The sequence below is a fragment of the Xenopus tropicalis genome, chromosome 5 (assembly GCF_000004195.4).
Source record: "Xenopus tropicalis strain Nigerian chromosome 5, UCB_Xtro_10.0, whole genome shotgun sequence".
Classification (NCBI taxonomy): domain Eukaryota; kingdom Metazoa; phylum Chordata; class Amphibia; order Anura; family Pipidae; genus Xenopus; species Xenopus tropicalis.
The window spans coordinates 21,071,669-21,143,757 of NC_030681.2; the positions used below are offsets into that span (position 1 = coordinate 21,071,669).

The 72,089-nt window shown below is 40.8% G+C and overlaps 2 protein-coding genes across 3 annotated transcripts; one reads left to right on the forward strand and one right to left on the reverse strand.

The window, feature by feature from the left end:
* Window positions 1–3,025: 3,025 nt before the first annotated feature.
* msh6 (mutS homolog 6) lies at window positions 3,026–15,476 on the forward strand. The gene is made up of 10 exons (XM_002935375.4): window positions 3,026–3,481; window positions 4,593–4,795; window positions 5,275–5,438; window positions 6,231–8,757; window positions 9,488–9,759; window positions 10,247–10,364; window positions 11,282–11,371; window positions 11,733–11,887; window positions 12,949–13,148; window positions 15,308–15,476. The coding sequence occupies exons 1-10, from the start codon at window positions 3,270–3,272 to the stop codon at window positions 15,381–15,383; spliced, it is 4,017 nt and encodes a 1,338-aa protein (XP_002935421.3). The 5' UTR covers window positions 3,026–3,269; the 3' UTR covers window positions 15,384–15,476.
* A 557-nt stretch (window positions 15,477–16,033) lies between these two features.
* On the reverse strand, window positions 16,034–55,647 carry fbxo11 (F-box protein 11). Of its 2 annotated transcripts, none has more exons than XM_012963879.3 (23): window positions 54,158–55,647; window positions 36,912–37,036; window positions 34,826–34,907; window positions 32,701–32,842; window positions 30,796–30,925; window positions 29,964–30,047; window positions 29,752–29,884; window positions 28,412–28,518; window positions 27,023–27,134; window positions 26,610–26,716; window positions 26,396–26,533; window positions 24,694–24,911; window positions 24,396–24,481; window positions 24,214–24,308; window positions 23,909–24,031; window positions 23,689–23,774; window positions 23,019–23,095; window positions 21,990–22,133; window positions 21,035–21,145; window positions 19,722–19,829; window positions 17,407–17,515; window positions 16,877–16,975; window positions 16,034–16,791 (listed from the first exon to the last, which is right to left on the reverse strand). In XM_012963879.3, the coding sequence occupies exons 1-23, from the start codon at window positions 54,246–54,248 to the stop codon at window positions 16,662–16,664; spliced, it is 2,637 nt and encodes an 878-aa protein (XP_012819333.1). In that variant the 5' UTR covers window positions 54,249–55,647; the 3' UTR covers window positions 16,034–16,661. The 2 variants fall into 2 exon arrangements, with proteins under 2 accessions (XP_012819333.1, XP_012819332.1); XM_012963878.3 differs by having other exon boundaries at window positions 32,701–32,845; window positions 54,158–55,646.
* Between the last annotated feature and the right edge of the window lie 16,442 nt (window positions 55,648–72,089).

The window sequence follows — 72,089 nt, forward strand, 5'->3', positions numbered from 1 at the left end:
AGGGGGGTCCCCAATGTGGGGCCTTTCTGGTACTGGGGGCCTTGGGCAAATGCCATCTGTACTGGGAAACTACCACTGGCCCCAGCAGGGCATTTGGCTCTAAGGCTGCCTATCAGTTCTGTAATATGAGCCATAACATTACATGTATGGATTCCGTGTGCAGCAGGTACTTGGGGTTTCAAGTCTCGGGGCCCCGTCTCAAGCTTTGGGGGAGAACAAAACTTTCACTAGATTCATCAAAGGGTTCATGGAGGATGATAATGTGTGGGGGCAACAGTGAGAGTGAGGGGCAGGGTGGGGATGTACAGGAGTTTTGTGGGGGTTTAAAAACCCAGAGAGACCATTTTTATACCCAATTCTGCAAATTCCTACTAGAAGTCCCAACCTTTTTGGGGGGTCTACAAATTAGATTGCCGTATCCATTCTGGCCCGTTACTGCCGCAGGGCCCCTAACAGCACCATAGTTTATCCCTCAGTTCCTTGGGGATAGGGATGAAGGGATTTAGGCAGCAGAGGGCTGTTCATTTGCCGGTCTCTGGCTGCTCTTGGACAGTAATACAATATATAATCACTTTATGGCAGGGAATGTAGAATTTCCCCTTTAGTTATAAAATGCTAAGCTGGCAGGCCTGCCTTGAGGAATCATGGGGTCCCATACTATTTAGCTAGCACGCCCCTCCCACCCTGGGTGCCCCAATATTACAATGTTTCCTTCAGTTCGGTTAATTGCCCCCTGCTGGGGCAATTAACCGCCCACCCCCTAAAAAAAAAGTCATTGCACCCCATTCCCGAATAAGCCGCGCGGTTTGACACCTCATTCATTGGTCTATGACAAACGTGGTTAATTGCCCCCTGCTGGGGCAATTAACCGCCCACCCCTCAGAAAAGACATAGCACCCCATTCCCGAATAAGCCGCACGGTTTGACACCTCATTCATGGGTCTATGACAAACTAATTATTTGCCAAAATCCCCATGCCAAAATCCCCTTCTGACACAGGTTGCAAACCTCTTCAAATGTGGTAAATTTCACGTTTCTAAAAAATTCCCTCTCTGCGCTACAATCCGTCAAAGTTGGCCTCAATGTTAAGTCAATGGGATTTTTGGCCCAGTTAATTGCCCCCTGCGGGGGGCAATTAACCACCCACTCCTCAGAAAAGTCATTGCATCCCATTCCCGAATAGGCCGTACAGTTTGACACCTCATTCATGGGTCTACGACAAACTAGTTATTTACCAAAATCCCCATTATAAGTCAATGGAGCAAATTTGGGGACCTCTCTTGCCCCGGGGGTAAAACTTATACCCTTGTGCGGGGTATCTTCTGACACAGGTTGGAAACCTCTTCAAATGTGGTAAATTTCACATTTCTAAAAAATTCCCTCTCTGCTCTACAATCCGTCAAAGTTGGCCTCAATGTTAAGTCTATGGGATTTTTGGGCCAGTTAATTGCCCCCTGCAGGGGCAATTAACCGCCAACCCCTTAGAAAAGACATAGCACCCCATTCCCGAATAGGCCGCATGATTTGACACCTCACTCATGGGGCTACTACAAACGGTGCGGGACAAGTTCCGTGCCGAACTTTTGTACGGAAGAATAATAATAAGCCTGTGAGATAATAGAAGTGATGCTTTGCAAGCCCCACTAATGAGTAGAGACAGGAAAATTTGAAAAAATATAAAACCAGTCCTTATCATTATGTTTTCCTTTGTGCTTTCCTGACATAAAGCTTGGGGCCTGGCTCTAGACCATATATGTCAAACACAAGGCCCGGGGCCAAATCCGGCCCACCTGGCTGTTTTATGTGGCCCTTGGTGAGTGTGTCTGACAATCCAGCCTGATCAATTTCCATTTCCCTCACATAGTAACTAAGACTAAGGGGTATATTTATCATGCTGTGTAAAAAGTGGAGTGAAGCATTACCAGTAATGTTGCCCAAGGCATCCAATCAGTAATCAGATTTCAGCAGTAGCAAAGCATCTATTGGCTGCTATGGGCAACATCCCCGGTAATGTCTTACTCCACTTTTACACATTGTGATAAATATACCCCTTAGTATCTAAGTATATTAATAAAAAATTTGGCCCACGACTTATCCTGTGATTTCGATTTCAGCCCCCTTATGTGATTGAGTTTGACACCCCTGCTCTAGAGTATGACTGGATGACAATTTGGCAGCCAATTTAGCAATGTTCCTAAGCAGGGCCACCTACTGCTGCTCTTTAAACCTTTGAGCTTTCTGTTTTTGGGCCCCACTAAGGCATTTTTTTTTCTGACATTTTTGACAAAACCTGTGTTACAGAAGAACAGGCAGGTGGCACAGGTCTAGTTTTATTTATGCCTGGGGCAGGAGAAGCAGAAACTTGTGGCAACTAGTCTGCGGCATGTATGAATCTCTGTGTAGAAGCAAGCAGAACCCAACTTATGTATCTTCACCTCAAAATAACGTACGTAGCGCAAATTCATATCACCCATTATAGCCTATGTACCGCACCTTGGACTGGAAGAACAATAACAAAGATTATCGCCTGTATTACTCTACAAAATGGCTGCCTGGCTTAAGGTCCATGAAGCGGCAGGACCTGGCCTGTTGAGGTAGTGGCAGCCTATCTGGCTCAATAAGTATCCGCACAACAAATAATGGACTGAGAGACCCCAGTCCTCAGTCAGAGCGCTCAAATGCGCAGCCGCGTTGGCTTACAGCCGCTCCCTCTGCAACCCCACATCTGCCTCCATGAAGTGCTACAGAGCAACACCCTGAGGGAACCCTGCCATAACAATACGGCGGACTACACGTGTTGCTTCTTCCCGCCCCCTTCTCGCTTGCGTCACGGCGTCAGCGCCGAACTACAAGCCCCTATATTCCCCCACAGGTATTTCAATGATAACAGTTGACGGGAACTGTAGTTTAGGTACAGCTTATATTGGCATTAAAACTCCCGCCCATACAATTTGACTAATGAAGCTGATTGGCTGGCCTTGAGCTTTACTAGTAGCGCGTCTAAGGGACTTAGCGTCATTCACTACAACCCCCGAAGCCCCTTTACCTTTATTTCAAAGGAAAGCGTTGCTGGGAATTGTAGTTTAAGGACAGCCGCTTACTCTTTAATGTATCCGCCTACCCTGTTTGTTTGAGGTTGCTGATTGGCTGCCCGTCTGGTTGCCGTAGGGTCTCTGCCAAGTAGTTTTTCCCGCCAGCGCCAAGTTTCAGAGAGCAGTGCGGGTTGGAAGTGCTCGGTGCCTGCTGGCTGTGCTGACTGGTGTCCCGCCATGTCAAAGCAAAAGACCCTGTTCAGCTTCTTCCACAAGTCCCCCCCTATCTCCAGCAGCACCAAGTCCGGGAAAGCCTCTTCCCCAACCGAGGCCGATGTTCCCTCCTCTGGGGGCAAGAAGTCCAGCTCTTCACCTAAAGAGGGGGCCAAGGAAAGGGGGACTCCAGGCCGGGCTCATGGAGGGAAAGCTCCCCGGTCTGCCGCACCCAGGTACGGGCAACGGCCCTCATGTTGGGCTTGGTGCCAGGTCTGTCCATTAGGGTCATTGATTGGCACCGAGTGGGCATTGGCCCCGCCCCTCCCATTAGGGACTGCATGTCCCATATACATTCATTGCCAACCTTTTGTAAACGTTATGGCTCCTGTAAGCTGCCTCTCATTGCCCCTCTCTGGTTCTGACTCCTGAAACAATGTAGCAGAAATCAGTTCTCCGTGTCTGTTCATCAGCTAGCTTCTGGTTGGTAAGTCAGAACCAGCAGTGCAGAGTATCTCTGGGAAGATTTGTTCCTTTCAATAGCAATTCCATTTACAAACACTGACAGTGGGAAATGTGTAGTTATTACCCATTGGTTGGTTACTATTACTTTCTTTTGCAATGTGGAAGGGGGAATTGTTTTGGGGTGCATTCCCCTTTAATAACCTGTTCCTGTGGGTGTTATTGAGGATTCAGCCAACCAGATCTGGACTAGTTGCCCTGCTTGGGGTAGATTAGGTGCTAATAATTGCTTTTTTTTGGGGGGGGGGGTACAGGCAGAACATGATGTTTGGCTATTTTACACTGCATTGGCCAGGAGGGTTGGCCATATACCAGATAGGAACAGTGTAATCTGTCTCCCCCTCAAAGTTAAGATTTGAGGTTGATCGATGAGACAATATCTAAGTTGTAGCCCATGTTCTGCTGAACTTTTACCTTACTCCCTACAATAGATGAATTTGGTCAGAATGGAAGCAGGAGTCCCCAACCCCTCTTACTCGTGAGCCACAGTCAAATGTAAAAAGACTTGGAGAGCAACACAAGCACCATAAAAGTTCATGGAGGAGCCAAATAAGGGCTGTGATTGGCTATTAGGGGCCTCTATGCACACTATCAGCTTACAGGGGGCTTTATTTGGTAGGAAATCTTGTTTTTATTCAACCAAAACTTGCCCCCAAGTCAGGAATTCAAAAATAACTCCCTGGTTTGGGGGCACTGAGAGCAACATCCAAGGGGTTGGGGAGCAACATGTAACCCCTGAGCCACTGGTGGGGGATCATTGGGGTACAGGTACAAGATATACACACACACATATGTAACTATTGTTTTAATTCCCATTCTTTACAGCGCTGTCAGTGACTTCAACCCTGGAGACCTAGTTTGGGCCAAAATGCCTGGTCATCCATGGTGGCCCTCTTTGGTTTACAACCACCCAAAAGAAGACACTCATCTAAGGGGCAAGGGAAAGTCCCTTAATATCCATGTCCAGTTTTTTGATGACAGCCCTACAAGAGGATGGGTTGGAGCAAAATATATGAAGCCTTTCTCTGGTAATTATATTATACTTCCAGTACCATTTAGTATTCCGTTTTTCAGTTCTTGTAGAAAACTTTTTTAATTGGTATTTACAAATTGTTTAAATTTTGGAATATTAAGCTCAGAGGTGCTCCATTTGCAAGGACTGGCACAATCTAAGAATCATGCGCTGATACGGTGTATCTTGAAATATAAAATGGCCATATAAGAAGAATATAATTAGGAGACTTCTGTAGAAAAGACGGTAACTGCCATATTTAATGCTGTGTTTATGAGGGTAGTGTATTTGCTAATTTTTATTTTATATTAGAATCCTTCAGCATGCTTGTGTTTTTACATTTTTTTGGGGCTGCCTTATTACTTGTGAGGCATTATTCACATGCAGTAATATAATAGCTGCCCTCTTAAACTCAGAATTTACTGGCAAATCCACTGCTGTTGGAACTGTTTCATCGTGACGCGTTGTGTTCATTTTTTCTTTTCCCCTTCAAAGGTTCCACTGCTGCCGAAGCCCAAAAAGGTGGTCTTTTTTTTAGTACCAAGCCAGAAATAAGAAAAGCAATAAAAATGGCAGATGATGCCATGGCACAAGACAAGCAAAAGCGCCTTGAATTGGCTGTGTGCATGGAACCATCAGATTCGGAAGAGGATATGGAGGTAACTGTTTATAGTCTGTTAATTTGGTTCTTGGAAGATAACCTAAATTGTAAGCTCCACCGGGGAAGGGACTGCCGTCAATGTCGTATAATCACTGCTAAGGTATAGGTCAGCACTGTGTGAAGGATAATGTAAATATATTATGTGATTAATAGTAATTGCATTCGTGAAAACAACAATATTGTGGAACAACACAATTTGTGATACAAGTGATCTTGGATTATTTGCAAATCTTAATTCTGACACTTTATAAATGCTCTGTGGTTACTGCATATGAATTAGGGATCTGGCACACGGGGAGATTAGTCGCCCGCGACAAAACTCCCTGTTCGCGGGCGACTAATCTCCCCGAGTTGCCATCACCTGCCATCCCACCAGCGAAAATGTAAGTCGCCGGTGGGATGGCTCACGCGGCGACGCGATTTTGGCAAATCGCCAAAAATGCCTCGCGAGGCAACTTCGGCGATTTGCCGAAATTGCCTGCGCAGCGTGTACTATCCTTACATCCATACGACTTACATGTTCACCGGTGGGATGGTAGTTCGGGGAGATTAGTCGCCCGTGACAAGGGAGATTTGTCGCGGGCGACTAATCTCCCCGTGTGCCAGAGCCCTTACAGACTGGACAAAGATTAGGATAGGGCTGGCACACTGCACTAGCAAACATATAAAAGTTTAAATGTAATTAATATTAAGTTGATTTTTGGATAAACTTTTGCATGAGCTTCTGAATGTACCAGATTTGTCCACACCCTATATATCTTTTTTTTTTTTTTTTTTTTGACCCACGTAGCTTGAAGATGAGGGCTCTTCTGCAAGTCACGATGAAGCAGAAGACGTAAAAAAAAGGCAGCCAGTTCGGGAGAGTAAAAAGAATGGCAAACCCAAAAGAAGAAGGATTACGATAGAGTCAGACAGTGATAATGAAGGCTCTGATGATGAATTCAAGCCAGAAGACAGTGCTAGTAGTGATGAGGCCAGTAGTGGGGTGGATGAAGCTAAACTGTCAGAACCTGATTCTGAAACTGAAGAAGATAGCCCAGTCAAGGTCCCTTTAAAGCGTAAAAGAGGGAATCCTGACAAACCAACTGGCCCAAAAAAGCGCTTGCAAGATGAACTTTCAGAAACCCCCAAAAGAGCAAGCAATGTGTCTGCAGAGGCCAAGTTAAAGTTATCTTCCTTCTCTGCTCCCGAGTCTTTCGAATCACAGACAAATGCTGGCGGGACTGGCAGTGTTTCTGTATGGGACCATGAAAAGTTTGATTGGCTGCAAGATGGGAGAAGGAAGGATCTTAAACGTAAAAAGCAGAACGATGCTGATTACGACCCAAGCACCTTGTATGTCCCAGATGACTTCCTTAATAAATGCACTCCAGGCATGAGAAAATGGTGGCAGCTTAAATCTCAGAACTTTGATACGGTTATCTTTTATAAGGTTGGCAAGTTTTATGAACTTTATCACATGGATGCTGTCATTGGGGTCAACGAGTTGGGCCTGACATTCATGAAAGGCGCATGGGCTCATTCTGGCTTTCCAGAGATTGCTTTTGGACGATTTTCCGATGTTCTCGTACAGAAAGGATACAAAGTAGCCAGAGTGGAGCAGACGGAAACTCCAGAGATGATGGAAGTCCGGTGCAAGTCAATGTCACATCCAAGTAAATTTGACAGGGTTGTAAGAAGAGAAATATGCAGGATCATTACTAAAGGGACTCAGACTTACAGTGTTTTAGATGGCAATCCGTCTGAAAGCCATAGTAAGTATCTTCTGTGCTTCAAAGAGAAAATGGATGATTCCTCTGGTCAAAGAAGAATATATGGTGTTTCTTTTGTGGACACCTCTGTAGGGAAATTTCACGTAGGTCAGTTTGAAGATGACCGCCATTGTTCGAGGTTTAGAACTTTGGTAGCCCATTTCCCTCCAATTCAGATCTTGTTTGAGAAAGGCAACCCTTCTTCAGATACAAAGAAAGTTTTGAAGAGCTGTCTGTCAACTTCCATTCAGGAAAGCCTGCAGCCTACATCTCAGTTTTGGGATGCATTCAAAACACTGAAAACTTTAGCTGAAGAAGCTTACTTTGAAAAAGATTTTCAACCTGGCAGTGGCAACTTGCCAACAGTTTTGAAAAACTTGACTTCAGAAAATGACTCTTTAGCACTTACTCCTGGCGAAAAGAGTGAATTGGCTCTTTCAGCGCTTGGAGCATGTATATATTACCTTAAGAAATGTCTTATTGACCAAGAGCTGCTCTCTATGGCAAACTTTGAAGAATACATTCCTGTGGATACGGGCATAGAAAAAGCCCAGGCTTCAAGTAGTTTCTTTGCCAAGACGAGTCAGCGCATGGTTCTTGATGGAGTAACACTTACAAATCTGGAAATTCTCCAGAATGGAACAAATGGTTCTACAGAAGGGACACTGTTAGAAAAGCTGGACACATGCTCTACACCCTTTGGGAAGCGTCTCTTAAAACAGTGGCTGTGCGCCCCTCTTTGTAATCCCTTCTCCATTAATGATCGTTTAAACGCAGTGGAAGATCTCATGGACCTTCCTGATAAAGTGTCTGAAGTTAGTGATCTCCTAAAGAAACTCCCTGATCTAGAGAGGCTGCTGAGCAAAATTCACAGTATCGGTTCCCCACTTAAAAGCCAGAACCATCCAGATAGCAGGGCTGTAATGTACGAGGAAATCGCTTACAGCAAGAAGAAGATTGCAGATTTCTTATCTGCTCTGGAGGGGTTTAAAGTCATGAGAGAAGTGATCAGTATTCTGGAAGATGCTGCTGCTAACTTTAAGTCAAGTATACTGAAACAAATTGTAAGTATTAAAGGTAAAACTCCCCAGGGACACTTCCCTGACCTATCGGCAGAGCTGAAGAGATGGGATACTTCTTTTGATCACGAGAAAGCGCGCAAGACTGGTGTGATCACTCCTAAAGTGGGTTTTGATCCGGATTACGATGAAGCATTGAAAGATATCAAAACCACAGAACAAGATCTTAACGAGTATTTGGATAAACAGCGCAAACGACTCAGCTGTAAAACTGTCGTCTACTGGGGGACGGCCAAGAACCGATACCAAATGGAAATTCCCGAGAGTGTTACAGAGCGTAACCTGCCGGAAGAGTATGAATTAAAATCGACAAAAAAAGGATACAAGCGCTATTGGACTAAAGCAATTGAAAAGATGTTTGGAGACCTCGCGAACGCAGAGGAACGGCGGGATGCCGCTCTTAAAGACTGTATGAGGAGGCTCTTCTATAACTTTGATAAAAACTACAAAGAATGGCAGACTGCTGTGGAATGCTTTGCGGTATTAGGTGAGGACTGACTGTGCATAAAATTTAGTGTGTAAATAGTGAACCATACTGCAGGTGTACTGAGCTAGCTGCTGATTTGCATTTTTTGTTTATTTTTAACACTGTGTGTAAATAAAGGTAGTAACCCCATTTTGGTAGAGTTTAGTGATGCATAGTAAGAGCTAAGCTCTTGGTTTCATGGTCCCAGAAGAGTTATGTTGCTTAGCACATTGGAGCTACGCATTCAGGCTTTGCAAGAAACCTCAGGTTCGTCTGTGTCATAGTTGATTACCCTTCATTAGTTTATCATGATTGGGGGGATGAAATGAAATAGTGATGCAGAGCTACTAGTAACAGCTACTTGTTGTGGCTACTAAAATAGACAGTGCTGATCATTTACTGATAATTGTCTCTACGTGTGTTTTAGCAGAGGCAATGCTCGGTATTGTCTATGGCAGGATATTTTCTGGAGTTTAGTAGCTGTGGAAAAAGTAGCTGCTACTTGTAGCTCAGTGTGTCTTCACCCTTATAGTAGACATTTTACATGAAAAGCTCCCCAAGACAATGTACCCTAGAGATGAGAATAGATAGGTCCACCTAGGTAATACTGACCCAGGGACTTGAAAGATCAGAGATGGGAGAACCTCCCACACAGGAAATACACTTTCGTTGATAGTAATAGAAAGAAAATCTCTTCAGTAGAGAAAGTATTGGTTGATGCTCTAACATTTTATTTCATTTTTGGCAACAGATGTCCTCATAAGTTTATCTCAGTACAGCCAAGGTGGTGACGGGCCAGTCTGCAGACCGGTGATTGTGCTACAGGACAACCATTTGCCATTTTTGGAGCTGAAAGGTTCTCGACATCCCTGCATTACAAAAACCTTTTTTGGGGATGATTTCATTCCAAATGACATTCTCATTGGCTGTAAGGAGGAGGACTCTGATGACAGCAGCGATGAAGCTCACTGTGTGCTTGTCACAGGGCCAAACATGGGAGGAAAGTCAACCCTTTTGAGACAGGTAAATGCATACATTTTATAACGTTATACCCAAGTTAAAAAAAAAAAAATTGGTTCCAATGGGATTGTGTTTTACATTTGTTCCCTTTTAAAAATTTTAACCAGGGGCCCCTGCACTGGCCGCCTTCTCTCTCCCCAACTACAGCAAAGACCTTTTCAAGAACAGCCCTATTCTCCCATACTGTTACTTAAAATACAGAGCTGTGCAGCATGATTGGTAGCCAGCAATATTTCCCCTAGAAACCACTATTGCACTAACTGCAATACTTGGTAAATGGACTAATTGTGTTTCAAAAAGACTAATTGCTCCATTTTTGTAGCTGCCTTAAATCTGAAAATGTCAGTTGCTTGACAGATCATCTTGAAGTCAGCGCAGGGCACAAGTTGTTACTTAACACCATTCTGTATATCCAGTATTATTTTTTTTTTATAATTTAGTGCAATAGGCTTTTGTGGAAACAAAATAACCATGTTCTTTGTTATTTCAGGCAGGTCTCCAGGTTGTTATGGCACAGCTGGGATGTTACGTGCCGGCAGAGTCTTGCAGACTGACTCCCGTAGACCGGGTGTTTACACGACTGGGTGCATCTGACCGAATCATGGCAGGTAGCACCAAATATGTTTTATTTGAAACTGTTGTGCAGTGACTTGTGTATAACGTGTCTGAAGCTGAGCTGCTATATTGGCCTTTTTCTTGATGATTGATTTCAGCGTCCCCTGTTTTATGCTTCCCCCTTGGATCATATTTTGCTCATCCCTTGCAAGTTTGGGCCTACCTTGCTCTTCCTTCTCAGCGTCCCCATTTAGTTACGCAGTGCTTTACATTCATTTATTATATTAATTTATAAAACGGGTACAATAGTTTAGTTACAGTAAAAACTAGGAAGAGAGGGCCTTGCTCACAAAAGCCTTCATACATGCAATTATCCAGTGATAATTAATTAAGCATTCAAACTTCTATTTCTCCCAAACTGGCTAACATGCTTGTGCTTTCTGCTTCCTAGTGGTGCTGCCCATAGTTTAGGTTAACCTTTAGTATGTTATCGAATGGCCAATTCTTAGCAACTTTTTAATGTCGTTATTATTTTTATTTATTTTTTTTAAATATATACAGGGAAAAACCTTTTTTGTTCCATTTAGGCTAGTGGTTTATTTGCTCTGCTGTTGCAAATATGCAATACCCCGAAATCCACCCCTGTATATACACTGACAGGCCATTGCTGTGCCTGTAAAAAGGCTTGCAGACATGGAGCAGAAAGCAGGCTTTAATGATGGCTCAGATTTTTTAATTCTTGGGTGTTTCAGACTGCAGTTTGACTCTACAGATGAGCCCCCTACTTGAAAAGATGAGGTCCTCAGTATGGATGGTGACTGGGTACAAATAAACTGTATAATTGCATTAATAAAAAAAAAAAAGTAAGAATTTCAGTGTTGAGGGGAAGCTGAACTGTTTGTTATGGAGTTCTTTGGTCAGAAGGTCAAAATATCATTGCTTTGTGGTAATAAATTACATTAAATTTTAGGTGAAAGCACATTTTTTGTGGAATTGAGTGAAACCTCTAGCATCCTGCAGCATGCAACAGAACATTCCCTTGTGCTTCTGGATGAACTTGGTGAGTGTTATTCATATTTGTGAAAACTTCCTAGTGGCCTCTGCTGTGTTCAGTAAGCAGGAATACCACTAGCCCTCTAGCAAGTATGTAGACTCAAAACACCGTTATTTTTTATTTTATTTTTTTTGTTACTCTGCCTTTAACAGCTACCCTATGATGCTATTAATTGGGCTGTTAATCAGTAGACAGTGAAGTTGGGGTGTATAGCTAAATGTGGGTGCTGCCCACTTGAGCACAAACATAGCCTTTTGACCTGAGCCAACCATGACAATCCATGACCAATGAAGGTGATCTCTGGAGGACACATTCTACAGTAAAACAAACATTCATTTTTATTTTTTCCTTTATTTTCCTTCCTTAGGAAGAGGCACGGCTACCTTTGATGGTACAGCTATAGCCAGTGCGGTTGTTAAGGAACTTTCTCAAAGTGTCAAATGCCGAACTTTATTCTCTACACACTACCACTCTCTGGTGGAGGATTACTCTCACAGCCAGGCTGTACGCCTTGGGCACATGGTAAGTACTGCGCAGTGACTCAAGTACTTGTGGGCCAATCATAAATTCAAACTGTGTCCCCTTAATGAACTTCATTATTGGATTGTTCATGCTGGGGCCTTCTGAAGCTGGCAAAGGCATGGTGTTCTGTCTGTATTGCCTGCCAGGCTAATGCTTTGGCATTGTGAATGTGCTTGGCTGTACAGATATTTTTCTTTTATGTGACTTTTACAGCTTGAGCTTTCAGAAATACAGGTATGGGATTCCTTATCCGGAAACCCGTTATCCAGAAAGCTCTGAATTACGGAAAGCCTGTCTCCCATAGACTCCATTTTAATCAAATAATTCAGAATTTTAAAACAGATTTCCTTTTTCTCTGTAGAAATAAAACAGTACCTTGTAATTAATCCCAACTAAGATATAAATAATCCTTATTGGATGCAAAACAATCCTATTGTGTTTAATGTTTTATTGATTTTTTTTAGTAGACTTAAGGCATGGAGATCCAAATTACGAAAAGACCCCTTATCTGGAATACCATTGGTCCTGAGCATTCTGGATTATGGGTCATATACATGTACTTGCTTTGTCATATTGGTTATTTTTAGGATTTTGCACACTAGCTACACCAGCCATGGCCTTAGATCTCTAAGTAAGCCCTACTAATATTTGCTTGGTTTAACCCACCCAAGTACTTCACTTTCACTGGCCTAAACTCACGTCTACACAACCAAGTGGGGAGTTGAACTGCCCTGGCTGATTATGTAGGGATGCACCGAATGTAGGATTCGGCCAAATCCACACTCCTGGCCCAATCTGAAACCTTAGAATAAAGTGACTTTGTCAAATAAACAAGGAAGTATACATGGCAATCTTCAACCCTTCTGTATCCTAACTTACATATGTAAATTATAATTCAATGTGGTATTTGGCTGAATCCTTTACAAAGGATTCAGGCGAATCCGAAAATAGACTACTGCTAAAAAAATATTTGCCATGAGAAGATAGTATTCCATGGAGTAAGTAGCAGAGATGTTTATAATGTTAAGGTTATATCTTAACTTCTTTCCCTGTCCGTTTAGGCATGCATGGTGGAAAATGAGTGCGAGGATCCAAGCCAGGAGACCATCACGTTCCTTTACAAGTTCATTAAAGGAGCTTGTCCTAAAAGCTATGGATTTAATGCTGCAAGGCTGGCTCACATTCCTGATGAAATTATCCAGGTTGGCCACCAAAAAGCAAGAGAATTTGAAAGCATTACGGTTTCCCTCAGGCTCTTCAGGTAGGGTTTGTTGGGTTTTTTTTTCAGCATGTTTAATGGGTGGATAACAAAGTGAAGCAGATGTGCTGGTAAATAATTGCTCACCCCCCTGAACTGGTCACTTTAACATACTCACTGTAAGTAAGTTATTCACTGTCAGTGGATACGTCGGGTCTGGGTAATTTTATGTGAGCAGCATCCAATGATTTCCTTTTATTATTGCTTTAACGGCACATGAAAAAGGTTTGTTGTTCTGTTTTTTTAATTCCCTGCCCCATGCCCCTAATTTGACTGACGCAAGCAAGAGACTTTGAAATCAGTAAGTGGAGTTATCCAGAATGCAAGATTCTGCCACTAGGTGGAGCATGTAGGGAAAAGTAACAGCAGAGAACTGCTCTGCTAACATCCCAGAGCTTGGCACATCCAGGGGTCCTCTTCCTTACACTGCAAACCCAGCTTTTTTTTTTTATAAAGTGTGGCACAGCCAGTGCAAAGGAAGAGGATCACTCACATGGCCCGGTGTGGTTTTTTTTTTTTTTTTCTTCTTTAGTAAGCATTGTCTATTTTTGTCCAGCCAAGGGTGAGCATATTAGGCTGATGGCAGATGAGGCGTAGGGCAGATATTTTCGGCAAGCTGAAAAGCACTTGCTGAAAATATCGCCCTACATCTCCTACATGTGTCTACACCCGAATGAATGAGAGACGCTCGGGTGCAGGCACATGCATCAAAACGTGAGATTTTGCATTCTTTCGCGTATTTTGGCTACATGTGCCTGCACCAGAGCGGATCTCATCATTTGGGCGCAGGCACATGTAGGAGGCGTAGGGCAATATTTTCAGCAAGCTATTTTCGGCTTGCCATCAGCCTAAGATTTCAGAGCTGGTAGTTCTTAGAGTTTACACTCTTGGTTGTACGCATGCAAACAATGTACCTGAAATAGAACCTCCATGAGCCAAATGTTATTTAGTATCCAAATGATCCACTTGAGTAAAGCATGCAAATATATCATGTGCACCAACTGTTGTTTCTATGGGAAATAAGCACTGAAAGGAAAAGCATGGCTGGAAGCAGGTTGTTGGCTAGTATTTCTCTAACTCTGCATGCAATGGATACTGTAAAAATGGTGATTTGTTGAAAGACTTGTGCCCACCCTTACATGGGGCATTGTACAGTGATGGATGCAGGACTTAAAACCAGTTTTGCCTTTACCTACATAGTTGCATTTATTAAATATAATGTACAATTTGTTTAATATTTACAACAGTCAGGACAGTCTGAAGATTGCAATGAATAAAAAGAAATATCACCTATGTATAAAACTGATCTGTTCTGTGGAACAAATTAAGGTGTTCTCATTGGTTGAGAAGAACACAATGTCAAATATACATTGAAATAAGCTGGGGTTGTGAGCTACTGGAAAATTGGTTCAGACCCAAAAATTAAAGGCCCATGTTAAAAATAATTCATAAGTCACAAGTGTCCAGGGCTGTAGAACTTGGTTTCAATTCTCCATTTATGAAGCATCTGTTACTATCACTTGCACCAACTGTTTGCTGTAACAGTGTTAGGGTGGGGTACTGTCAGTGCCAGGACACAGGCCCTCACTTGTAGCTTCATCTTCACTCACAGCATGAAATCCTACAGGTAAATACATAAAAATCCTGCCACAGCTGCTGTGTATATGCGCTGTACATAAGCACACCTACCCAGAAAGTCTGCATGAATTAAATCCACGTTCGCGGTTTAAAAGAACATAAATATTACAGGGCCCATGAATAGACTTGCCACTTAAATAAAATACAACATTTCTTAGGGGGCTTCCTAATAATCTTACAATAAAAGACCGTTTAATATCAGATACTTAAGGAGCTCTGTAGCCAATCACTTCAGCTGCCTGTAATGGTTGTGTGAGTGGGCAATAGAAGAGGATCTATTTCTATCTGGCTACTAACACACTGGGCCATATTGTGATGATCGGATGGTTTGGCCCCTGAGCCAACAGTCAGAAAGTAATGGGGTCTACACTGCTGGTGTGGTTCTCCCCTCCCTAAGCTGGTAGATCACGGTTGGGTAGGCCTATAAGATTAAGTCTGCAGCTTCTATCAGCCACCTTTAGACAATTTCTATTCTTTGGAATTCAGTAAAATGCTGCTTCTTATAAATTGCCTCTTCATTGCAGAGAGCTGAATCTCTTGCTGGACAACCCTTCCTCTGATGGCCAAGTGCTCCATAACCTGCTGAAGGTGCTCCAATAACATGTCCCAATGCCACTGCTGTTTGTGTGTGTTTATTCACAAGGCTGCGTTCCACACGGGTATGATCTAATAAACTTTATTTTTTAAAAATGACCATATTTCCATTTTTTTTCTTCCCTAGGAAATTAAACTTTTTTTTTTGTTTGTTTAAATTCATACCTACCCTCTACATAATGGTTATTGAATACTCCACAATATATTAAGTCTAGATGTTATGGTACATGCATACACTTTCAGGCTGTTTGATTACCCACTGTCACCAATACATAGAAATGGGGGGGAAAAACAGAAAGCAATGGAACGGGTATAGGGCTGTATGTAATATGCTTGTCTCAGCTTCATCATATCAGGAAATCTCTATATTCCCAGCACTTAAACAAGGTCTACACTGTTCAAAAAAATCTGAACAGCAATAATGGAGCATTTGTATTTTGTACAGTAAACTCTAAGGGTCTAACCACCGGCCAAGTCCTCACAGTAAGGGATGGAAGCATCCATATACACAGCTTCAGTGCATTTCATAAATATCTCCTACAGCCAACGCTTTATTAGCCAAGCTGGTCTGTATATGAAGACTGATCCAGGGGCCACAAGAGGAAAGGAGACAACATCCTAACTTTTTCAAAAGATAACCAGAAAAATTGCTGGATTTAAAGATTAGTGTTTTTCTCTTTCATAGAAAGAACGTAGATACTGGGGACATGAGTACAATTTACAGCAAGTCTATGGTGTGCTAACAGGACGCATTCAAGTACAATAAAGTTTTGCTTGAAATAAAAAAAAACTACATGAGATTAAAGCATTAAAATATCTCAATCTGAATAAATGTTAAAAAAAAAAAATCAAAAGAAATTGGAGAAGTGCTAGCTCACATTTAACCATGTTACAAAAGCAATTGGTACCCATGTCCATAAAGGCAGCACTGACTGCCCATCTGTAGTACGACTGCCAATTGACTGCCTTTCTCGCTGCTACTCGCAACAACACCAGTGGGTGGCGCCTGTACACAACTGTAGCTTATTTCTCTTTTCTTCTGTCCATCTTGCACATCTTTAGCAGAGTAATGTTAAAAAAAAAAAACAAAAAGCCCATTCCTTCCTTTTTTTTTAATCCTGAGTCAATATATTGCCTCGTCCATCTCTTCCTCTTGTTTTTGGCATGTTGAAATTCAGAATCTCAACATCAAAGTCTCGCACAAATGGGCAATTTTCAATTTCTCCAAAGAAAAAGTCTTTACGGGTTAGAATGGCAGGACTTTCCCATCAAAAAGGAGTTCATTCAGTTGTGTTGCAAAGTATTTGATTCTATAGGTGGAGCAGAGTCATATAGTGTATCTGTATCATGGGTTGGCTCTCCGGCTAATGTACACGGATTGGACAGTGTTCCGGCCCCACAGTCACAGAAAAACCTAGAAAGAATTGGGGAACATAATTAGGATTGAAATTCGTTACAGATAAAAGGAGAAAGGGGTTGTGCGTAAGTTGTGTACCTACCTATCATGTCTAATAAACTCTACGTCGTGCCCTTGGTGGCACTTCTTGATGCAGTTGACACAGATGGCATTGCGGTCTGTGGTGTTGCAGGTGTGACATCTGGAAACAGGAAGAAAAGTAACAATATATAAAATCACATTTAAACAATCAAATTGTGCAGAATTTTATTCCCTGCCAAATAATCAGTAAAAGTTCTCATAGCACTGGGCTCTAGAGCAGTCCTGCCCAACAAACTTTCCTATTACTGGGACATGTATTCATTATACAAGTATCTTTGGGCTACACAAATCTCCTGCAGGGCCACATCCAGCACACAGCCCTCTTCTACTAGATACAAAGCTCATAAGAGTGCGTTCGTAAAGCAGGAAAGGCTTTTTATTTGATAAGGCAATATACATGGGCAACAACTGAGGCATGCAGGATGGCAGCTTCTAGACCTGAACACAGACACGGCTGCAGCAAGAATAGGGTTGTGCCTAGTGCTGCTTTCCTACTGCATCATCAGATAAACAAGACAGTGGATACTTTACCTGTAGAAGTCATGCATTGGATAGCTGGTATAACTTGATATCTTATATAAACACTGGCCTCTACTGACTGCTTTCTCTATGGCATCTTGATTGTTGGATATTTTATTATCTGTAAGTAGGTTAAAATGACATAATTAGCACTGATCTGTATAGGGTCCCTTTCTGCAAAGCATTTAAACACACAATAGTAACCAGTTCGGGGTAACTGTACGATCTGGGAGACAGATATATTCTCCCATGTATTTTCTCAATCTATATACCATGACTGCTTAAGCCATACAGTTTATTACCCCCATAATACAATCATGGTGTTCACTACACTTTAGAGACAGGGAACCCCCCTCCTGTAAGGAGAAGACTTGCAAGCCTGCTCTAACAAGTTTGGTACTGACCATAATCACTTGTAAAGGGGATATAAACCTTCCATAACTGTTGCTCCACTACCCAGCATAGTTAAGAGTGCATACAAATATGCACACACAGGATTTAATAGACATACAGTGGAGGAAATTATTATTTGACCCCTCACTGATTTTGTAAGTTTGTCCAATGACAAAGAAATGAAAAGTCTCAGAACAGTATCATTTCAATGGTAGGTTTATTTTAACAGTGGCAGATAGCACATCAAAAGGAAAATCGAAAAAATAACTTTAAATAAAAGATAGCAACTGATTTGCATTTCATTGAGTGAAATAAGTTTTTGTACCCCTACCAACCATTAAGAGTTCTGGCTCCCACAGAGTGGTTAGACACTTCTACTCAATTAGTCAACCTCATTAAGGACACCTGTCTTAACTAGTCACCTGTATAAAAGACACCTGTCCACAGAATCAATCAATCAAGCAGACTCCAAACTCTCCAACATGGGAAAGACCAAAGAGCTGTCCAAGGATGTCAGAGACAAAATTGTAGACCTGCACAAGGCTGGAATGGGCTACAAAACCATTAGCAAGAAGCTGGGAGAGAAGGTGACAACTGTTGGTGCGATTGTTCGAAAATGGAAGGAGCACAAAATGACCATCAATCGACCTCGCTCTGGGGCTCCACGCAAGATCTCACCTCGTTGGGTGTCAATGATTCTGAGAAAGGTGAAAAAGCATCCTAGAACTACACGGGAGGAGTTAGTTAATGACCTCAAATTAGCAGGGACCACAGTCACCAAGAAAACCATTGGAAACACATTACACCGCAATGGATTAAAATCCTGCAGGGCTCGCAAGGTCCCCCTGCTCAAGAAGGCATATGTGCAGGCCCGTCTGAAGTTTGCCAATGAACACCTGAATGATTCTGTGAGTGACTGGGAGAAGGTGCTGTGGTCTGATGAGACCAAAATAGAGCTCTTTGGCATTAACTCAACTCGCTGTGTTTGGAGGAAGAAAAATGCTGCCTATGACCCCCAAAACACCGTCCCCACCGTCAAGCATGGGGGTGGAAACATTTTGCTTTGGGGGTGTTTTTCTGCTAAGGGCACAGGACAACTTATTCGCATTAACGGGAAAATGGACGGAGCCATGTATCATGAAATCCTGAACGACAACCTCCTTCCCTCTGCCAGGAAACTGAAAATGGGTCATGGATGGGTGTTCCAGCACGACAATGACCCAAAACATACAGCAAAGGCAACAAAGGAGTGGCTCAAGAAGAAGCACATTAAGGTCATGGAGTGGCCTAGTCAGTCTCCGGACCTTAATCCAATAGAAAACCTATGGAGGGAGCTCAAGCTCAGAGTTGCACAGAGACAGCCTCGAAACCGTAGGGATTTAGAGATGATCTGCAAAGAGGAGTGGACCAATATTCCTCCTAAAATGTGTGCAAACTTGGTCATCAATTACAAGAAACGTTTGACCTCTGTGCTTGCAAACAAGGGTTTTTCCACTAAGTATTAAGTCTTTTTTTGTTAGAGGGTTCAAAAACTTATTTCACTCAATGAAATGCAAATCAGTTGCTATCTTTTATTTAAAGTTATTTCTTCGATTTTTCTTTTGATGTGCTATCTGCCACTGTTAAAATAAACCTACCATTGAAATGATACTGTTCTGAGACTTTTCATTTCTTTGTCATTGGACAAACTTACAAAATCAGTGAGGGGTCAAATAATTATTTCCTCCACTGTATACAGGTAATGTGTAAGGCGGAAGCAGGCTTAGAAGCTCCTGCTTCAGCAGAAAGGGATATTTTGATGCCACCATTTCCCATGTGAGCGCAATGGTGGGGGAAATGTACTGTGTGCCACAGCCCATAGGCAAGAATTCCAGTTAAACTTTCCAGCAGATCTATGGAAGAGTGAGAAGGCACACCAGGTGAGCAGTAAATACCTTTCATGGTAACGTTGACACCAGATGCTAGAAATAACCCTCCAAAACGATTGTTGAAGATCTGATTTCCTTCAAGTGTTGCTGTGGCGTGATTTGTAATCTCAATACCTTAAAGGATAAAGATAGGGGAATTAAATATGGAGACCGAATTGTGCACACAAACTAGGATAATCTCCTCATTCTGCTGTGCCAATCCCAGGATCAGATACAGTTGCCAATTTCCCCCCCCCCCCCCCCCCCCATATATCCAGGCCCCCAGTGCCCCCCGGCTACATCAGGCAGCTCTTATGCTTTAGAGAAGGCAGAAAAACCAATTTTAGTTTTGCAGCATTGGCACTGCACTGGAAGTTTCTTTTGTAAAAAGGCAGCAATTAGAATTCCATGTTAGGATTTACGAATTGTCATCCCTTTTAATGGCGAATTGTTAATTTATATTATGGATTTACCTCTATATATTTTATAATACGAGGGCAGAGCTTTTTGTATACAGAGTTGAAATATGCACATCTGCATATTTTGCATATTACAGGATAGTAATGTGGAAGCTGCCATATTGTTTTTGGGAAACGTAATGCTAGTCACAGATAGAGACAATACCCTACGTCTAACTGATCGCTCTTAGGACAGTCTGGCCTTATGTTAGTGCAGATTAATTGGTCACTGGAAGGAATGTAGATGGGTACTATTCCATGTTGACTGATGACATGATTATCAGCCACATCAATTGTTTTGCTGGGCAATTGTTCAGTTTGGGAATTGACTGAATTATACAGGCAAAATCTGTGCGTAGGTCCAGTAAGAATCCTTTAAGACAACTCATTTCAAGCCATCTGCTACTGAATAAGGAAGGCCCCCTGCTGGAACACTAAAGTAACATTCCTGTGTCTACATGGAAATGGCCCAGAACTCAGTATGCCATTATAGTACGTACCAGTAATAATACATTACCTTATAAAGACAGCAAATGTGTGCAGAAGTGCCACTGGTATTAGTATTATAATAAACAAGATATATACATTCAGACAAGTGACATTGCCAAAACAAACATTAACCTGTGTCTCCAGTTGCAGCCAAACAGGACCTGCCCACACCTACAGTATGTGATCCAGAGGTGTCAAAAGCCGTAACATCTGGGCAAGCTAAACATTACCCACATGTCCAATGCACACAGGCTATGGCCTTAGTCACTATTTACAAGTAAGGGAAAGCTAACACTACTTATAACCTGGAAGTAATTTAAATAAATTTCTGCATGCCAAAAAGCTCCAATAAATGTTACCATTATGATAAATTTCCCTTCACAATATACCAACCTGCTGCAAATCCATCAAATATTCGATTTTTCCTTAAAATTGGGTGACTGTTGGTGCTGATAAGAACACCAGCTTGGGCGTTTCGGAAGATGTCGTTCTCTTCAAGGAGTCCTATGGAAAATCACAATCACTGTAAGTTCTAGTTCTTACCCCTGACTGTTCTGCAGCATTGCTGCTCTGAGATTAGGGGAAACGAGTTGCTCTCAGTAAAATGCTCTAATCCATATAAATACTCTACTTTAGATAATTGTGCAGAGTTTCCATTTTCACTGTATATGTGTGGGAGTCTGCCTTCTCCATATTCTTTATATTCGTTCATAATGAACGTGTACAGTAGAGACTGCTCTCTATAGAGAATTCCAGATACTCACACCTTTTTATAAAAAAAAAAAACCTAGGATATTTGGAGTTCCATGGCCTATTTACTTTGGAGTGGGGTACAATATCTGCTATAATATATAATGTTTTAGAGGAGTTCTATGACTATATCAAAGCATAAACCACATATACATATTCTTTGTATATATTACAGGCTATTATATCCTTATATTTGTCATTCTCTAACATCAAAATCTTCCAAAAGACATCCAACTATGTATTTAAAACTTCTACAAATTAAAGAAAAAGTAAGCCTTTTATTTTTAAGTTCCCTAAAATTATTCCAAACAACCCACAGAATAACATACCTTTCTTCCTGCATCCAGATTTATTTTGTTTCTCTATTACAAGCAGTTAAACTGCAGCTTTTTACAGAGTTCCTTGTATAGTGTGAAGCCCTGCCCCCCTTTGCTTTCTAAACCCTTCTCTCTCCATCTCTGATGACCTCAAAGAGGAGCCTAATGATTGATTTTAATTGAAGCAGAAGCAGTGAGCATGCCCAGTATGAAGAGGGCTCAGAAAGCAGAAGGGGCAGAGCAATTCTAAACCTTTTTAAATGTTGCTATAAACAAATCACCTCTGCCTCCATTAAATATACAGATTCCTCCATCTCTTCCATCATGGATTTTATTTCTCCGTAAGGTTGGGTTGCTGTCTGTTTTGATCCAGACGCCGGCCATTGCATTATCAAATATTTCATTGTCTTCTATAAATCCAAGCCCTGAACAAGAAAGGGAAAAGAAATAGCACTTATTTACTGCTTAAAGGAGACATTGGATAAATGGGAAAAACCCTAATTTTGTAGGCATTTATGAATAATATACGGTGCTGGTTTTACTTTGTGCTAAAAATTAATCCTCTCTGTAAAAATGGCCCCTTTATTGGAGCTCCCTATAGATCATATCACTTCTCTGTCCAGTGTGAAATGAAGGGTGGGCGAGTCCTAACGGCCCCTGCCAGAAGCACAGTAGGAGGGGGAGAGCCAATCACAGCCCTGCACTCACACAAGCAAAGACAGGCTTCAGTTCCCTATCAGGTAAGCCTAGCTGCTGATTGGTTCCTATCCTACAGAGGGCCGCTGGCTCCCCCGCTCATCCAGAGAATTCAGCCAGCAGGAAGTCGAACAGGTGGGCAAGGCTAGCGGTGTTTTTGTGTCATAAACACAACTTTTTAAAGCACAATCCTTCTATATCAAGAGGAGTATAATTCACTGGTACATTCTTAATTTTTATAGGATATGTCTCCTTTAAGGATCTCTCTATATGGAGTAAAACTGCACATATATATATTACATTATATATATCGTCTTGCAAAGAATCGGCACTCACCAGTATCGGGCACAGGCTGGGTGCTGACAAAAATAATACATCAAACTCAACAGTAGAAAGCACTCACAGCTACAGCATCAATCAGGTCAGTGATTTATTTCAGCATACCATCTACGCGTTTCGATCACCACAGGATCGTCATCAGGATGACGATCCTGTGGTGATCGAAACGCGTAGATGGTATGCTGAAATAAATCACTGACCTGATTGATGCTGTAGCTGTGAGTGCTTTCTACTGTTGAGTTTGATACATTATATATATCTGTAGAGCTACTTACCAGAATTATATACAAGTATACCGCCATTCTGTCCTCCCCAGATTTTATTCCGCCTTATTTTAGGGTTGCTTCCAGTTCTGCAAACAAATGGAACAAGGAAGTATTCTTTGTGAGCCAACATTTCCAACTATATACTATAACACTGCAAGGCAGCTTAAGACTTTATAAAGTGTAGTGGTCAGCGATAGATTTCAGCTGGAATGGCTGGTTCTGTACAATGTATGGGAGAAGTTTAAAGAGGCACGGGTGATACATGGGAAATGAGGGGAAGATGGTAGTAGCCTGGCCAACAAAAACTACCCCACGCTGGTAACAGAACAGATACCCCATAGCATCTAACTGCCTTGAGATGCCTCAGCGCAAAGAGCAGTTATGGAAACCAAAATGCACCAATGCAAAATTAGCAAAGGAATAACTGTCAAATCAAAAAAAAAAAAAAATCATTTACTTTGTTCGTGGTTTTGGTACTTTAACATTCTAGGTTTTATTTCATAAACAGAGGTTCAATATTAAACCAATCTGGTCACCCATAGCAACCAATCAGCAATTTGTTTTCAGTAGGTGAACAGAGATCCTACTGGCTGTTATGCATAACTGTGATGAACATTAATCTCTATCTGCTACCATAAAACAATCTTCTGTACTGTAAAGCTGAAGAGCAACGCCTTACCTTATCTGAACTCCAGAATACATGTGATTATAGATGTCGTTGTCTTCTAGGACACCGTGGCCATTGTCATAAAAGTACACTCCGACCTTAAAAGCAAACATGGAAACACTAATTAAAAACGGTGATTCCTACAGTTTCCCCTACAGTACTTCAAGGTTTTCAGTTTTTCTTCAATCAACTGCTCTAAAATCAGTCAATCCCAACAATTCCCTTTCCTTACCTGCTTTCCGCTGTGTATTCTGTTCCGCCTTAACACAGGCGTACTTCCAGTTGTCACCCAAACGCCAGCCAATGTGTTACTGTATACTTCATTTTCTTCAATTACTCCCTGTCCCTTTTCATGCTTTGGTTTGAAAAGTAAAATGGAAAAAGTCAAAATCAAGTTCTTAGTTTAGCTCATGGATAAGCATTTTTTTTGGTATGGAAGTTGTAGTTACCTCCAACAGCTAGAACACCCCAAGGGGGCTGGATCCATGGCTGAGTTTTTTTCTATTACTGTGTCATTACACTGAAAATGTCACTCACCACATAGATGCCACCATGCTGTCCATCGTGAATTTTATTGTGTCTGACAATGGGGCAGCTGTTTGTACGAATCTGAATTCCTGCTAATGCATTTCCTGGTAACACACAGAAATAGATTAATATACAACGCTTAAAAAAAAAAAAAAAAGGTAAAAATTGAACTTTAAAAAGGAAAAAGTTACCATATATGTCATTTTCTTCTATAAGGCCTCTTCCATCACCAAAGATATACACTCCCCCTTGGTTTCCATTAAAAATTGCATTTCCCCTGTAGAATTAGGCAGCATTTTAGTAGACAGTTTTAGCCATAACTTGTATGAGAAGCAACTGTTCATAACTAAAGCATAAGGGGGCTATAGGGGACAGTAAATATGAGTTTAACCATTATAGAAAAATCACATGACTAGATATGAAATTCTGCAATAAATTTGCCCTACTGTAATATGTGGGCAAACTTGGCCTTTAGGAACCCCTGCTTACCTAATAGTTGGGTCACTATTTGAGGTAATCCATACACCGGCAAAATTGTTTGCATAGATTTTGTTCTCTAAAAACTGTCCTCTCCCTTTTTCATGGACGTAGATTCCTCCGGTCTGGCCGTGGTGGATTTCACACCTCACCACTGTGGGGTTGGCATAGGCTTTCACCTCGAAACCTGCTATTCTATTTCTGTGTATGTTGCAGCTTTCAAAATAACCCTGCAATACCATTAACAAGCAAACGTGTAAGCAAGAATTATTCGTTTAATTAGACAAGTACGTGTACAACAGAACCAGATTTTACTTTCATATTTGATGCTTCACTTTTATTTATCACTTATCTAAAAGTATCCAGCACTCAGCAAATGGGCAAAAATATACAGACACTTCTTATAAAAATCCCAATGTCAGAACTTTTAGTTTGAAAAATTCTGCATAGGCAAGTAGCCACACCAAACCTATCACCACCATGCACAATACCAAGCGTTGGCTGCATTAGTGCAAAGATGGCCAAGATTGCACCTATGCTAAGGTAGAGAAACAGAAATCAAAATTATGGTGAACTGAAGTTAAAAATGCATTCTGTATTTTATTATCAAAGGCATAGTTCATCTTTTAGTTTAACTTTTTGTATGTTATGGAACACCTTATTCTTAGCGACTTTTAATTGGTCTTCATTCCTTATATTTTTTTAAATTATTTAACTTCCTCTGCCTCTTTCTCCCTTTAGAATGGGGTCACTAAAGAACAGCCTAAAACCAACTGCTTTGTAAGGCTACAATTGTTATTGTTACTTTTTATTACTTATCCTTCTGTTGAGGCCTTTAACTATTTATCTGCAATTCATTTAAATCACTTCCTGGTTGCTTATGTAAACTGCCTAGTAACCAGATTATTGAACTTATTTTGTCCCCTCAATTTTTGATTCACACACATTAATAGAACATTTACTACACTCATCTCAGCTATTATAAAAAGGCAACTGAATAATATAAAAGTTGCTGCTTTAATGTGTATTATAGAAAGTGTGAAAGAAAAAAAATACAGGTTTTGGATTAGTTATCCAGAAAGCTACGAATTACAGGAAGGCAATCTCCCATAGACACCGTTTTAAGCAAATTTTAAGTTTTTTCAGTATTTTATAATAACAGAACAGTGCCTTGAACTCAATCCTAAATGTAATATAATGAATCCTTATTGGAGGCAACACAGTCCTATTTAATTAATTTTATTTAATGTTTAATTGATGAAAACATTTATGGTATGGAGACCCTAATTACAAAAAGACCCCTTATCCTTAGGATAATAGGTCCCATACCTTTACTACTACCTGTTTTAGCAATTGTATCTTTTTGTTTTCTAGTAGCACCATTTTGCCCATTGTTTTTACTTTAACAGGTTGAAAATGTTGCTCCCCTCCCCCTTGATGTTGCTTCCAGTGGCCTGAAAGAAGGTGCCAAATTTTAAATCTCTGTCTTGGAGACAAGTTCTGGAAGCCCAGAGACACAATTTACTCCAAGCAGAGTGTCCTACAGACTTAGCAGTCCACATGGGGCTACCAAATAGCCAAACTTTTTACATCAGTGTGGATCACGAGTAATAAGGGTTGGGGATCCCTGATTTATAGGCACTTTATAAAGTTATGGCCTACCACTTTTCCATTTAAAAAGCTTTAAGAAACCTTTAAAGAAGCCAGTACTCACCATGCCATGGTCAAATGTGAAAACACCAACATCTCGCCCATGATGAATGTGATTCCTTCTTATAATAGGGTTGCCATGATTTTTAACCCATATTCCAGCTAGTGCATTATTGGAGATCTCATTGTCCTCGTAGATCCCCTACATGAGAAAAGAGTATCTCAAGAACCAGTCTCTGGCTATTAAAAACGTTACACAAAAAGAAGCGTGAAGGTACCTGTGCGTGGTCGGTGATGTAGAGTCCTACATTCTCACAGTCGCTAATGTTACACTGTTTGATAGTGGGACATGCACCCTGGCCGCTGACACATACCGCAGAACCAACTGCAAGAGAGGTAAAGTAATCCATGAGACATCTATAAAACCCAGAGAGAGCTTTGCCTGTTTTCCTATTTGCAAAAGGAATATTTGTGTGTGTATATATACACATCAGGACGGTCCTGATGACGATCCTATATGGATCGAAACGCGTAGACATTTTTGTGTAAATAAATATTTTCTTTTTTCTAATACCGTGAGTGCTTTCTGAAGGAGGATATGTTAATTTGTGGTTAGCACCCGGATCTTTAACCATGTCAATGTAAAAACATTACTGAAGGAGAATCAACCTTAAAACACAATATACAATACCTGTGCAAGTACTTCGAATGATACAGAAATCAATGACTGGGCTGCAGTTTACTGTGATCTCTAAGCAGTGATGTGCATTATGATGCTGGGCTGATTTATCATCAGGGTTAAACTGAAAGAAAGATGAAATGTACAACCTTCACCTTACAAAAAATGGAGAAAATCCTGCACGCGCTCTGTACTTTGTGCTTGTGTGGCTGAACAGCAGTCTCCGATGATAAATTCCCTGTCAGGCAGAGTAAAATATACTGCTGCTGAGCAACACTTTAGCGGGCAGGTGCCTAAGTTAAACTCAGCCTATTCGTTTGCCTTCACAGCAGGTCTCTAATAACCTGTGGAACCCTACACTGATTCTGTATGTTTGATAAAATTCACGAGTTACCATAGGTGTTGTAGCAAAAGGGAGAGGGAGCTGCCAAGGGCCACACAAGGAACTCTTCATGGCTGGGACCACTGCTTAAAGGAAAACTATACCCCCAAACAATGTAGGTCTCTCTAAAAAATATCTTGCATAAACAAAGCTCATATGTAAAACCCTGCTTCATCTAAATAAACCATATTTATAAAAATAGTTTAGTAGTATGTACTATTGGGTACTCCTAAATAGAAAACTGCCATTTTAAGAATTAAGGGCCGCCTCCTGGGATCATAGGATTCACAGTGCACACAAACAAGCCAAGGCACACATACATGCTAAGTCACATCAGCCAATTAATGGGCAGAGTTCTGCCTTTTGCTCCCACACTACTTCCTGTTACAGTCAGAGCTGCATTATTTCTGGTCATGTGATCTCTGAAGGAGCACACAACCCATCACTAAATGGTGGATCAAGGGGAGTTCTCTTTTCCTACCAAACCGACAGTCAAAGGAACTGACCAGCAGGTGGTGCTGATGAGGAACAGTGTGACCAACAAATGGACCACTGAAGCACCATAAACAGCATATGTAACCATTTTTGAGTCTCAACCAAATATTTAGATTGTAAGCTCTATGGGGCAGAGACCTGCATTCTCTTGTTTAGCACTTAAATAGCAAATATAGTTAAATTCAAGTTTATTTGTTATTATTTAATGGAACCATTTGCTCTAATAATGTATGGCTTTGCTGTGCTGCATCCACAAGTAACGCATATTTAAATAAGAAAAATACATAAAATCCTTGATTTACTGACATCAGAAACATTTTACCTTCATAATGAGCTGCAAAATAACCTTGTTTCTGGGACTATAACAAATTAAGTCAATTTATGGTCAGTATGGCACTGGCAGGTAGTATACATCAGATTTCTTACAACCGCAACTTAATCTCTTAAAAGATGAGGCTTGCCATATTCAAAAGACATTATAGCAAAAAAAGTATTTGTGATAGACATGAATATAAACTACTCACCCGTATTGTCATGTAACCAACATAGGCATCCTCTGATCCCTCCATAAATACAAATGTGGAATCTCTTGTATTCTCAATAATTACCTTGTCTGCTACTTTTCCTGGTGCTGTAGACAAATCAAAGGAAACATTACTATCGCATTTGCAGTGCTTTATACACAACACACATGGTTAACGCATCACACTTCTAATTATAAAATGTAACATTTCATTTTAGAAGTTAGTTTGCCAATCTAGGCTGTAAGTACAGGTATGGGACCTGCTGTCCAGAATGCTCGGGACCTGGGGTTTTCCGGATAAGGGATATTTCCATCATTTGGATCTCCATAACTTAAGTCTGCTAAAAATCATTTAAATATTGAATAAACCCAATAGGCTTGTTTTGCCTCCAAAGGATTAATTATATCTTAGTTGGGATCAAGTACAGGTACTGTTTTATTATTACAGAGAAAAGGGAATCATTTAACCATTAAATAAACCCAATAGGGCTGTTCTGCCCCCAATAAGGGGTAATTATATCTTAGTTGGGATCAAGTACAGGTACTGTTTTATTATTACAGAGAAAAGGGAATCATTTAACCATTATATAAACCCAATAGGGCTGTTCTGCCCCCAATAAGGGGTAATTATATCTTAGTTGGGATCAAGTACAAGGTACTGTTACATTATTACAGAGAAAAAGGAAATAATTTTATAAAATGATTTTCTTATGATGGAGTCTATGGAAGATGGCCTTTCTGTAGTTCAGAACTTTCTGGATAACTGGTTTCTGGATAAAGGATCCCATACCTGTATTTTATATTTCTGGCGATTACATAGCAATTTTTATTTAAAGGTAATTTAAAATGTGGCAGCATCAGATAATGTGGCATAAAAAATATGACTACCATAAACTAAAATATAATTTAGAATGTGCCTGCATTATGCAGAACTATCATACCCTTCATTATGGTTTGAAAATATTTCTTAAAGACAATGTTTCCCTTAGCTGTAAACTTGGCAATCAGTTAAAACTGACAGCCCCCTTAAAATATATAGAGCAAAAAAATGCTACCATCTGACATTAACAGATATTTATGCTAAATAGTTTCCAGTAAAATTAGCTTTAGGAAAGCTGCTTTCGTTTAATGTACAAATCGACTGACGTAAGCCTAATTAGCACAGGTTTCTGTACAAGACAAGCATATGAATTTACCAGAAAAATAAACAAATCATTCACTACTGCACTACTTTTACTATAAATAAATGTAAAAGCAAGTGCAGCAAAACGGATATGCAAACTGATGCATCTGCAGAGAACACAAACACAACTGACTTATTCAACACTGATGTTTTATTACCTGCACCAATCATGGTTATTGGGGACTCAATGTATATCCATTCATCTGTGTAGATGCCAGAATGCACAAAGATTAGCCCGTCAAAATGTGCTTCCTGTACACCGCCAAGAGCATCCTCGATAGTATCATAATACTGGAAAACAGGAATATTGGAGATCTTTAGTGTCTGACAAATATCTTCTACCATTACAAAGAAATTACAGTGAACTCACCAACATATTCTCTCTGCCTTTGTATCTTGTAGGATTACTGTAGAAGTGTTCTGCAAAGCCTGGTTTAACATGCGCACCTTTGTACTGTAACAGGGAAACAAAAGTATTAAAAAGGGCAAGTATTCTTTTATTATCTCAGAGATTGATTTAATTCTTTACATACAGCTTTTACACTTTTGCTTTGTACATGCAAGCTTATTTTACACTGCCAGCTCTTTCAGTTGTATTGCTGCAGGTCCAGTGACCCAAACAATAATTCCTTATGCAAAAGGTCTAACCTGAAGTTGACTAGGTGAGAGATGCCCATGCAGTACATCAGCTAACAGTCACACCAGGCCTGCCTGTTCATAGTGATGTAGCCAATATAGTTTGCAATTTTATAGTCAGGTTGATTGATTAGATTGGCCCTAGTGTGTATGAATGTGAGAGAGATGTAAGACTGATACAAAATCTCTGTAAAGTTAATGGAAAATACTACATAAAGAATTATATAATAAAATGATGTCTGAATCTGTATGATTATAGGGTGGTTCGTTATATTTATATGTAAAGCAGTGTCTATTAACACTGAATTCACTGCTAAATCTGTATGAATGTAGGGGCTCTGTCACAGAGAATGAGGGTGTGTTATATGCATGACCTTAAAAGTGGGCAAAAACAAATGCCTACCATGCATCTCCTATATCTCTCCTGCTATTATACAAATCCATTTAAAAGGAATTATTTTGTGCAGACACCCAAAACCCTAACATCTTAAATCTTTGCAGAAAGAATTATGGTTCAACAAACAGGCGCTTAATACATTTAAATAAAAAAAATATTATGACCATACCAATTGCTGAAAGCTTTCTTTCCATGGATTTGGATGTTCATATTCTTCAGGGTTAATTGGGTAGAACTTCCCTGGTTCAGGATGCATCATTGGACGTGTATATTCAAATACTTCCATGTATAAGCGTTTCCTAAGGTCAAAACAAGAGCAATTAATGAAAAATAGAAGAGGTGATTTTGTTTCTCACAGTTAACCTGTTCGCTTTTCAATCATTTGTAGGACACAGGAACCATGGGGTATACCAATAGTTAAACTATTTACACTACAAAAGATTAAGGCACTTAAGGAAGTTAAGGGACTGGGGCTTGCTGTATACTGCTGACAAAGAGTACCTGATATTGCAAAGACCTGTAGGGACCCTATAAAACTGTTTGGCTAAAGTTTGGTTCTTTAAAGTCCAGGAGATCCTGACACACCTAGTATGTCCTGATCCACAGAGGATTACATAAGGCAATGTATGTTCTGAGAACATCCACTTGTCCATATGGAGACAATGACACCAAAGAACATCTATTTGCACTCCTTGTTTGTCCTACAGTCAGGGACAAAGCTCTGACATCCTTGGTTGTTAGAGGCAGATCTTCAGCGCCCTGACTGGGTCAAGGGAAATCCTTAAAACCATGTGACCACAGAAACTAAAGGACTTTTTCTGCATGATTAGCAGATTTGTTTTCCCCCACAGGATGTTACAAATCTGCATATGCAAATTATAATCCAGATTTGCCCAAAGGTTTGGTATTTGGCTTAATCCAAAAACAGCAAATTTAGTACCTAAAAGAAAGTGTGTTTGTCTAAAATAAAAGTCCTGTCCCAAACTACTTATCCATGGAGAAGAAACTGGAGGGAAGGAGTAAAGCAGAAAGGTTCTTTATACACGGATTGTTTAAAGAGAAATAACATTTATATTTGTATATTTAACATTTTTAAGCAAACAAAACCTTTTCTTTCAGATGACATCTAAAAATGTTGAGATTACAGGAAAACATTCAAAAAGTCTATGTCTGAGTGAATAAACTTGTCAACAGCAGTCAGCAGAATCTTCCACTTCCGCAAATCCTTATCTTTACAATGTCATTTCATCCCAACAATGTAATTATGGCATTTATAATTGCAGTAAGGGCTAAGACACATGGTGCTACTTGTCACAGCTACAAAATGCCAGAAAATACTCGTAGCAGAGACAATTCTCAGTATTATCTATGGCAAACACATGTAGAGACAATTATCAGTTATCTATTTTGTAGCTAGCTACAAGTAGCTGTGCGTGTCATTGCCCTCAGGATATAAATGCCTTGTGCAATTGATTATAATAAGTAATATTGACAAGCAAGTACTGCATTATAAATCCTTTATGTTCGATAACTGCTGTACAACTGGCAAGGACAGTTTGCACTGGGGATCTCTCTTGCATCTGTAATTAAGCTTGGGCTGACTACTTTGCAGGACGAGAGGGGGAGACCTTGTCAGGAAGGTATATGCCCCCTTTTAATTTACTTTTAAAAACACCCAAAACCTCTTTGGCATTTTCAATTTATCTACAGTTTGTATTTGGATCTTTAAACCTAAGTGGCAGCCATTAGCTTTCCTACTGCATGGGAGGTAACTCTGCATACCTCAAAGAAAATAAAAACAAGCTAAGTTCAAATTAACTATAACTTGGAACTGTCCTCTATCTTAACCACAGGACAGAAGAAAAAACTTGATCAGGGAGTGGAGTCCATCCTTATATAGAAAGGAGGAAAACCAATTATTTTTCTGTCCTGCCTACAGAGGTCTGCCCACAGAGGCGGGACCCCCGCCCCTAGAATCTGCACTAACAGAAAGGACCCCCGTAGAGAAAATGAAATCATCTTTAAGCCTGAGAACAGTAACACAGAACACCACAGACAGTGGGCTTCCACTCACCATAAAATAGGATCATTAGCAAGTTCACTGAAGCGTTTGCAAACACAAGCTGCTCTGCAGAGATCCTGCTCCAATAGGTAGGAGAAGATCTTTAGGACCACTTCATCCGGAAGCTTCTCTTGAAGGTACTGTTCTGCAGGAGCTGCTATAAAAGAATAATGCAGACTGAGCAGAAGCTTCACAGTAAACATTCCTTAATAAAACTGTGGCATGTTTGCTAAATTGTTGCCCATTCTGTTGCCAAGTCTATACCAGGGCTGGGCATCCAAGCCCCCCAGGTGACCCTGGACTACAACTCAATCCAACTACCTTAGGTTGCAAGCATGGCAATATCTTATGGCTGTACTGATACACAAATGTTTTGTATTATGAAGAGGGCTTAAAAGATTATAAGAAGGTGATTATTTTACCATTTTATAGCCTGAACAGTGGCTTAGAGATTTAGGCCTCAGTAAGGCACTAGTTTCCAAATCTTCACTGTCCACCTCCTAACTAAAATAGTTACCTCTTCCTAGTTATATGTAACATAGCACAATTTCCCGGATACTTTTCCACTGACCAGACTTGGATTGTATTGATCATTCCCTGCTCCTTACGCAGAGGGGGCATAAACAAAATATAGTAATAACAGAAGTAGGCAGTGTCACCCATGAAACTTTTATTTGGTGCACAAATAAAATAATACATTTATTTAAAATGAAAAAATCTGTACCAAAAAGACAGAGGAACATCAATGCTTCATTTTTGCTGAGCTCCGCTCTCCTGCCGCATTTCACGTCATTGGACGCTTCATCAGGAGGTATATCAACGTTTCAAATGTAACACTGGCTACTATTTGTATTGCTATATTGTATTACTTTATTGTTTATCCAGGGTCCAGGGCAGCATTCATGCATATATCACCTGGTTTACTCCTAATGCCACAGTCACACATGGCTTCAGAGTTCTGCCACAAAATGCATGTTTGAGTTTTTAGGTTTGTACTCCACTGCGTGTAGCTGATCCACTGATAGGAAACTCTCTTTCCCCATTGTCTTTAGGGTGATTTTCACACCACTATTTCCTATACTCTCTGGATCCCTGCACTGTTGGGACCACCTGAGAAACTGGCCACACAATTAAGGGGTCCTTAATTGTGTATGGTTTCTTGTAACTGATTATTGTTTCTTGTAACTGATTATTTTGCACTGCTCTTTCTAACTAGAGCAACAAGAGCACCACAAAAACTCTTGCACTACCTTACCCTTATTGAGGAAGATCTACAAAGAGGCTTAATCATCACTGGGACCTCCTGCCCCAGCCCCTGGATTTATATCCCTTATCAGTTTTCAGAGGGATCTAAAAAAACCACGAGCGCCAATCCAACCCTTTACAAAATTAGGAAAGTCATCATTCTCTTACACAGGTATTCCCTGTGCACGTTAAAGGAACAGTAACACCAAAAAATGAAAGTGTATAAAAGTAACTAAAATATAATGTGCTGCTGCCCTGCACTGGTAAAAGTTGTGTGTTTACTTCAGAAAGTCTACTATAATTTATATAAATAAGCTGCTATGTAGCCATGGAGGCAGCCATTCAAAGGAGAAAAGGCACAGGCACTTAGCAGATAAGAGATAAAACACTATTGTATTCTACAGAACTTATCCGTTATCTGCTATGTAACCTGTGCCTTTTCTCCTTTTTTCCAGCTTGAATGGCTGCCCCCGTGGCTACACAGCAGCTTATTATATAAATTATAGTAGTGTTACTGTAGCAAACACACCAGTTTTACCAGTGCAGGGCAACAGTGCATTATATTTTTATTACTTTAAAGCTCTTTCATTTTTTGGTGTTACTGTTCCTTTAATATAAGGATCTTTATGACTAGTGGGGGTAAGGTTGCTTCGACTCATCTAGGGGCAACCCCAAATAGTAATGTTTCTCTGTAACATAACTTATAATACCCAGTATTTCAAAAACCCAGCAGAATTTTTAAAGCATGACATTTTATTGAAATAGGGTAGCTTAAACAATTTCACAAATATGAATCATTTAAAGCTTTAGTAAACACAACAGACCAGGTGGGTCTAAAAAATGTTATACAAGTCAAATTTTTGAGAAACAGTTGGAGTAAAAATGAACTTACAAGGCAAATCCTGTGATTTTCCAGATACCCTGGCACGTTTCGCTCTGTGGCCAAAGTTTTCAGTTGCTGAAGTAGAAGCACCCTTTAGCAAAAATAAACAAACACATGAAAAACTGAACAATATATTACTATGGCATTCTCAGCTCATAAGCATCATTTTAATTTTTGTATCTTATTTTGTATCAGTTCGAAGGTTTCCATTAAAGGAACAGTTCAGGTTACATAGCAGATATAAAATAAGCTGTGCAGATTCCCACTGTATTCGACAAAGCTTATTTGATATCTGCTGTGTAATTTGTGCCTTTCCTCCTTTTTTCCAGCTTGTGCCTTTCCTCCTTTTTCCAGCTTGAATGGCTGCCCCCATGGCTACACAGCAGCTTATTTTTATAAACTATAGTAGAGTTTCTGAAGCAAACACACAACTTTTACCAGTGTAGGGCAATATTATTATTTATTTATAAAGCACCAACATATTCTGCAGCGCTGTACAGTAGATTATATATTTAATACTTTAAAACATGTGCCCTGTGCACTGTGGAATTGGTGTAAAAATGCTTAATTTAAAAGGGGATGTCCACCTTTCGCCAAGTCCATCCAAAGTGGTGGTACTGTGCAAACCAAACAGTTTTCACTTAGTTTCACAAAAATTGATTTGTCCTGTTAATGAAAATCAAAGGTAGAAATGCATCAGCAAGGGCAGTGTGGCTTCAATCATTGCTGCACGTGCCCCAGCTATCCTCATTCACTCACACAGTATTAATACTACTGGCTGCTAACACAACCAATGGTTATGCATATGGGCAGCACAGACACCAATCCTGTGCAGAAGCGTTTTCAACTGTGATATCCTTGCTAGTAAATTCTACTCCCTGCCAGCCAAGGCATTTACTACTTTACAGGGGAAACTTCTTGGGGTAAGCAGCTAATTTATTTATTCAGAATTAATACATTTCTTTTGCAAAGTCCTACCACTTTGGTAATTTAAACAATACTACAGGTTTCAGGAGTGTTAGAAGGAGGTATATTCCATTAAAAATATAATGACTCTAAAAAACTCAAAATATTCAAAAGTAAAATAGGTCATGTTGATCGTTTTTTGCCGATAGAGATGCTTTTGAAAGCAATTGTTACTTGAACTCCCTAATCCTGACTGTTTTGCCAACCTAACTGTCCCTTCTCAGACTGCCAGTTATCGCTTCTAATGCTAACGGACTCCTGCTGCACAAATATGGCCGCCCCCTCATAGAGGAACATGGGGGATCAGATAGGGAATGTAAAAGCATCAGGAAATACTTTTAAGGCAAAATTATAAATACCATGCAATGATCATGGTATAATAGATGTTAAAAAAGGGGGGGTGGTCAGTATCTCTTTAAGCCCAAATGTTCCACATTCTATTTTAAAGTAGCAACCTCCCAATCTTTACAGGAAACCAATGAATTTTGGGCATATCATCAAGCATTCCATTTTATCATGAGGTTTATGTCATGGGGGGGGGGGGGTCAGTTCACAACTGTAACCTTGTCTTTAATGTTTTCTGTGTACAAGCTGTGTCATAAACCAACTAATCAAAGAAAAATTAGATGTTATTTTTAAGATGAACAGAAACACATTTGCTTACTGGGTAGTAAAATAAGGGGGCTACACCATGCTTTGGGGCACAAGTAAGAAATATATAGCACCAAACAGGTAATGTGTGAAAATCCCAGCATGTGTTATTTGTTTTCACCTCTGCCACAATAAATGGTTTAACTTGGTAAGAAAAACTGCTCTCTTTTTAGTGTTCTCTGTTAAGGGTCTTAATAGTGGGCTGGATAGGTATGTCTCTGTGCTTTTGCACTGTTGGGCCTGGATATACTCTATATGCTGTATTAAATCTATGAGACAAAGGCAAGCTTAATATTAAAAGAGAAAACTAAACACATTGCTAATGCACAAGCTAATGCACAAGCTACAAGCTAATGACATTTTTGCTTGGAGTCTTTATAAGACAAAATTTGTGAAGACAGGAAAAAATTCTGATATAATAAACAGAACAGCTTGCAATAACAGGATAACAGGAAGCTACACCATCCAACAAACTCACCTCCATGCTGCTTTTTGCTGGACAAGCGGTTCTTTTGGGGACAAGAGTTTTTCTGCGGAGTTGATATGGACTATTCTGTGCACCAGGACCTGATTCTTCTGCAACCATGTCTGCAGGCACTTCATCTGTAGAAGGCACAGAAGAGATTACCATACACTGCCAATATAAAAATTTACATGTCATCATGACTCGTTTTATATATCATCACAGATACACACAAACAGCAGAAAAATGAAGTGTCACAAAATTTAAAGAATCCAAATCCTGCTGAAAGAGGCTGAATTTTGGCCGAATATCCCTAATTTACAATGAATACCAACAAAACTGATCACTGCCCCATTTCAACTCATATCCCTCAAACTACTATAGCTAACATACTACATGGTAATCTCAATTCCGGCACAGATTTATAGTGTATAACTGGCTATGAGAGAAACTGAGGAGAATGCCATTTTCTACTCTATTTAGTTGGGGCCATTTGCAATAAAACCATGCCATGACCTTGGACTGCTTTTTGTAGTGCTGCAAAAAAAGTATAAACATAAAGTGTATATATTACATGCAAATACTGAGCAGTACAGGAGACAAAGAGAACTCAGGAATTCCTATCAGAAACATACTGGATAAAGTAAATTGCAGCATCATATTCAGCATCTGTACAAGTATGACTAAAACTGGCCATACCCTGCCAGATCTGCTGATTTGGTGGGGATGCCCACATTTAGGGCTCTGGCACACGGGGAAGATTAGTCGCCCGCGATTAACTCCCTGTTCGCCTGCGACTAATCTCCCCGAGTTGCCTAGCCCTGCCATCCCACCGGCGAACATGTAAGTCGCCGGCGGGATGGCAGACGCGGCGGCGCGATTTCGCGCAAATCGCCGAAAAAGACTCGCGAGTCTTTTTCGGCGACTTCCGGAAATCGCCATTTTACAGTTTGAGTCTAAATTAAAATAACTAAAGCTCAAAAAAGAATTATGGAACAAATGCTGCACATTGTGTTGAGGGTCTGTACCACCCCAGGCCTTTAGCAGGGAAGATCTGTGCTTTCAAGATGCCCCCAGTAGGCCCAGAAGTATTTGCCGATGCCCCTTACATGCTCTGTGCTGCTGTCAGTTACCTGAACCTGGGGACTGGCTCCCAATATACTGTATATACGTATATAGAAAAGTCACAATACAAGGCATTTAATCCATATTCATATTATATGGCGGCTCAGAAACAAGCATCAGCTTCTGTGACAGATGCAACCATAGGTTAATGCCACACACACACACACTGCATTTTCAAAAATTCCTTCAGCAGCCTAAATAAACCAATTATGGCAAATACATGCATTTTTTGAGGGATGTAAAAATGCAGGGCAGAGAATTCTTGGTCATTGGCTGAAAGGTACCTTGTCATTAATGGCGCTATGCAATTATGCAAAGACACAGTCCATCATTAGCAACAAGAAGTTACTTATGATTGCAATAATTATGGGAAATTAAAAAAGAAAAACAAAAAACAGCAGCCCAGAGCACGCTAGCAACAGAAAGTTTGGGAGGACTATGGGCAATGGTGGAAAACCATGGAAAACTTAAGACACCTGGCCCATTACTGTTACAGGGCTACAGAACCTCTGGGCTGGTACAGGAAGCTAACTGTATAAATTACAGCATTTTAAGTCATGTTATATTCCAGCCCAGAGAAGAATATTAAAGTGATATCAACAGGTGATAAATGCCACTGATGTTTAAGGTGCAATGTTTGTTCTTTCATGTTTCAGTAATTAAAAGAATGATTATATTATATACATACACACAAAGCTGAAATACATTCACCAGGCAGTGATGTGTGTGTAAAATTATACACATTTATTTTTTTTTTCCCCAGTAAGTAGAATGTTAGAGAACATTTCAACATTACATTTACACTGATATCTTGAACCGCACCCAGGCACAGTATCTCCTAGTAACGTAAGTGCCGGCATCCCTCCTCCGATATAGATATATAGAGAGAGATAAATAGATATATATATACACACAAGCATTTTTTTTTTCTATGTTAAACATCAAATTAGCTGGTTACATTCTTTACACAAACTAGACAAACACAATCTACTCCATGAATCCATGCATGTTTATATACACACACATACCTACCACATAAACACAAGTAATAAGCGCACCTTCCAAGGTCCCCACAGCAAGTATTAGTTTCCCAATCTACCTATCATTGGCCATATTTCTTCTGCAGTTGTCAGTTGTAATGCCCTAAAAATAGGTTCTTTTCAATATATTTTACTTCCACTCTTGCCTTGCTGAAGTGTTATAAGCTAAGAAAGATTGAACAGCAACAGGCTAGTATTTGTACAGTGTGGAATAGCGGGGAACTGTACACAAGCAAAGCGGAACATCAACACAACATGTTGTTAGGCTACCAGCTGTAATACATGTACCAGGCAGTGAGGGAAGAGTGGCCATGGCGCCATGACGCAATACACCCAAACGCATAGGAGGCAGAGCAGCAGGTATCTGTTTGCATTAGCAGCTTCAACAACCAAACAGAACAGAAGATCTATATCTCCCATAGATCTCTATATAGCTCCATTATATAGATTTATTTATATAAATACCTACTCTTAGTTCATAAAGTCAAATGGGTACTGATGGGTACAAAACACTCATGTCAAAAATAGCCCGTTTTTTTTGTTTCTATTAGCCTGAAACCTTCCATGGATTTTTAAGGCCCTACTAGAAAATAAAACATAAAATAGCTAGTACAGGTATGGGACCCATTATCCAGAATGCTCTGGACCTGGGGGTTTCCGGATAAGGGGTCTTTCTGTAATTCGGATCTCCTATTTACATGATTTTTACCAGACTTAAGTTGTGGAGTTCCAAATAACAAAGATCCCTTACCCGGAAAAACCCTAGGTCACGAGCATTCTGGATAACAGGTCCCATGCCTATAGTAGTAAAGGTATGGGACCTGTTACCCAGAACGCACAGGACCTGGGGATTTCCAATTAAGGGATCTTTCCATAATTGTGATCACTATAACTTGAGCCTGCTAAATATCATTAAACATTAAATAAACCCAAAAGGACTGTTTGCCACCAATATGGAGACCCAGGGTTCATGCCCAGAACTGTACACCATATTACCTTTCCCAAACATTATGCAATTTTTCCTGCACTTTTCCTGTTTTTTTTTTCTATCTTCCTTCTTTTTATACCCACCTATCTTCCAATTATCCCTCTCTTTCCTTTTAACATATTTCTCCTCTTTTGACCCCTCACTTTTACTTTCTCCATGTCACTCCTACTATCCTTGCAACTTCTGAACTGCAGACAGTAGCAGGGCCCTTAAAGGGGACCCTTCACCCACACATAAAAAGCTATATTAAAAATAGTCCTTTGGAAATTAAAAATTAAAGCCAATTTTTTTTTTTTTTTAATTAAAACATCCATACCTGCTATAAGGGTAGTTATAAACCTGAGCTGTCAAACATATATTGCCTGCCTCGCCTCTATGCCTCAGGCAATTACTTTCACTTTCCATTCAGCACTTTCTAAATATCACTGCATTTATGTATCCTGTACATGGGAATCAAGGGGTCAGATGATGGAGACTAAACAAGATTTTGGGATGAAGCAAAGCTTGTCTTAATAACAGTGTTTTTAAAATGGCAGCTGTCTGCTTGCTGTGATTGCGAGAGAAATAAGATTTCAATAATTTCTATAGTCTAAGTTTATTTTGCTCAGCTAACATGATAAAGGATCTAGAATTATTTCCTAAGGTGATAGGTCTGCTTTCAATGAAGACAATCTGTGACTAAACACTGGTATTACTGACTTCTGCTGGGAATGTTGGCGATTGAGCCCATACGCCATTATGTCAGTAACTCTGGCTTTTACAGCAGGATGAACTAAAATTGACTGTACTGAAAGTACTGTTTGTTTTAGGCTGGGGCCAGATGTGAGACTCAGAGCCTGCTAGGCTGCAGCCCCATGAGTAAATATCAGCTGATATACTCGCTGGGGAATGTAACAGGCAGCATTCCCAAACAGGCACCTGTTGGTCACTCATGCAATGCAGAGCCAGGCATTTCCCACACCAACTTCAGATCAGAGTAAAAGCAATGAGTGCCTGCTCCAAGCAGGAATCCCCGTCTGCTCCCAGTACCATACCTACATCTAATCCAGCCACACTGGCCATGATGAATGGCAGCAAAACATATTTAATAGATTGGATCTGAAAAAGAGATATAATAAGATTCAAATATATTTCTTGTAGCAACTCTCTGAAGAAAATCTAAGTAAGGAGAACAGGTTCCTCTGCCCTGCTCACACCATCATGTACATTCATTCTCCCAACACAAAGTACACGCCCTTTCAGTGAGAAAATCAGAAACCCACGCCTACTCCAGATGAACAAACAACCTCGCACAACACCAGAGAGAATACCTTTGTGGCACAAACAGTAAAAGGAGATTACAGCGCCATATTAATGTATCAACAATGATCATTATTATTATTAAATGTTTTTATAAAGCGCCAACATATTCCACAGTGCTGTACAATAAATTAGTTCACACAACATACAGAATTACACACAACACAGCCAATAACCGATACAAGAGGCGAAAAAGGACCCTCCCCAAAAAAGCGTACAATGTAAAAGGTGTGGAAAAACATTGTAACTGCTCCATTCTGTACAGAGTCACGGCACATTCATTCTCTGACTGGAAGGGTCACAGAGGCTCGCCCTCAGCTACAGGACTCTTGTCCCGATTAGAAGCTGTTTGGGTGCAATACAAGGTACATTCCTAACCTATTTGCTGTCTACTTAAAAATGAAGCAGAGATGTTTGTTTTTTTTAACAAAAGAAACAGTATCTATTTGCTCTATGCTGAAGATAACTTTTTTCCCATATGCAGGTGGCTCACCAAAGCTTTTAACATCTTAGTGTGGCTCACAAGGTAAAAAGGGATCCCTGGGCTAATGCCACACAGGGCAAATTCTTTTTCTGCAGATAAACACAGGCCAACAATCAGCCCTTACGCTGGTATCAGCCTTTCCCTGTGCCTGCACCCTAAGGCACTGTGTTGGCCCAGGAACAGGCACACACAGCCGATTTCAGCTCCAAAACACCCAGTATACATTTTGGCACCAAAATCTGTTTGGTGAGAAGATCAGAATATGCTTAAAGGAGAAGGAAAGTCAAAACCTATTAAGCACACTATTAAATAGTACTACTATTGCTGTGTAAAAACGCTATATTTCTGGCTTGCCTAATGAAAGATTTACAGAGATACACATACTAGAACCTACATACTTGTTTCAGTGAACGGCGCCGCCATCTTGTCCAGCGTGTCTGTATGGGCTGATAAGCACAAGCCAGCCCCCCTCCGATCCCTGCTCCTGTCACAAAGCCTCCACCGCTGCCCGGTCCTGCCACAAACCCCCCCACGCTCCTGCCACAAACCCTCCGCCGCTCCCCGCACCTGCCACAAACCCCCCGCGCTCCTGCCACAAACCCTCCGCCGCTCCCCGCACCTGCCCCCCCCCCCGCCTGCATGTCACAGAGTTCTCCGTCGCTGCGTCGCCATGGCAATCAGACGCTCCTGCTGTGTGCGCCTGCGCCGCCTACAGTAACAAGTCGCCAAGTCTGGGAAGGAGCATTGCATTATGGGAATCTTCTCTACACTGCTCACTGTTTGGCTTCTGATCTTCTGAACGGGTGAAGTATGGGGGAGACTTAAGGGCACTATTGAGACAACTGAAGGTATGCCTGCATCTTGAGATTAACTCTTTGTTAGCCTTTCCTTCTCCTTTAATGTGTGAGTAAATTAGGCGCAGTGCAAAGAAGAGTGTTATTACATTAAAGGAACAGTAACACCAAAAGATGAAAGTGTTTTAAAGTAATTGAAATATAACGTACTGTTGCCCTGCAATGGTGAAACTGGGGTATTTGCTTCAGGAACACTACTATAGTTTATATAAATAAGCTGCTGTGTAACCATGGGGGCAGCCATTCAAGCTGGAAAAAAGGAGAAAAGGCACAAGTTAGGGCTCTGGCACACGGGGGAGATTAGTCGCCCGCGACAAAACTCCCTGTTCGCGGGCGACTAATCTCCCCGAGTTGCCATGACCCGCCATCCCACGGGCGAACATGTAAGTCGCCAGCGGGATGGCACACGCGGCGGGACGATTTCAGGAAATCGCCAAAAAAGACTTGCGAGTCTTTTTCGGCGATTTGCGCAAAATCGCGCCGCCGCGTCTGTGTGCCAGAGCCCTTACATAGCAGATAACAGATAAGACACCATTGTATTCTACAGGGTTCACTGTTAGCTGCTATATAACCTGTGCCTTTTCTTCTTTTGAATGGCTGCCCCCATGGCTACACACCAGGGTTTATATAAACTTTAGTAATGTTTCTGAAGCACACACACACAACTTTTACCAGTGCAGGGCAGCAGTACATTATAGTTTAATTTCTTTAAAATATATACTTTTTTTGGTGTTACTGTTCCTTTAAGTTACATAGTTAAGTTTATGTTCCCTATAACAGAAATACCAAGGAGCCAATCAAGCCAGTCCTTTTGACACCCCTGATAATTGACCAGATATTGGTCAGGAAGCCGGTCTAAGGGCCCTATAATCAGAAAGTTAACAAGCAGAACGAAGGACCCGTGTATGGCTGCCTTAAAGGGGGACTATTGTGAAAATGATCTGATATAAGCTTCATCATACTGAAACAGGACATTTTCTAAATTTAACCAATTATAAATTCTGTACCATTTATGAAATAACCAAGTTACCCTTCACTTTCCCCTCTTCAGCAGCTCTCTTCTTTCTCTCTTTATGCAGGAGTTGGGGAGTGATATTGAATTACAGTTAAATCCAATACATGTTATAGGGGGGGCTCTTTTTATCATGAAGATGATTTATAGCCCGCTCTAAGATGTATGCCAAAGTCAGTTATTTTGTTAGATTGTTTATGCTTGGGTCAGTTATATGAGTTTGCTCTAAATAACCCCCCCCCCCCCAAAAGATATATTGGATCGGTCAATGAAAATCTGACACCCAACTTCTGCATGAAGAGAGAATGAAGAGAAACAAATGCTGAGAGAGGGATAGTGGAGATAAACTTGATTACTTTGGAAATGGTAAAGAATTTTGAATTGATTATATTTAGAAAGTTTCTTATTTCATTATGATGAAGCTTACATTCAATTTTCATGATAGTTCAATCAAAACTCAATTGACACTGTTCACAATCATATTCCCTTTGACTGTTGATAGCACCCCTTCACTGGGAAACTATGTTACATCAGCGATCCAGCCCCGATCTGACACATATGGTACATAGGTTCTAGTAATGCTGTCTCTCCCTGCAACTATCAAGTCTATGTCAGATCCCTGATCTGATCTCTCATCCCAGGACAACTGTCTGCGACCAGAAATACTGCTCTGCTGGGAGAAGCTGTTTGTTCCATTCACAGCCCAGCAGATCAGCATGAACTGGCAACAGCCTATGCAGGTTTTTTTTTTTTTTTTTTAAGAACTGCTGCATTATTGTCAGCACAAAATAGGCTTTCAGAGTCTCTCTCCATAAAAAAGAAAAAAAAAAAAAAAGCTATCAAGGTCTAACTTTAGTATATTGCTCAGGACAAAAAAAAATATTTTTCCACTACGAAGTAACAGAGATGCACTTTTTCCACAAGTGCAGAAAAATCCATCAGTGCATAGCCCAATTGCACAGAGTTCTGTCATTCAGTAATCATGAGAGATGCTTTAAAACTAGAATACATTTCAAGACAGTTGCGGTATTAATTTAAAAAAAATAACATTGAGCTTCTGTTTTTTTTTATCCAAGTGGGGTAGACGGAATACACCCTGCACTTTACAAAGGGAAGAAGCACACCAAATTGTTGGCTATGCCTTTCAATGCATTTATTGCAGAAAATAAGTGGCACAAGCTTTCAGGGGTTACCCTGTGGAGATAAGTGAGTGGTGTGCCAAAGAACTTTTCTATACACCCCCCATTTTAGGGAGAAGATGTAAAATTCAGGAAATCTATTATACATTATATAGTGGTGGGACCACAAAAAAAATGGTGCAAAATGAATGATAACGTAAAATCTGGGTATGCAAGATTGAGGTTTCACTGTAGTGCTTGAAGGCAGAGTTTAAAATGTACCTGCCCTAAAAGGCACAGCTCTATGACAAAATAACCAGCTATCAGGGTGTAAACATAGTAGCTGATGTGAGTAGATAAGTGCACATTTCTTTTGTATAATATGCCATAAATTATTAAAGTGAACGGAGGAAACTGGAGAGGTTGTCTCTCTTCTCATCAAAGCAAACAGTTGACAAAAAGAAAGGACCACGCAAAAGGGAAAAGGCTGTGCTCACTGCAAAACTGAAAGACATTAAAGGAACAGTATCAGCAAAAAAATGAAGTTTGTGCTGGAAAATTCAAGTAAATGTTTTTGAAAATATGTGTTTTGACTACCGCCTATATTCCTGAGAGCACTCTAGTGTTTACAACACCACATGCACCATAGGTCTTTACTAGATTCATTAGCATAGTTATTGTGGCAGTAATATGGTATCCCTTTCAAATGGACAGCAACATTTTGGCTAATGAAAAGAAAATGTAATTCTATGCAAATTTCCAATACAGAAATTGTTATTGTAAATGCAATTGCTTGCTTACTCCTTTATCTACTGCTGGCATGTTAGTGCTGCAAAAGTCAGCTCTCCTCCATAAGACAGGACTGCTAATCAGCTGGCTTCTGTTAACATTGTTTCAAAAGTAAAAACCATCAGGGGACAGAAGAAACTGTTTTCAATATAGCAGTAGAGTGAAAAGCTGGTTTTTCCCTCTACTGCACATGGGCATTTGCCTGAGGGACGATAAAAGAATAAAGAAGCAGAATATCGGCTCCTCTAGAAGCCTGTGCTCCTACGAAAGTACCCTGGACCAGTGCATTTATCAGCAAACAGGAGCACCGGCCTGGGGTATGAGGTAAGAAATTTTGTTCACTGCCCCCACCAACGATTATTACTTTGTTTCTCCTTTAAATGCCATATTTTATATACTGAAGTTACTGCACCAGTCTAAAGGTTCAACATCCCTATAACAGTAATGATCCAGGTCCTCACAGTGGTCACCATCTTGTATTTTCTTAGGAGTGTCAGTGGCACTGCACTCAGTGTGCTCTGAGCAGCTGTTGAGAAGATCATTTGCTGCAGTGTATTAATCTGAATTAAAAAAAAGATGGGGGGCTATTGAGGGTACAGATCTTCCCTGCTAAAGGCCTGGGGTTGCCTTGGGCCGGTACAGAAGTTCAAAACATAATGTAGAGCATTTCTACCCTAGTTATTTAGTTAGGCTTTAGTTACCCTTTAAAACCATTGAAAACATTTTGAATAATGAATAATATAAGTAATATCAACCCAAAAATAATATACTCAATTACATATTATTTTGGGGATTTCAGTGAAATCGCGGAAGTGTCCTCTCGAGGCAACTTCCACGATTTCACTGAAATTTGTCGCTGGCGACTAATCTCCCCATGTGCCAGAGCCCTAAATGGGCTGTCTAAAGTGGTATTACAAAAGAGCCTTTTCCTAATTACAGTACTATAACAAAAATGGCTCCTTGTTCCAAGCACGAGCCGGGGCAGAGACTGGCAGTGGGTAGAAATCTTGGGCAGGACAACAAGGCTTTAGACAATACTGCACATGTGCCGACTGTCCACATTCACCTGCATAGCATTAATCCAATTGGCTGCCAACAGGATGAATAGTATGCAAAATAGTGATGCAGGAAGCTAGCCTTCGCAGTACTGCTTTGTTCTCGTTGATGATCTCGGCGTTTCCAATAGTTCAGGAGTAAGTCTCTGACCCCCTACTGCAGATGGTAAAGCCTTATGGGGTAATAATTACAATTTTAAAACAAGGAGCATATTTTGTTAAATCCTGCAATTAGAAAAATATTTCTTTTGCAAAGCCCTATCACTTTGGTAGTGACATCCACCTTTTGCAATCAGCAGACCTGTGATGCCTCCCCTGCAGGTTACATCAATATATTTTTGACTGGCAATTTTTAAATGGTGCTCAACATCTATTAAGTAGAAAAAACACAAAAATATAAATTAAGAAAAATTATAATTTTACGAAGAATTTAAATTATTGCTAGTAATTCTCCTTTACTCTGACTGCTTAAAAGTGTTATTATGAACACCTTTATTTAACTGTGCAGAGGTGAAGCACAGTATTTCTGCAAGCACTTCATTCAAAGGACAAACACTGCCTACACTAAGCTAACAAAGCCGCTTCCATGGTGTTGCTGACCCGTTGATGAGCTTTGTGTCAGACTCATGGCAGCATAAATCTGGTCATATTCATTAATATTCATTAAAACCCCCTTGTTTGGCAATTTGGTTTGACCAATTTGGCCACCTACATGCTGGGCCAAATCAGGCTGATCCAATCATTTGGCATCTAGGACAAGGATGTGGCCTGTCAGGACGACATTATCATCAATACAGTTGTCGCCCAACAGAATTTTCAAAACTGTATGATAGATATCTGGTCAATTTTTAGCCAAATATCTATCAGGAAGGGCCCATACATGGGAAGATAAGCCGTCAACTTAAGGTGGCCATACGCATTAAGATCTACCTATTTGGCGAGTTTGCCAAACAAGCGGATCTTATCCCAATATGCCCACCTAAGGTGGACGATATCAAGCTAATTAGTTTGTGTGGCCCTAGAGCCAAATGACTGAATTATGACGGGCATAGGCGCAGTCACAATCCCTGACCAAACAGGAAAAATCAAAACTGACCAATTGACACTGGGCTGATCTTCGCCTGGGTATCGATCGGGGAGGACCATCATGGGGCCCCATACACGGGCATACAAGCTGTGAAATCAGTCTAAAGCAGTGGTTCTCAACCTCCCTAATGCTGCGACCCTTTAATACAGTTCCTCATGTTGTGGTGACCCCAACCATAAAACTATTTCTAAGACCATCGGAAATATGTGTTTTCGATGGTCTTATGCGACCCCTGTGAAAGGGTTGTTCGATCCCCAAAGGGATCGCGACCCACAGGCTGAGAACCACTCTAAAGAACTTAAATTGACAGCTTATAACTGCCTGCGTATGACCACCTTTATCTTAAAATAAAATCTGCCCATGTATGGCTAGGTTTACTTCACAGCCATAAATCTGACACAAAAGGCTCAGAGGGCTTCCATTACACTACCTGGAAGCAGTCCCTTTTGTTAGCACAGTATAGGTGGTTTTTACTTAAGTAAAGCCTTGCTTTAACCTCTTCCCAACTCTAGCAGGATGTTGATGCCATACAAGGCACCATTTGCCTTGCTTTAAATATACAGTATATGCATTAGCACAAAGCTAAAGTGGTAGGGCACATGTTCCAATCCAATGGCTCAGTGGGAGGCAAGACTTATGTAGTTGGACAAGATTTCAGTTACCTAAAGTCTCAGAGGACTTAAGAATCCAAAAGGTGATTTATCTGGGATGGTGTCAATCTGACAGCCTGCATGAATGATATATGGCCAAAATCCAGGGAAGAAAAAACAAAATCTCTATATAACCGTTTATTGCAATCTGAATATTGCTGTGGGGAGCAGTCAGATTAGCCAGATATTTGTGGCCCCCCTATAAGAATGGATCAGTGCACTCATGCCCAGCCTAATGATGTTGAGAGTTATATTTTAATAACAAGATCTCTGAAGAGGTGAGATAAGTGTCAGATAAGTGTCCAACAACAGACTGTAAGATCTATAGGCCAGGAAATTTCTTCCTACTGTGTCTTTTAATCTCTGTATATTTATTATAATGTCGGTCCTCTGTTTGTACTGTTCTATATTGTAAATCTGTACAGTGCTGCATGTCCTAATGGTGCTTAATAAAGTTATACATACATAAAATAAATGTGACAGCACTGCATATAGCTGACCACACACAGCCTGTTACAATCCAAAGACTTGGTCTCTTCAGACCAAGTCAGCAGCTTATTGGGTCATGTATGGGGCTTTTTTTTTTATGGATGTCTGCTCAATACCTGGTCGAAAATCGGGGAAGGTTGAAAAATCTCATTAGGCGAGGCCCGCATAAGTGTGTCCATATGGTCCCCTCCTGACAGCTTAACGTAGAATCCATTATAATCCAACATGCTGGTGGACATAGTTGATTAGAATCTTCTTGTTACAAGTATTTGCCCTGCTTTGGTTTTAGGGGCACAAAGCAGTGGATGGCAAGGTGCAATTCAGGTAAGATTTACAGTGAAAAACACTGGTAGAAACTATTGGTTGCTACAGGCAACATCACCTGTGATGTTGGCTTACACACTATAATAAATATGCCCTTAAAGAGATACTGACACCAGAAATTAAACCTTTCATATCCGTTATAAACTTTGTCTTTGCATGCTATTTATATTTTTGCCTTAAAAATATTTGTTCAATGCTTTTAAATTACTTATCTGATCTGCCATGTTCCTCTATGAGGAGGCTGCCATATTTTAAGTTAACAATTACTTACAAATCTGCCCTATTGGTGAAAAAAAAAAAAAATCTATAGGTAACTTTTAATGTCCATTTATATTTTGAAGAGTTTTTTTTTTTTTTAGTGTCTAGCACTTTAAGGGTGAGCTACTCTGGATGTACGGTCAGGCACAACGTTGGCCTAAGTGCAGTTACACAGAGGAGAGACTGGCCTATCTCCAATCTGTGTAGCTGCACTCAGGTTGACACTGTGCCTGTCAGTGCAGCAACAAACAGGAGCTTATAGGAGTGGGTCTGCTTCTCTCTGCCCGTCTATAAAACACAAGTAAAGAGAGAGGCAGATTCACTCCTATGCGCTACACGGAGTGGAGATCAGCCTTTTTCGGACCAATCTCTGCTCAGTGTACCTGCACTCAGGCCGACATTGTCAGTACAGCTACAGCTTTTTTATGCAGACCATAAAAACTCAGTGGGCCCTCACCCAAGGTTTTTGTGTCATTAACTTTCTCTAAACTGCAAGGTACCAAAGGTATAGTGATATGTGTTTTAACTGGTACTGGCAAGAATGCACCAAATCCAAGATAAGGTCAAACCGAATCAGAATTAAGGTGGCCTTGGTCCTTTAGACCTAAAACCTGGACAACTGAACTCAAAAATTTGTAAGGCATAGTTCATGCTACTCTTTTATTTCTCAATTAGAGTTCGGATTGGTAACTACCCAAACTGTTATTGAAGAAAGGTCAGTAGATATACAGAATATTCTGCACCCCCAAATTTCTTGTTTTCTGTTATTCAGCTTATTCAGAGAGCTCCATCTGGTTTACAGGTGTCGATCTAGAAACGCACGTGATTGTGTAAAAGGGGAAAAAAGCAACAGAACTGGCAAACAAAATAATTTGCACAGACATCATAAAACAATATGTATTCAGTGCAGGGCTGCTGTACTTCAGACAGTAGAGCAGTCCTATGCATTAACAAATTTTAAATTAAATACACCCCTGGGGCTCTAGTGTCACTAATATTTTGCATCAAAGATGTTCAACCTTTGGATAAAGGCATCACAAATATATGTATATAGGTCTCTGGGATTAAAGGGAGATCCTATCAGTATGAATAATCCAATAAAAAAAACTAATTTTTATGTTCACATTTGAAAAATAAAAAAAATGTTATGCTTAAAAAAATGTCCCAATTATTTTTCCAGAACTTTAAAGTCACATAATTAAGAGTTCAGATTCAGTTTGGCTTAGCAGTAAGAATACAGCTAAATACAAATTTTAAATTCAGTGGAGGGATTCAGACAAATCCAGAATCAAACCCTGAACAGGGGAAATTTCCTAGAGAAAGGTTACCATATCATCTAAAAAAAACAGGGACACTTCTAGAACCACCTAGCGGAGCTTACAATCTAAATTCCCCATCGTTTTCATATAACACAATGGAGTCAATTTTGTCAGGAGCTGCCTGACTGTTTTTGGTAGTGTGGGAGGAAACTGAAGTACCCAAAAGAAACCCACAGAGACAAGCAAAAAAGAACATACAAAATGCAATCACAGCAGCCTTGCTAAGTGCATTTCTACGAAGTGTCTCTGAATTTTCAGCAGAACCGGTAACCTTACCTTAGAGAACATTCTCTCTTTAAATAAACTAGTATTAGCTGTATACCAATGCAGTTGCATTTTAAAAATTATAATGCTGTTAAAATGAGGCCTATGGAGCCTACAAGCAGCTGGGGGCAGACAAATTCCTTGAAGGGCTGCATCTGGCCCACAGGCCTCCAGTTGTACAATCCTGTTTCAGACAAAGTAAACAAAATATTTATTAATAACAGAAATCTGGTTCAAATATCCTGTTGCCCTACATTATCAGGCTTTCCATACAGGTAGAGGATTTTGAGGTAGTTATTTTTACCAAGGTGTCATATCTAAAAGGTTCCATGAACTGGATGCAAATTAATTATTCTGGATACTGTCTATGGCTAACCCACCAAGGAACTACAGGCATGTATACCTAGGTATAGCACTGCAACAATGGGACAGGGTAATCCTTTTGAAATTAAGGGTTACCTTGAACCAACAATGGAACCCAATAGCCATTTGTAAGAAAGTTATTCCTATGGCCGAGGCATAATATCATCAAATTATTGCACAACAATTACCCTGCATATAGGAATTATTTTCGGTTTTTAAATATGAGATAACACATATAGAAATGCACATAAAATTAACATTTTCAGACTTCCCGCAATAAGGCAAGAAGCTGTCACTTTACTATCAGTCTGCTAGCTCAAAGTCTAAGACTCAGTTTGGGCAAGGTGGGAGACAAGGCGACCGATATCAGCCGCCTCAAAAATTTTGATGAAGTGCCAAACATAATAATGTTAATGCTGAATTGTCAGATAGGGGTAAAGAATTTCTTTTGTTTTACCTGCATATTTGACTTATCTTTTAACAATAGTAAAATGGACAAACGATCTTTCCTACGACCAATTGTCAGGGTAGAGATCATAATTGTAGCATGTATGACTCCTTAATAAATGCAAATATATTTGGGCAGCCCATCAACTACAATACTCAGTATCCTATTAACAGCTGTATGTGAGTAGCTTTGTCTACCCAAAAGAGACCTAATAGGGCACTAAAGGGGATCCAGGGAAAATGCCCTCCTTATTGAAGCTCAAAACTGTGTCGGTACTTGTGCAAGTTATGAAGTTCTGGATGTACTATGGTTTTTTCCTCCGAGTGGATCGAGATTTAGGCTGGGAATCAAACGCTGCATCCTAAAATTTACATTTGAGTTTAACATTTTTACTAAAGATATAAAGGAAATTCTAAGCAACTCTCCAAAATACATTCAGTAAAAGTGACCAATGGATTTGTTATTTGCAAATGTGATTGGAACTGAAAGCAGTGTTTACCTGCACCTTTCTGCACAGGTTTTTTTTTTTTTTTTTTAAACAATGTAGCCTTGCATGCTTCATCACAAGTTTTTAAAGGAAAACTACACCTAGCCAACATGCCAACCCCCCAAACAGCTACAACTTTGCCCCCCCAAACCACTCTGCTCCCATGAACTAGTCTTTCTAAGGCAGAGTTTCTAGGGCAGCAGATGCCATATTTCATTTATGCTCCCTTGCTTGAGCCTGGCATGCTTAAAGCCCATAAAATACTAGTTTCTATTGCATGTTCCTGGTCAGCTATTGGCACCAGAGTGAATGTAAAGCGGTGTAAACCCAAACCCACTGTACAACTCCTATTTGTGACAGGTACAAGGGAGAACAGGGTTTTTATTCTCCCAGTATCCCCTGTAGCACCCTGGGCAGGAGTACATTCCTACAGAATATACTGGGTGATTGCATGTACCCAGCTTTGACACAGGGGATTATGGGAAACAAGATGGCAGGGCACTCCACTAAAATAACCAAGGGTGGTGCATATTTAATGAAAGAAAACACCAGCCAGGGAAAAACATTTAATGTTCCCACTGAAAATATGCAGTAAACGTATACTTTTGGTTTTACATTGCCTTTAAATATAAAACTATGACTATTACGGCAGATTATGGGCAGAAATGTGAATGTGCGTAGAGGGATGTGGGGCCCCATGGGTGCCTCCCCGGATAGCCCTGTGTATGGGAGAGACGGGCAGCTTGCTGTCAGTGCGTCACGGCCCCGGTTTGTGTACAATAGAGAGAGGTATCAGGGTAACCGTGTGAGCAACATGGGCAGCAACACAGCGCTCCACGGTAACCCCCGCTTGTTGTTGGGTGCGCTGCGGTTGCTGGGCCGCACTCTCCCCTCACAGACACACGGTAACGGGCCGCACTCTCCCCTCACAGACACACGGTAATGGGCCGCACTCTGTTCCCCTCACAGACACACGGTAACGGGCCGCACTCTCCCCTCACAGACACACGGTAATGGGCCGCACTCTGTTCCCCTCACAGACACACGGTAATGGGCCGCACTCTCCCCTCACAGACACACGGTAACGGGCCGCACTCTCTGTTCCCCTCACAGACACACGGTAACGGGCCGCACTCTCTGTTCCCCTCACAGACACACGGTAACGGGCCGCACTCTCTGTTCCCCTCACAGACACACGGTAACGGGCCGCACTCTCTGTTCCCCTCACAGACACACGGTAACGGGCCGCACTCTCTGTTCCCCTCACAGACACACGGTAATGGGCCGCACTCTCTGTTCCCCTCACAGACACACGGTAACGGGCCGCACTCTCTGTTCCCCTCACAGACACACGGTAACGGGCCGCACTCTCTGTTCCCCTCACAGACACACGGTAACGGGCCGCACTCTCTGTTCCCCTCACAGACACACGGTAACGGGCCGCACTCTCTGTTCCCCTCACAGACACACGGTAACGGGCCGCACTCTCTGTTCCCCTCACAGACACACGGTAATGGGCCGCACTCTCTGTTCCCCTCACAGACACACGGTAACGGGCCGCACTCTCTGTTCCCCTCACAGACACACGGTAATGGGCCGCACTCTCTGTTCCCCTCACAGACAAAGCGCGGCCCCAGGCCCGAAGCCCAGCACAAGCCGCGCACTTTCCCGGCAGCGCCCCCCACAGGCGGAGAAGAACTGTAGCCTCGCAGTCAGAGGATCTTGCTATGAAACAATCCCGGGCCCCCCCACCCATACGCACATACACACACACACACTCTCCTCCCCCCGCTGCCCCCGTATCTTACCCCGTTCCCCGGCGTTGTTTCTATCCGGCTGCACCGGGCGCGGCCTCGACACTCGCCTGGGTCTCCTGTTCGCTGCTCTGACCGAGTTCATTTGCTGACTGTCGGATGAGGGCCGCACACCGGGCTCCTAGTTGTTGGGCTCGCCCTGTCCGTGCGCCTGTGTCGGTGCCAAGCGGGTGCGGGGAGTGAGTGAATGCGCGACCCGCTCACAACTCCGCCCCCTCCCTGCGTTTCTTTGTCGTTAGTCTTCCTCCTTCTTCAATCCCCGTCTTCTCACAGCCGGTAGCGTGGAGCTCTTCTCACAGTAGCCCCGATAAGATCCCCTCCCGTAAGCCCCGTCTGTCCGCGGCAGGAGGAGCCATTGACACCGCCAGAGACACAGTCACACAGCGGGGGGAGGAGGAGGAATGATGCGGGGGGAGAAGCGTAGTCACTGCCTTTCCTTTACTGCTACCAATCGCAAATCACGACACAACGCCAACATTCCTTTTTCACCAATAAGAGCCAGCGACACTGCAAGAACCCGCGGCCTGGGCCAATCAGAAGCGGCGTCTCTTCCTCGCCGGCTATGCCTTTGCTGAGGGAAGATGGTGGCTAGGGTGGAGTTGCGCTGAGGGAGTCTTCACACTGCGGCTTTTTCAAATGTAGTGGACTACAACTCCCAGCATCTGATGACTATTGTCCAGGGGGAGCAGCGGGTTCTAATTCCCCATTGAATTGAAGATTCTTAGGCTGAGAGAGAAGTGCTGTGAGGGCTGTATGTGGGCGTTGATATAGCTGTCTGTGACGGACTTTAATGATGTACTGCAGGGAAAGAACCTTTGCTAGTGCTCCAGGGGACCATGTTGGACTCTTCTATGGGCCATTTGAGATGTTTCATGGGGACACTGCTCATTCTAATGAATCCTTTAGGCTTTATTGTAAGTGCAATTACCAGGAGGCACAGCTTTATATGGCCAAGTCATTGTAGTGGCCCTGAAAGCCAAACCTTTTACATTTCATTAGAGCCAGGACATCCAAACCAGTGCCATATTAAACTGGAGGCAAGAGGTGTAAATATAACCCCATTACAGGCGCTGTTGGGGAGCCTGCCCTGACCCTACAAAGGCTATGCCACATAGCTGTGAGTGGAAGAGAGGGGGTTTCCTGATGCAAAAGGGGGTCCCTGGTGTCCTTTATAGACCCTAGGTCAAGCTTTGCATTATTCACCCCTGCTCTTATAAATATGTAGCGGCCCATTAGAAGAAGAAGAAGGCTTGTGTTGTCATCCCTGTTTACGGTGCATAGGGTGCCTTCTTCAGGATGTGTCAGCATGGTAGGGTTTACTACTTGAATGCGGTTCACCATTTACCTCTGATATCAGAACTGTCTTTAAAGAACCAAAAGTTACTGGCAGAGTCAGAGGGACAACATAAATTCGCCTTTATGGGAGCGTTTATGTTGCTTTGTGCGGATGTGAGGCCCATTCATATCTGCTCCGGGGAGTTACGTGTCACAGACAAGGTGTTGGGGCGCATACAGATCCACCTGTCGAACCCCAGACTCATTAAGGGACAAGTGTTCACTACAACTCCCAGCATGCATAGCTAAGTGGGGTTTAGCTTGGCAGCAGGTTATCTTACTATTAATGGGTCAAACCAAATATCTCCTAAATACGGGGTGATGTGACTTGCCCTTTATTCCTGTCTGGAGTCTACGATCATGTGACAGGGCAGTCTGACCTTGTCCTTTCTGCCCCTCGCCCAGGAAGACATTTGCCCCCAGGGGCAGCTGGAAACTAAGAATGACCCCTAACCAATTCTGATTAGGGGAATAAGAGAATAAACAAACAATGTGGTTGAACGTGATGGACATATGTCTTTTTTCAACCCAACTTACTATGTTACTATGTAACAGATGTACCTGTAGTGGTAATGGAAATATGATGTGTGGTAAGATGTCATTAGGATCCTATTCATTCTGCAGCAAAAGTTATGTGTATGCTAACTTGTATAAAATGAACCAGCGCTGGTAATCTTGGCGTCATATTTTAATATTCGAAGTTGACATCCTGCACTGGAAGACAATGTATCCATCTGTGAATAAACCATTGACTTTTTTATGAATGTAGACCAAAAGATTGGAAGAGAATTGCCGTCTGAAACCACTGTAAGCACCTAGGTTCAGGAAGTGTCCTATTACCATTAAATATACTAGGTGGAAGTCAAGACTTGTTTTTTTCCAAGTAAAGCTTAAAGAAGTCAGGTGCAGTTACTTTTAGCTCCATTTTGCCATTGGAGCCCTGATGTGATTTGTTAAGCTTGATTTACAAGTTTCTCTTTTTGCTCAGATTCAAATAGCAGTGTTTGCTTACCTTTACAATTGTAGGAGTAATCCAAAGTAATTTTTGCAGTGACTGTTGCTTTATAAATAACCTGTAGGGGTAAATCATGGCAGTGCTCAACTCCTCGTGATTGTCCCTTGGAGACCAAGGTCACATTTCTGTTAGTTCCTACGATTAAAACTAGTGAGGTCATTAATGAAGTCTTGGGCAGCTCAATAATTACTGGCTACTGTAATGTGAATCTCAAGGCACTGCGCTTACATGTGTATCTGCTCTGGTCGAAAGTAAATGTGGAAAATATTGGAGACCTAATTTGCTGGATTCAGTAGAATTTGTCTTTGCTGATATTTCTGTGGCTTATTACTCAGACAGTAATTGGTCACTGTAAAAAGGGAACATTAATCGTCGTTTAAGGATCACATAGCCTATAATAAATAATAGTGTCTGGTCAAAATTAGGGCTGAAACCTATTGGTAATTTAAAAATAGATTCCTCCTTGTTGGTGCCTGGTGTGTGTCATAGGTATGTCCCAAAAATCAAAGTAGAATTTTGCCAGTTCAGCCTACATATAATCCATATAATCATAGCTTTGTTCTCACACAATAAAAGTCATACTGCTATTACCTGTCTGCTCCACCAAGCTTGCAGTTATCTGCCCACTAGATTGGTACTAGCTGGCATCTTACAAAGCAATTTGCTGATAACAGGACACTTCCAACAGCCCTGAGCATCCAGCAGACGTCCAAATGACTAGGTTGGTTGTAGTTAGGTTTTTGGGGAATTTTAAATTAACGTAACCCTAACAGTACCTTTTAAAAGCACTTTCTATTTTTAAAGTTGAGCAATGTGGTTTTTTATGTTTTTTTTCCAAGAAACTGGAGAAAAAAGTAAATTGCAGCAAAGTATTAAATTGAGGTTCAACTGTATTACAAAAAGTTGAACACAAAAAAAGTAACACATTAAAGTAATAGCAGCATCTACATGCACTGGAAACATTTTATTGATAGCCAAGCAGTTTGCTGCTGCAAAACACTGTCAGAAGTCCTTTAATTTTCAAGATTCACCTCCTGGGGAAAAAAGCAACAAATGCAAATATCAAAATAATGTGTTCAGAAAGGAAGTCCCACTGTAACTACATGTATCATGATGTTACTTAGAAATCTTAGGGGCACATTTACTATTCCACGAATTCGAATCCCGAACGGCAAGAATTCGGATTGGAAACGAAAGTTTCTGAACTTTTTCGTCGCCGTCATTGCAAATTTTTCGTACTGACCGATCGTAAGCGCCGGGAAAACCTTTCTGACTTTGATCTTTCAGTGCATATCTGCATGGGCTCGATCAGTGCATTTGCACACGAAATAACATTCCGGTAATGTGATGAAAAGTCAAGGAATATATACGAAAAAGTCGTGACGGCGCCGAAAAAGTTGCAAAAATACCGATCATAACGAAAAAAACGCTTTCGGAGCGTTCCTGGGTTAGTAAATGTGCCCCTTAGTCTCTCTTTCTCACAGCCTAGTGCTAGTCAGCACAATATTTAAGAACTTGGCCAAGCATGTTGACAGCATATCCAAATAGTGGGAACATGCATCACATTTATTTAGTATTCCCTGTTTGTTTTTAAGGCAACTTTAAATTGCTTTCTGATCAACATCATTGCATAGGCTTATACACAAGAAGGTTGTTTTGAAGGTATGAGAACGCTCAATTTGATGGAAAGGAGAGGATTCAGAGGCTACTAAAACTTCAGATACAGATAATGTATATCTGTGACTACAGCAGAACTGGTAGTAACAGGCACCATTTTTTGGACCCAGAGCTGTCAGCAACAATATCGGTGCCTGAAATTCTCACGCTGGAGGATCGTAACAACATAGGTTGATGCTTGTGCTGGCCGTGAAAGGTTAATGTTGTAAAACATGGTGAGGTCAGGTTGCTTAACTCCAAGAAACAGGCGATGGCCTTGTAATAAAGCACAAGCAATGCTTAATCAATAAACTATGGAAATGCACAGAAGCAAAGCATGGGCAGAAGATATTGGATAAAAATGCTTTATGTAATTAATTGCTGTACTTCTGCTTTTGGAATTCGTGATCACGTACTGGAATTCATACTTTACTCTCATCCACTAGCAAAATACCTTGAGAAGGTAAGTCCAGAGACCTGTTCTGAACCTGTGCATAAAGGCTACAGGGTTAACCTGATAACGAATTTGTAAAAGCCTAGTAAGCCATGGCCAGTTTTAATGGAGGAGAGTTTCATTAGCCTACTGGAGCGTTAAGCCAAGGCCACCAGAGTTAAGTGGGGGAGGACAGGCAGTCGGGCACAAATACAGCTTGATTTCAACCACAGATGCAGGAATATGAACAGTAGGAGAAAGACCATGGCATTTGAAGCCTTAAAAATAGAAGGCGGCAACATTTGAATCCAGTAATGACGTTTTTCTTTTGGAACAAGGACTGTTTCATTTTGTCCAAAGTCTCATTGCTGTAAATGAAATAAATCAGAAAAAAAATCCCCAGCTGAAAAAAATTCTGTCCGAAGCCCAGAAGGAAATATCTAAGAATTTGTCATGTGAGAAGATGTTTGCTGCTATTTGATGGAGATGAAAAGATTATATATGAAAATCAGGTGGAGGAGGGAAATGTACTTTGTGGACTAAAATTTGCTGTTTTAAGAGAAGTGGTTGGTAACAACTAGGGTCTTGGCGATACTTCTCTTGAGTATCTTAACCATTACTACACTTGTAGAATGATCCACAATGATGGGGAACAAAGACTGCAGAATTCTGTTGGTGAAGAGCAACTGGATTTGACCTGAGTGCTGGTGCTGCAAACATATTGCATTATAACAGGGGACCTTGTCTTAGCTCAATGGGCTTTTTATTTTTAAATACAGTAGAGAAAGACCTTTGACATTAAAAACCAAACTAGAATGCATTGCATATAGATAAACACTCAGCCTTTATTAACATCCAAAACTGTTAAGAAACAAATAAAATCATCATCATCATAAACACCACCCATATTGCTTTGCACAAACAGAAAATAGTAATTTGCCAAAATATCCTACTGATAATGCATATTAAAGTTAGTGCTTTCTCCTTAAATTGTATGGTTTTACCACTAAAGTTATTAGCATAGTCAACCATTAACAAATTATTAGCCAAGAAAAATTTTTAAAACCATGCAAAAGTGTCCAGAGGGGGTCTTTTGTTTCTTATTATTTGTGGTTTTTTAATAATTAGCTTTTTATTCAGCAACTCTCCAGTTTGGAATTTTACCAGCCATATGGTTGCTAGGGTCCAAATCACCCTAGACACCAGGCAGTGGTTTGAATGAGAAACTGAAATATGAATGGGAAAGGATCTGAATAGAAAGATAAGAAATAAAAAGTAATAATAACATTAGAATTGTAGCCTTACAGCATAATAGTTTTTTGGCTGCCTGGGTCAGTGTCTCCCTTTTGAAAGTCGGAAGAGGGAAAAAAATAATTAAGAAATTAAAAATAAAAAAATGAAGACCAATTGAACATTTGCTAAGAACTGTCCATTCTATAATATACTAAATGTTAACTTAAAGGTAAACAACCCCTTTAAAACAAGTGAATTCATATATTTTAGAAATTATACTTTCTTTCATTATGGAAAACAACATTTTTTTGGGGGGTGGAGGACCACTTTAAAGCATCCATATACAGGACTACTCCAAGGATAGCTGACCTACTGGCCTAGGATTAAACTACTGGTTATGTGTCTACTACTGACTGGTACCCATTGGCATCTGACATGGATTAGAAATTAAACAAGGGAACAGGACAGGAAGAAGGTGTTCCTCACCAAACATATACATCTGTGCACAGACGATGTTCACATTTACAATAAGCACAACGCACAGAAAATAGACTAAACTTAGTGCACTTGAGGAAATAAAGCATTGTAGGTGAATACCATGCACTGGCTATTATAAAAAATGAGGGACATAGGAAGGCTACAGTAACCATCTAAACACTGCGAGTAAAATATACTGTGCTTGTGTTGACTTAAAATATATACTGTGTATATAAATATATATTTAGATACAGCAACAAAGAGATCTGCACTCACAATGGCTAGTGATATAGCCGAAACGTTAGTCTTCTCATTAAGACTTCGTTGCTGTATCTAGTTCTTGACCTGCACCCAGGCTATTGTGACCTGATTGATGTGAGTGCCGGCTCTTTCCTTACAATCATATGACTTTTTGTCATGTAAGCACGGTTGAAAATTACCCTTCCGTATCCTATTTGCATATGTCGGTATTCGGCAAATACTTTATGAAGGATTCAGGGTTCGGCCAAATCCAAAAATAGTGGATTCGGTACATACCTAACATTTTCCCTCTTTAGTTGTGGGAAGTTTAGCCTTAAAATTGCTTTGTACTAAATTAAAATTACTTGCTACTAATGAAAGGAATTAGAATTAAAATTCTAATTTGAATTTGTAGTTGGGTGGTTAAAGCAAGGCAAGATGCCATCTCCTGCATATAAAATACCATCCCTCGATGTCTTTATGCTACATAAGCAATTAGTTGGCTCACATGATGCTGTCATTTAACAAAGTAAAATACATAATCAAAATCACAATTTTGGTTGTGTTCTGACTTACATGACCTACTAAAACCACTTTTTTCCAGTTCCAGAATGGGTGCATCTGAGGCAGATCCGGCAGGGTGATCAGCAAGAAGTGCAGAGTCAGCAAGACCCTCCTTTGCTGTATCATTGGAATCAAGATCACTGTGCTGAGGCAATATGGCTGCTTAGGTCCCAGTACTGTCCTGTGCTAAGTAGGTTGCTGGGGTCCATACTGTAGTATATGCTGGGTGTCACAGTGCTAAGGTGTGGGGTTGCGGGGGTCACAGGGGGGGAAAAAGTGCTGTTCTGTGCTCAGTGTTGGAATGGGATTCCAGGGGCCTACTCTCCAAACTATTTTTTATTCACTTATTACTTAGTGTATTTTGTAGTTTTTTATCTTTACATACTATAATCTATTCTTCTATATATTTAGTTGCTTTGTTCCCCATAGAAAAATAAGTAATGACCATGAATTAGGCCGAATGGCTTGAAGCAGAAGGGCCCACTGACACCTGGGCCCACAGGGAATTTTCCTGTTATCCCTGTGGGCCAGTCCGACACTGCGTTGGTGTCTTACTAAGGGTCAGATTTATAAAAAAAAAAAAAAGATCACCACACAAAAATTAACCCATTTTCTGTTCATTCCTATGGGATTTTTAGTGGTGTACTTTTTAAATGGTGAACAGTAATTTTACCCATTCATAAATACTCTTCTAAAAATCCCATAGGAATAGATTAATAAATGTGCCCCTAAGGTTCACCTCGCTTTCCTGTGTTGGAAGTTATACAGTATGGTTCAATGCAAGGGGTTGCTGCAGGTCATGGTGTCATGCAGGGGTATGATGGGAGTTTGTTGATGGAGATTACAGTATCATTCTGCTGGAATATACTGCAAGTGAGAGTTGTTCTGTTCCATGTATTGATAGAGATTACAATGCAGAAGTCATACTCAGGGGGACTTGCAGTTTGTGGGACATATATGGCTTGCATAGTATGGAATTGCTGTCTGCTATATGTTTCACTAGCAGTGTGCCAAGTGCCCTTTTGCAATATATTAGTCGCAAAAGCAGTTCATGTCAGTTCATAGAACAGTATGTGATTGCCTGCAGCAAGCTATCTGTCCCGTAAGCTATTGCTACCAGTGTAATGTCAGTCCCAGAAATAGTGTGCTATTGCTTCCAGTGGTATGTGTGTCCCACAAGCAGTATGTTATTTAATTTAGTGTGTCGGCTATGGCTTTGGCATTTACCCCACACAAATGCTTCAGGAAATATTGATCATGTGTGTCTGTTACAGGTACAGAATCTATTACCCCAAATGCTTGGGAACTGGGTTTTTACAGATCTTTTCATCATTTTTTACAGGGATCTTTTAATAGTGTGGATCACCATACAAACATCTAAGCATGAAATAAACCCAACAGAAATGTCTTGCCACCAATATGGATTCATACAAAACTTAGTTACTATTAAATACAAGGTACTGCTTTATTATTTCAGAATAATACATAAAAATGTTTATTTTTTTATAATTTGTTTTTATTTCCAAAAAGGGAAATAAAAAAATTGAATTATTTGTTTTAAAATTGTGTCTGTGAGAGATGGTTTTGGAATAGGGGTTCCCATACCTGTACTAAATATATTATTGCTCTTGGTGCTCTTCTCCCACTGAAGGTGCATCTAGATACAAGACACTAAATTCCCCCAAATTCCTTTTCCTCAATCCTTATCCTAAAAAAAAAAGCTAAATAAGTACGGAAACCACAAAAAACAGCACAATATATATACAGTAGAAATGTGCAAAGAACTTTATGATAGATGTTGGTCAGGGTCTCAACAGTGGAAGTAAATAATACAAATATTATATTAGTTAAAATAAAGCTTTGGTGACAAGTGTTGAGAGGAGAGAACTGAGCAGACTCCAGCCCCAAATCTGAAGGAACCCTAAAAGAGAGAAAGTCTGATAGCGAAGAACATGTTCCCAAAAAAACAGACAAGAAATCCTGTGTTTCTTTTGATAGAGAACTCAGTGCAGCGTTTCTGTGAATGCTTATGGCTGTATTTACATAGACCTTTCTGATAAAGCTTACTTAGTTTTTACCTTTCCTTCTCCTTTAACAGAATGATTTGTAAATGTTAAGCTTTATAAATTAATTATAAGGCATAAGGGCTTAAGCTCTCTTTGCGGATTTTAATACATGTGCTTCTGTATGTTTATGATCTATGCCCAAAAGTCTTGCAAAAATACATTTACAGGTATGGGATCTGTTATCCTTTCTGTATTTTGGATCTCCATACTTTGTCTACTAAAAAATAAAAATCATTTAAACATTAATTAAACCCAATAAGGATTCATTATATCTTAGTTGGTATTGAGTGCAACTTACAGTTTTATTATTACAGAGAAAGGGAAAGCAATTATAACAATTTGAATTAATTGATTAAAATAGAGTTTACGGGCAATAGCTGTCCCATAATTCTGATCTTTTTGGATAAAGGGCTTCCAAAAAATGGATCCCATACCTGTAGAAGTTTTTTTAAAAGTAAAAGTGTAATGTTTTCTAGAAATTATATTAAACACTCATTAAAAATGTTATGGGATGTGCAGATTTTCCGGGACATAGCCTCTCAGCACCTACGATTGTACAGTGCGGATGCAGCTGCTCTGTCCATTCTGACAGAGAAATCTTTGCCACTTCAGAAGTGTTGGAGTTTTCTAAGGAAATGTGCAGCAGGTGTCATTTTACTTAATACCCATTATACCAGTGATCCCCAACCAATGGTTTGTGAGCAACATGTTGCTCACAAACCCCTTGGATGTTGCTCCCAGTGGCCTAAAAGTAGGTGCTCATTTTTGAATTTCTGGCTTGGAGGCAAGTGTTGATAGCGTAAAACCCAGTGTAAAGTCAAACAGAGCCTTCTATAGGCTGCCAGGCCACATAGGGGCTTTCAGATAGTCAATCATAGCTCTTATTTGCACCCCCAGGAACGTTTTCCATGTTTGTGTTGCTCTCCAACACTTTTTCCACTTGAATGTGGCTCATGTGTATAAAAGGTTGGGGATCCCTGCATTATACCAAGGAAACAGAGGACCCAATATGCTGTTGGCAGACCACTGTGGCCCCCACAAACCTCTTTAAACGGCCCCTGTTGTATCGAAGAACAGCCCCAACGTGAGCACTATGGCTCAGTGAATTGACACAACCCACTATGGGAACCACTGTGGGTCTTGACATTTTGGGTGGATTTCATTGAAAATTTGTTACAAATGTAATAGCCCTGGGAAAATAGCCCATTTATTGAAACAGCGTTATAAACATTTCCAGGCTATAATTAACGCAACAGCTGGCTTTTACACAATTTCCGTTGAACACAATTATAGGGAGCAATTTATGCCATGCTGATGACACTTTTAAGGCAAAGAAAAACAACTCGGGTAAAATATAGTGAAATTATCATATTTGCCATAGACTAATTAATATAAGCATACGATAGGAACACATTTTCTAATAATCACACAAAAAAATAGAACTTTCTGCAATTAAAGGATTTAAAGTGCTATTGTCTAGCAAATGTTTAGTAAACAATGAGATTTTCCACTCCAATTCCCTTGCACCCCAGGAGAATCTCCGCCACCTAGGAATCCTACCTTTTTCCCTTGCCCTCTAACAAATGTAAAACACCTTCAATTAGAGGTGGCTAGCCTTAGGGAAATCAGCTTCTGAAAGAGAGTGTACACAGGCAGTCTGTTTCATTGTACCCATCTGCATATGCATCTAAAGCATACACACTAGCAATCCCTATTGATGAAGGAACCTTGTGAAAAAAAACACATTGAAAAACTTCCCTCCTGATAGCTGGAGACTTCGTTCAGCAGGGCATATACTTTCCGCTAGTGATGGGCAAAATGTTTCACCAGGCATGGATTTGCAGCGAATTTCTGCGTTTCGCCATTGGCGGATTGTTTTGCGAAACGGACGAAAAAAAATTAGAATAGCCGCGGGCGATAAAAGAATAGCCGCGCGAGTCACAGGCGACAATTTTTTTTTTACACACGACAATTTCGGCCTTTCGCAAATTTTTCACCGTTTCGTGAATCTTTTGAAAGATTCGCAAATTTTCTGGCGACGCGAAATGGGACAGATTCGCTCATCACTACTTTCCGCCCAATGCTGCACGCCTCTTCCTCTCGGATCCACTATACTGTACATCTATTTAGACCTTCCTCTCGGATCCACTATACTGTACATCTATACAGACCTACTTCCATGAACACCTCTATAATACCAATAGCTTGGTCAGGCCATAATCTGTGCCGTCATTTTCCATAAGAGCACATCAGTCGACCAGGAAATTAAATTAATATTTGTTGCAGGACACATCTGTTGTTGCTGACATTCTCAATAGAGAATTTTGTTTTATTTTATAAATCTTGCTCCCTCTCTTTCTCTTGGGTGGCCTTTAAAATTGTGATCGGGATCCACTGCCACCACTGCTAACACAAATTGCAAATCTTAACAAGGAGCCAGCTACTCTTCAGCTCCAAGATGATGGCTTTCCAGGGCTTTTCTACAAGAAATTCTCTACCTTCCTGATTCCATATGTTACAGACTCATTAGAGGGACTTCCTATCCCCCCAGATTTATATCTTAAATCTCTATACCCATACCCAAAACTGGTACTGATTTAAATTTCTCTAGCAATTACCAAATTGATTATTAACATTGATATAAACGTTTTTGCCTCCATTATGGTGACTTACTTAGCCCAGATTCTCCCTTCCTTGATACACCCGGACCAATTCTGGCAGGCAAACCATTGATAATATAATACAATAAGCAGAATACAATACAAGATGCAGAAATCTTAGGGCCGTGGTAGCCAGGAGATTAGTCGCCCGCGATAAATCGCCCTTGTTGCGGGCGACTAATCTCCCCGATATGCCATCCCTGGCCACACACTAGTGCTTAGTGTTGGAAACTTTGCTGGCAAATTAATATTTTTTCTCTGTATTTGAAAGAAAGAAAAGAGAGAGCATGTCAATACAATTTTTATTGCAGAGAAGTGCAGACTAATGCTGCGTGGCCCAGTGTGCCACTTACTGTAAAATGGACTATTGCCAATATTTGGGAGGGGCCCTAAAATAATTTGGCTGTGTGGACCATATCTTCTAGTTACACCACTGAATTCAGGGTTGTATTTTAGTGGCAAGTATCAATGTATGTGTTTTCTCTTGCCAGATGGCAAAACAATGGAATGTAGGTGGTGGGGTAAGGCTTTCTTCAGCTTTGGTCCTTCTGCAGCTGCCCTGCTAGCCTCACACTTGGGTTATGTCAGTGGGAGGAGAGTTTGTGATCTTCAAACCCTAAGAAGTACCCTTAAGGGCCTATTTGGAAAGCTGTAATATTTTACACCTTGTAAACTGTAAAATGTAGTGCAAAATAACTTGTGTTTTTATAAAGCTCTTTGCATGTGATTAAATGCCAGTAACCATGTCTATTAGAGACGATTTTCAGTTTATTTATAGAGATGTTTGTTTACTTACACTAATGTAGACCTGTTAAAGTAAGTGGGAGCAGGTCAAGTGGCAGAGCATAGAAAAGTACAATGTAAGAAGTGGCAGTGTTCCATCCTGATTTATACTTGCCTATCAATGTTTGCTATATTTTAATGCCATACTTGCTCACCTTTATAAATATGCTCCTTCAGTGGTGTAACTATGGGGACCGGGCAAAATCACGGGGGACCCGTGACAAGAAAAAAAAACACAGGTGACCTGCGACTTTATGTGTGCCACGGGTCACCCACAGGACCCCCCTAGAGTGCAGCTATGCCACTTTACTCCTTAGGTAAATGCATCTTTTGTCTTTAAGTTGATAACTCTAACCTCTTGCCAGTTGGTTGTGTTTCTAAAATGAAAGAGTTTCCTCGTATATGTGTTAGAATTCTGTAGGGCCCATTTACAAACACACCAAATGGTGCAAAAATGCCATTTTTATTTTCCCACAATGCAGAATTTCCCCCCCATATTCCACGGTCATTGCAGCAGGGCACTAATTTCTAGTTGCGCATGATGTGCCAATATGGACACAAAAGCAGCTTGTGTAAATCATGTTGTCGTGGACACAATTTCTCTATGATTTGAGTTGGAATGGCATCACTTTTGCCTGCGGCGTTAATAGCCACATAAGGTGAGTTGAGAGACTCGCCTCAGGCGGCAGCACCCAGCGAGGTACCAGGGGCGGCAAAGAGCTGCTCTTAGTAACTTAAAGAGCCAAAATTCAGATTTTTGAATCAGAATTTGGGCTCTTCTAGTGCAGAGAGCGCTATTGTGTGGAACCAACTTGGCCACCTCAGCCAGCCAGGATCCCTGAGATAGCGCTGCCCATTAGAACTGCAAATTACTTACTTCAGGGAAACTATCACCTCTTTGGTTTGCACCTTAAAAGAATTGTTTCAATTAAGGCAATAATAATAATAGTTTTTTGGTTTGCTGAGGTCAGTTTAAGTTATTGAAACCATTACAGGTGTGTGTGACATATTTAAAAAGTTCAATGGCTTTCTTTGTCGCAAGTTGTATAACTTCTACTTTCATTTAGACCCAGACCTCCCCAGGCAACACTGTAGTAAATGTAAATAAGCCTTTTAGATAAAGGGCAAGTAACCCTGCTCTTTGTCTTGGTAAACAAGTGCTGTGATCCAAAGCATATTCCTAAACTGTTGCTTTTTTCCTCCTGTAAACAAATAGAACCAAATCATGTTTAACCAAGTCACACTGCTCTACACAATATTACGCATTTTGTGCAAGTATATCTATTTTCTTATTTTAATCTGAAGAGACTGGAGTGCATTTACTACACTGAGCAGTGACCCACGGCAATCAGTCAATCATTAACTTTATTCAGTTAGCTGCAAGTAAAACAATGGGCAGTAACCCACTGGAACCAGTGTTAGTCAATGAGCCCCAGTATGTTTTTATGGGCAGATAGTCATAAAAGTTCAGATTGGCTAACAGAGATATCAGACAGATGCAATGATACAACAGGGACACAATGTTACATAAACAGGATTAGTACTAGGCATTACAGAATGAGGTAAAAATGGTCTTTCATCTTGGGAAGAGTAGTATGGATAGGAGAACAAAGATAGCAGTGCCAATAAGCCCAGAGCCTGTAATCCAGGACCACTGCTACTCAGGGACGCCATCAGTAATTGTGGGGCTCCAATTTTTAGTCCATTGGTCACCGGGGAGCCCTGGGCAAAAGGCCCTTCCAACAAGTACAATGGCATATAGGGCATATAGGGCATATGCATGAACGTGTCCCTAATCTGCAGTGGCCACTTATTATTATGACAAATCCTCCTCCATGATCCACCCAAACCACACCCCTCCCACCACTGCACAACCTGCAAAGTTCCCCCCCCCACTGCAAGCCCCCTCTTTACAACCTGCAAAATCCTCCCCCCCCCCCCCCCCCGCTGCCCAAAGAGCTGGGGGGGGGGGGTGAGGGTGAGGGATTTCATGGTGAACATTGTTTGGAAACCCTAGGGTGGCATCTGACATCACAGTTTTTTGATGACTGGATATTGCTATCATCCAATCTTAATTAAAAATTGTCTTAAGATTTTATTTATTGTCTGTTAAAATGACATTTTAACCAAGGTGGAACCAAGATGGAAGCTTGATTGGGAGTGTCTGGTATTGGTTAGGTATTAATGTGCTTGGCCAACTAAGGTTAAGAAAAAAGCTAATGGCACACAGGTTGTTTTCAGCACTGGTGTATATACAGCGACAGAGAAAGGTCAATCTATTGCCTTCTACACTTTGTATGTGGGCACTGACATCTGTAGTGTTTGGATTTTCACACCAAAATCTGCTCCATGTGTGCACTGACAGGCACATCCTGGCCTCACTTTGCTGGTGTATATACATCCATGGTTAGAGATTATTTTGGCACCTCCTTGAAAATGACAGTTTCCTTGTCCTTTAAAGGAACTTGATCTAATTTGAATTCTGTATTTGAAATATATATATTTTTTATGGTTAAATAAATGATCCAACCTGGTTCTTGTTCCTATTTCAGGCACTTCCTGTTCTGAGCATCTTGGGAAAATACAACAGCTGGTGTCCCAATGTAACTATGTATGACGTTGGTTCCCTTAGGTCAGTGCCTGAACTAATGACCCGTATGTAGGCCTTTTGATGACTTTTTGTTTGAATCTTGATGAGTGTTGAGAGACAATAGTTGCCCTTTAGAGATGTTAAACTTGCACCACCAGTGCTTTCTGCAAAGCCAAGTCATCTATAGACACATAGGCTACCCTCTGCCAGCGCTGGGTATTGGGCTGCCCCTGCTCAACTCTTTGCTAAGCCTCAAAGAAATAGAGATAGAGACTAAGTTATGTGCTTTTGTACATTTGCCACAGTATTTAAGTTCCATTTTTTTTTCAATGTTCTAATTTTTTCACCAGACAAGCATCTTTTCCGTTCCTGCAGTGATGGCCAAAACTGTGTATGAATTGTTTCTTTAAATTCTCCCCTTCTTTACACTGTTTATATAGATAAATGTATTGTCGTGATTTCAGGTTTTTTAAAAGATGAGAAACAAAATACAGAAAATAAAATCCTAAGCCTGTCCACCTACTTAATACACAGGTGACTTCCTTGTGTATCATGGGGTGAGTGCCTATACAGGCCTTTCTACTCTACTTTCTACTGCTTTTTGCCAGGTTCTTAATCTCAAAGGCCCCTCTCATGCCACTTGACTTTCTCCCAGGTTCCTTAACTTCCAATTTGGTTTCTCCACACACAGGGACCTGTCAGCTTTGTGGCTCTCCTTCTCACACTCAAGAAGCACTGTCTACTCCAGACCTGCAAGGAAAAGCCCAAAAGTGTGCTCCCAAACACTTTTTTCCTGCAGTAGCAGCTCTGCTCTCGGCTCCACCTATTTATATAAAGCACCTTACAGGCATAATTCCCTGTTTATTTTAAGGCTGTCCTGCAACTATATTAAAGCTGTCTTGGAGTAACCAGATTTTCCCATGCCCCCCCATTCTCCTGATGCTTATGAGGATCACTAGGTTGAACACACATTGCAAGCATGCATGGTGACATCACAGGGACCTCCCTTATGCCACTACCACAACCCCCCCAGCAGTCTATGATGACAATTCTGTTATATATATATATTTATAGGCAACTGAAAAAAATTAAATAGAGACAATGGAGACAAAACAATCATCTATAGGAGCATTGCACCAGGACTTTGTACTGCAGTGATGAGAGCGCTGGGTTATGTTTGAGGTGCAAGAGCAAGAAAATTCTTTATATGAAGAGGATGGATCTCATTCTCGAGTGAGAGAGTACTGAATCTATCCTATTCATATATATATATATATATATATATATATATATATAATTTTACATTTCAGCTTTCTGAAAATGCCTCATTGCAGTAACAGATGGAGCGCATTTGTATATAGGCAGCCGAGGGCCTGTGCCTAGGGCGGTAGCTTCAGGGGGTGGCCCTTGGGTGCCTATATAATAGAAAAAAAAATAAATAAAAAAGCTCACCAGCCACCACCAGATCAAACCTATTGAAATCCAGTGGCGGAGCTGGGGGGGGGGGGGGGGTGAGGGTGAGGGATTTCATGGTGAACATTGTTTGGAAACCCTAGGGTGGCATCTGACATGCAAACAGCCCTGGTAACAGATCCGGATCTCATGGTCTAACCTAGATTTTCAAAATGCACTTGGATATCAGCAGTGTACCCTTTCTCTTTACCCAGTACTTTAAAGGTTTTATATACAAAAAAAAATACCCATAAGTTTTATCCCACCAGCTCAAATTTGCCAAGATGACATAGGAATTAATGGGTAGTGGATTTTCTGACTTTTAGGGGCACATTTATAAACACCCGAGCCTTCACATCCCAAAATTACGCAGTTCCCAAACTCTTATGTGGTTTCTTCATGCGAATAGCCCAATTCGCGTGATTTGGGTTTTTCTTTTTCCTGACCAGAGAATAAAAAGCTCAGCACGTAAAACTTGCTGAGCTTTTTATTTTTTGGTCAGGAAAAGAAAAACCCGATTCACAGGAATCGGGCTATTCGGATGAAGAGTTTGGGAACTCCCGCGTGGTTTTGGGATACAAAGGTAACATAGTAACATAGTAAGTAAGTTGGGTTGAAAAAAGACATACGTCCATCAAGTTCAACCATAATGCCTATATATAACCTGCCTAAATACTAGTTGATCCAGAGGAAGGCAAAAAACCCCATCTGAAGCCTCTCTGATTTGCCGCAGAGGGGAAAAAATTCCTTCCTGACTCCAAGTTGATCCTGGATCAACTTGTAGTAAGAGCTATCTCCCCTACCCCTGTATTCCCTCACTTGCTAAGAATCCATCCAGCCCCTTCTTAAAGTTATATAATGTATCAGCCAGCACGACTGATTCGGGGAGGGAATTCCAGAACTTCACAGCTCTCACTGTAAAAAATCCTTTCCGAATATTTCAATGGAACCTCCCTTCTTCTAAACGGAGTGGGTGCCCTAGTGTCCATTGGAAGGCCCTACTGGTAAATAAAACATAAGAAAGGTTATTATATGATCCCCTTATATATTTATACATAGTTATCATGTCACCTCTTAAGCACCTCTTCTCCAGTGTAAACAGACCCAACTTGGCCTGTCTTTCTTCATAACTGAGACTTTCCATACCCTTTACCAGCTTAGTTGCCCTTCTCTGGACCCTCTCTAACTCAATAATGTCCCGTTTGAGCACTGGAGACCAAAACTGAACAGCATATTCTAGATGGGGCCTTACCAGCGCTCTGTAAAGGGGAAGAATAACCCCCTCCTCCCGTGAATCTATACCCCTTTTAATACAGCTCAAAACCTTGTTTGCCCTTGCAGCTGCTGCCTGGCATTGCTTGCTACAGCCAAGTTTATTATCTACAAGGACTCCAAGGTCCTTCTCCATTATGGATTTGCCTA

What these genes read in the sequence shown, in the direction of transcription:
- msh6 (XM_002935375.4), top strand. Translation starts at nt 3,270, where the DNA reads ATGTCAAAGCAAAAGACCCTGTTCAGCTTCTTCCACAAGTCCCCCCCT. An exon ending in CCCCGGTCTGCCGCACCCAG is followed by an intron (nt 3,482 to 4,592) that starts GTACGGGCAACG and finishes CATTCTTTACAG; the next exon opens with CGCTGTCAGTGACTTCAACC. An exon ending in ATCTGACCGAATCATGGCAG is followed by an intron (nt 10,365 to 11,281) that starts GTAGCACCAAAT and finishes ATTAAATTTTAG; the next exon opens with GTGAAAGCACATTTTTTGTG.
- fbxo11 (XM_012963878.3), bottom strand. Translation starts at nt 54,248, where the DNA reads ATGAACTCGGTCAGAGCAGCGAACAGGAGACCCAGGCGAGTGTCGAGG. An exon ending in AAAATCACAGGATTTGCCTT is followed by an intron (nt 32,846 to 34,825) that starts GTAAGTTCATTT and finishes ATTCTTTTATAG; the next exon opens with CAGCTCCTGCAGAACAGTAC. An exon ending in CATTCGAAGTACTTGCACAG is followed by an intron (nt 26,717 to 27,022) that starts GTATTGTATATT and finishes CCTCTCTTGCAG; the next exon opens with TTGGTTCTGCGGTATGTGTC.